The sequence below is a fragment of the Lagenorhynchus albirostris genome, chromosome 12 (genome assembly GCF_949774975.1).
Source record: "Lagenorhynchus albirostris chromosome 12, mLagAlb1.1, whole genome shotgun sequence".
Lineage (NCBI taxonomy): Eukaryota > Metazoa > Chordata > Mammalia > Artiodactyla > Delphinidae > Lagenorhynchus > Lagenorhynchus albirostris.
In genome coordinates this window covers 77,446,419-77,518,507 of record NC_083106.1, presented here as the reverse complement: position 1 = coordinate 77,518,507, position 72,089 = coordinate 77,446,419, and the positions used below count along the sequence as shown (strand labels likewise).

The 72,089-nt window shown below is 36.6% G+C and overlaps 1 pseudogene; it reads right to left on the bottom strand.

The window, feature by feature from the left end:
• Positions 1-47,806: 47,806 nt before the first annotated feature.
• LOC132530507 (nuclear pore complex protein Nup50-like) lies at positions 47,807-50,359 on the bottom strand (annotated as a pseudogene).
• Between the last annotated feature and the right edge of the window lie 21,730 nt (positions 50,360-72,089).

Genomic DNA, 72,089 nt, shown 5'->3' with positions numbered 1-72,089 from the left:
ATGTTTTTTATTGGATAATTTAATCCCTTTATATTTAAAGTAATTATTGATTAGCATGTACTTATTACCATTCTGTTAATTGCTCTTTTTTTTTCTTTTGGTAGTTCTTCTCTGTTCTTTTCTTCTTTTTTGCTCTCTTTCCTTATGGTTTTATGACTCTCTTTAGTGTCATGTTTGGATTGCTTTCTCTTTATTGATTTATTTGTGTGTGTGTGTGTCTATTACATGCTTTTGGTTTGTGGTTACCATGAGGTTCATATAAAACAACCTATATATATAATAGTCTGCCTCTGCTCTACATTTTTACTCCCTCACTCTCCCCCAGATTTTGTGTTTTGGGCATCATAATTTACATCTTTTTATGTTGTGTATCCCTTAACTAGTTATTGTAGTTATAGTTGATTTCATTTTATAAGTGGTTGATCTACTACCTTTACTATATATTTGCCTTTACTAGTGAGAATTTTTCTTTTATGTATTTTCTTATTTCTAGTTATGGCCTTTTCTTTTCCACTTAAAGAAATTCCTTTAACATTTTTTATAAGGCCAGTTTAGTGGTGATAAACTTCTTTAGATTTTACTTCTCTGGGAACCTCTTCATCTCTCTTTCAATTCTAAATGATAACCCTGGCGGGTGGAGTATTCTTGGTTGTAAGTTTTTTCCTTGCAGCACATTGAATATAGAATGCCACTACCTTCTGACCTAGAAAGTTTCTACTGAAAAATCTGTTGACAGTCTTATGGGGTTTCCCTTGTAAGTATTAAATTGTTTTTCTCTAGCTACTTTTAAGATTCTCTCTTTATCCTTAACTCTGATGATTTTAATTATAATGTGTCTTGACGTGGTTCTTCTTGGGCTGATCCTGTTTGGAACTCTGTGCTTCCTGGACCTGGATATCTGTTTCCTTTCCCAGGTTAGGAAAAGTTTTTGCCATTTCTTTATATAATTTTTCAGACCCCTTCTCTATCTTTCTCCTTCTACACTGTTAATGAGAGTCTGCTTGATGTTATCCTAGAGGCCCTTAAGGTATCCTTAGTTTTTAAAACTCTTTTTGTTAAAATATTGCCACTATGTGTGGGTGAGATCCATTGTTTTGTCTTCCAGCTCACTGATTTGTGCTTCTACTTCATCTATTCTGCTCTCGAACCCCTCTAGTATAATTTTCATTTTAATTATAACCTCTGTTTGGTACTTTCTTTATTTTCCATCTCTTTGTTGAAGTTCTCATTGTGTTCATCTATTCTTCTCCCCAGCCTGGTGAGCATCTTTATGACCATTATTTTGAACTCCTTATCTGGTAGCTTGCTTATCTCCATTTCATTAAGGTCTTTTTCTGGTGATTTGTCTTGTTCTTTGGTGTCTTATTCTCTGTCTCCTCATATTGCCGGATTCTGTGTTTGTCTGTATGTACTAGGCAACACAGCTACCTCTCCCAATCTTGAAGATGTGGTCTCATGGGGTCTTGTGGGTTCTTGTGATGTGTGGGGCCCAGAAGCACAATCTCTCCTAGTCTCCAGAGCCCAGCACTCAAAGGTCATCCCTTGAGCACACTTGCAAGGTATGGTGGGGCCACAGCTGCTGCACAAGATAGGCTGGGCCCAGGGCACTCAACGAACTTGGCTGTGCAGGGCAGGTGGGGCTTGGGACAAGCCCATTGGTGCTAGTGGGAGAGCACCAAAAATGGGGACCTCAGCTCCATCACCAGCAATTTAGAATGAAATTGCAAAAATGGCACCCACTCAACATTTATGTCCCCAGAGAAAATCACTGGTGCTTCCTGCCTTTCTAACAGCTGTCTTAGGACTAGCAAGTGGGTCCCCCTCACTTCTGGTTTAGGCACTTTTCAAACTGTTGCTTTTGTTCTGGATGTCAGGGTAACTGAGTCTGTGTGGGAGACCTTTTAGAGCAAGTTCTCAGCTGCTGTGTGGGATGGGTGGGACATGGGACCTGCCCACCAGTGCTAGCAGGCTAGAGGGAGGGTACCAAAAGTGGCACCCACCAGCTCCGTCACAGGCAAGTTAGAATGAGGTTGCAAAAATGATGCATGCCAGTGTTGCCATCCCCAGAGAATGTCACTGCAGGTTCCCCCCTTTCCAGCAGCTGCTTTAGGATTTGTAGGTGGGTCTCCCTCACTTTTCAAACTGTTGCTTTTGCATTGGATCTCAGGGCAAGTGAGTTCTCACATGAGCTTTTCAAGAGTGTGTTCTCCATTCCCCACGGTTCTATGGCTCCCCTTGATTTAATCCCTATTGATTTTCAAAACCAGGCATTTGGAGGGTTCATTTTTCTAGTGTTGGACCCAGGGGTCAAGGTGCCTGATGTAGGGCACAGACCCTTCACTCCTTGAAGGAAAGTCCGTATTTTGGGGACCCCTTCCCAGTTGTGGGACATTGAACCTGGCGTGGAGTCCTAGACGAGAGACTGATTCTCTGCCTCTCTTACTGTCTCCATACAATACATCTTTTTTATCTTTTGTTGTGCAGGTGCTTTTCATCTAGTTCTCAAGTCCTTTTCAGGGGAAAATTATTCCATGTGTAGCTGTAAATTTTTTGTGTCCATGAGAAGAAGTGAGGATGGGCCTCCTATGCTACCATCTTGAACTCTCTCTCCTTATTATTATATTTTTTTGTGGTACGCGGGCCTCTCACTGTTGTGGCCTCTCCCATTGCGGAGCACAGGCTCCAGACGTGCAGGCTCAGCGGCCATGGCCCACGGGCCCAGCCGCTCTGTGGCATGTGGGATCCTCCCAGACCAGGGCACGAACCCATGTCCCCTGCATCGGCAGGCGGACTCTCAACCACTGCACTACCAGGGGAGCTCTGTCTTACTTATTTATAAAGGAAGATTTTCCTCATGGAGAACTTCAAAAGATGTAGGTGCCATAAACTTATAATTGTAAAAAGTAATAGGTAATACATTTTGAGCTTGTGTTATGTGCAAAGCACTGGTCCAAGAGCTTTATGTGTATTAATGTATTTAATTATCACAATTTTGCAAGACAAGGAAGATTATTTTCTCCACTTTACAGAAATAAAAAATTGAGGCACAAAGTAAACTGCAGGAAATTTGCCTTAGAGTTTTAAAGGTGATCCAAGACAGAATCTTTTGAGTAAGTAATACAAGTGGGTATGAAAACTGCATTGGCATATTTATTTTCCAATTATGTCCAAAGTTTGGTGTATCTGGAAGTTTCAGTAGTACATATTTATAGTTTATTTTCAAACATATTTTATACATCATAAATACAACGTAACTTTTAAATATATTTTTCAATACATCAATAAAACATCTATGATATTCATTCTATTTTCTCTCTAAAGTAGTCTTTTGGCCTTTCTGAAAGCATCTTATTTCCAGTTCTAGGGATGACTTTCTTAATAATACTTATTTTGAAAAAAAATGTTTTATTTTCATTTCGTGCAATTTCGACCAAGTGTTCAAAATGAAGTTTGAAGAACCAGAAGCAAATGTCCAAGCACGAGTTTTAGAAAAGATTCATAAGTATGATGGGTATAGGCTGGAAGTTGGTTTGGAGGATTTGATGGGATTAAGATTAGCGTTAGGGTTAGGGTTAGTGTTGCGGTTTGGATTCGGGGTGAGGATGAGAAAGGAAAGGAAGCTGATGGGTAAGTTACATTAAGCAGTTAGACAGAAGTTAATAGTGTCAATTATTATTATTACTGTAATTTGTATATCACAATTGTTTACATTAAAATATTTAGTAAATATTTATATTGGTTATTTTAATAATTATGAAACTGAGCAGGACTCTTTGGGGCCCTCCTGGGTACAAAACCCTTTCTGCATGCCATGTTTCTCATTTGTAGGAAAAAGGCTTCAGTCTCCCTCCCTGAATTCCAAAGGGCAGATTCAAACAGTTACTAATTAGGGAAGGGAGGGAATGCAGAAGCTAAGGAGGAGTGGTCAAGAAACAATAGTGCAGGGATATGGGCTTCCCTGGTGGTGCAGTGGTTGAGAGTCTGCCTGCCGACGCAGGGGACACGGGTTCGTGCCCCAGTCCGGGAAGATCCCACATGCCGTGGAGTGGCTGGGCCCGTGAGCCATGGCCGCTGAGCCTGCGCGTCCAGAGCCTGTGCTCCGCAACAGGAGAGGCCACAGCAGTGAGAGGCCCGCATACCGCAAAAAAAAAAAAAAAAAAAAAATAGTGCAGGGATAAAGCAGTGTCCTGGTTCCTCCTTAAGAGACATACATAACAATATATCTCCAAGTTCTTCTACAGGAACTAAGGCCCCCACCCAGCCAGAGGATGGTAACTTCAGGCTGAGCACAAGCATGTGGGGTCCAGACTGGTTGGAACCATAAGGCTGATGATTGAGATTTCTAGGACACCAACCTGTTACCTCACCACCAACCAGGCAGTTGAAGGTTACACACCCTGCAGCTCTCCCCCCAAATTTTGCCATTAAAAACTCTCCCCTAAAAACCATTGGGGAGTTCTAGTCATTTGAGTACTAGCAACCCATTCTCCTTGCTCATCCACTGTGATACACTTTCTGTGCTCCAAACTCCAACATTTTGGTTTGTTTGGTCTCACTGTGCATTGGGCACACAAGCTTGGGTTCAACAATAGTTACAGTGTTACAAGTTAGGGTGGATTGTAAATGCCTTCCATGTCTGGGCAAACCTAACTGGTTCGTTCTCAATACCATAAACCTGATTCCAAAGTGCTGTTTGTGTGTTGAATCATCAAATAATTATTTGTTAATTGTTTAACCAGTGTGTATAAAAGCTTAGCCTCAGCACCACCTGGACTACTTATTCAAAATTGAGGTTCCTGGGCCTCACCACAGATGTACCAAATCTGAATCTCTAGTAAGGAGGCCCTGATATCTGCATTTTCAGAAGCTCTCTGAGCAGCTGTGAGAAACACTATTGGAAAACTATTATGTAGGCCAAAGTGATGAACAACTGTCCCAAGAATGTCATGGTCCCTAAATCAATTCCCAGATTTAAGTGGGTTTATAAACCCAGAACCCTTTGAAAGTAGGGGAGGTGGTGAGCTCCCCTTGAGGAAGGACCTTCGTACACGACCAAAAATTCATACTCTTAACTGTTATCCCAGCTTTTCACCCAAGGACATGCGGCCTTTTACCAGAGTAACTGCTATGAGGAAAGGACATAATCAAGCCTTTCAGAGACTACTGGATACTAGCTCTGAACTGACATTAATTCCAGGACTCAAAATGTCATTGTGGTCCACCAGTCAGAGTAAGCACTTATGGATGTCAGGTGACCAATGGAGTTTTAGCTCAAGTCTGTCTCACAGTGGGCCCAGTGGGTCTCTGAACCCATCTTGTGGATGTTTTCCAGTTCCAGAATTCATAACTGGAATATATATATTCAACAGCTAGCAGAATTCCCACATTGATTCTTTACCTGTGGCTATCATGGTGGGAAAGGCCAGGTGGGAGCCACTAGAACTGCCTCTATCTGGGAAAATAGTAAACCAAAAGCAATACTGCATTGCTGGAGGGATTACAGCGATTAGAGCCACTATCGAGAACCTGAAAGACTCAGGGATGGTGATTCCCACCACATCCCTATTCAACTAGTCTATTTGGCTTGTACACAAGACAGATGGAGGTTAGAGAATGACAGTGGATTATTGTAAGCTTAACCACGTGATGATTCCAATTACATCTACTGTATCAGATGTGATTTCATTGCTTGAGCAAATTAACACATTCACTGGTACCTAGTGTGCAGCTATTGATCTAGCAAATGCCTTTTTCTCCATATTTGTCCAAAAGGCACCAAAATCAGTTTCCTTGCAGCTGGCAAGATCAGCAGCACACTTTCCCTGTCCTACCTCAGGAAAGTATCAACTCTCCAGCCCTACGTAATAATTTAGTTTCCAGGGATCTTGATCACCTTTCCCTTCCACAAGATAACACACTGATCCATTACATATTCTGATTGGAACTAGTGAGCAAGAAGACATGACTACCTTAGACTTACTGGTAAGACTTATTGGTATGTCATTGGCTGAGAAATAAATCTGACCAAATTTCAAGGGTCTTCCAGGGGTCCAGTGGTGTGGGCATGTAGACAGTAAGTTGTTGCTTTAGCCTCTTCTACAATCAAAAAAACGCACAATGCCTAGTGAGCCTCTTTGGATTTTGGAGACAACATATTCCTCATTTGGGTGTGTTACTCTGGCCCATTTACCGAGTGAAGCTGCTAGTTTCAGGTGAGGCCTAGAACAAGTGAAAGCTCTGCAACAGGTCCAGGCAGTTGTTGCAAGCTGTTCTGTCGCTTGGGCCATATGATCCAGCAGACCCAATTCTGCCTGCAGTATTGGCGGCAAATAGGGATGCTGTTTGTAGCCTTCGGCAGGTCCTGTAGATAAATTTCAGTGCAGGTCCTCAGGATTTTAGAGCAAAAAACCATCCTCTATAAATAACTGTTCCTCTTATGAGAATGAGTCCTTGGCCTGCTAGTGGGCCTTAGTAGAGGCTGAATGCTTAACCACGGGTCTCCAAGTTAACCAAACAACCTGACCTGCCCATCCTGAACTGGGTGTTTCCTGACACAGCAAACCATAAAGCTGGACATGCACAGCAGTACTCCACCACCAAATGAAAGTGGTATATGTGTGACCGGGTCCAAGCAAGCCTCAAAGACACATGAAGATGTAACCCAAATACTCATGGTTCAAGCTGCTGCTATACTGCTTTCTCTCTCCCAGACTGCACCTATGGCCTGCTGGGGAGTTTCCTATGATTAGCTGACAGGGGAGGAGAGTCTTGAGCCTGGTTTAGATATGGTTCTGAACAACATGCAGGCACCACCCAGAAGTGGATAGCTGCAGCACTACAGCCTCTCAGTCAGATATCCCTGAAGGACAGTGGTGAAAAGAGATTCTCCCAGTGGGCAGAACTTTGAGTAACGCACCTGGTTTTTCACTTTACATGAAAGGAGAAATGACCAGACGTGTGGTTATATAGCAATTCATGGGCTGTGGTCAATACTTTAGTTGAATGGTCATGGACTTGGAAAGAAAATGAAAAATTGGTTGGAAAGAAATTTGGGGAAGAGGTATTATATGAATAGACATCTCTGAATAGGGCAAAAAAAAATGTGAATATATTTGTGTCCCCTGTGAATACTCACCAAAGGGTGACCTCAACAGAAGGGGATTTTAATAATCAAGTGGATAGGATGGTGACCCATTTTGTGGATACCAGTCAGTCTCTTTGCTCAGCCACACTTGTCATCAACAAATGGGCTAATGAGCAAAATGGCTATGGTGGCAGGGATAGAATATATGCATGGGCACAGCAACAAGGACTTCCAATCACCAAGGTCATCCTTGCTATGGCCATCACTGAGTGCCCAATCTTCCCGCAGCAGAGACAAACACTGAGTCCCTGATATGGTACCATTCCACATATCAGCCAGTTACCTGGTGGCAGATTGATTACATTGGACTGCTTTCATCATGGAAGAGACTGTGTTTTGTTCTTATTGGAATAGTTACTGTAGATAGAGATTTGCTTTCCCTGCACACTATGATTTTGCCAAAACTATCATCCACAGACATACATGGAATACCATGTATAAGGCTATCCACATCATGGTATTCCATACAATATTATTTCTGATTGAGGAACACTTCACCGGAAAAGAAGTGTGTCAACGGGTCCACGTTCATAGAATTCACTGGTCTTACCATGTTCCCTACCATTCTGAAACAGCTGGCTCAATAGGATTGTGGAATGGCTTTTTGAAGACAGTTACAGTACCAGCTAGGTGGCAATAACTTGCAAGGTTGAGACAAGGCTCTCCAGAAGGCTGTCTATGCTCTCAACCAGTGTTCAGTATATGGTGCTGTTCCTTCCTTAGCTAGAATTCATGAGTCTAGAAATTAAGTAGTGGAAATGGGAGTGGCACTACTTGCTAGTGATCCACTAGCAAAGTTTTTGCTTCCTGTTTCCAAGACTCTGCTGGCCCAGAGGTCTTATTTCCAAAGGGAGGAATGCTTCCCCTAGAAGATACAGTAGTGATGCCACTGAACAGGAAGTTAAAACTGCCACTGAATTTTTGGGCTCTTTATGTCTCTGAATCAAAGAAGGGAGTTACTGTGCTGTCTGGGGGGATTGAGTGTGACTACTCTGAAGAAACTGGATGACTACAATAGAGGTGAGGAATAGTATGTCTGGATACAGGAGATCCCCTAGGGTGTCTCTTAGCGTCACCATGCTCTGAGATTAAGGTCAATGGAAAACTACAACAACCCAATTCAGGCAGGACTACTAATGGCCTGGACCCTTCAAGAATGAAAGTTTGGGTCCCCCCACCAAGCAAAGAATAAAAACCAGTTGAAGAGCTTTCTGAGGCAAAGAGAATACAAAATGGATAGCAGAAGGAGATAGTTATAAATACCAGCTATGGCTATGTGACCAGTAGCAGAAATTAAGATTATAATTTTTATGAATATTTCCTCCTTATTTTATGAATACATTTGTTTGTGTATTTTATATAAAATATGTTATAATAAAATTATATATATATGTAATATCATAGTATTTAAGTTCTATTAATTTTACATCACAGTATTTAAGTTCCAGGACACCAAAGAGAAGAGTAAACATCACTCAAGGACTTTAGCTCCTCTTCTGGGGAAAGAGTTAGTGCATTTGCAGTTGTACGCAAGAGAGTTGTATCACATTAGTGGAATTAAGACCTTGTTATTGCCTTTATTTGGAGATTAAGCATGGCTTAAGGAGATGCATATAGGTGCCAAGTTGACAAGGGGAGGACGTGTGATGTCTAAATCAACTTGACTGAGCCATGGGTTACCCAGATATTTGTCAAACATTATTCTGGGTATGTCTGTGAGGGTGTTTGGGGATGAGATTAACATTTGAATTGATAGACTGAGTAAAGTAGATTGCCCTCCCTAATGTGGGTGGACCTCCTTCAAGCAGTTGAATGCCTGAATAGAACAAAAAGGCTGACCCTCCTGTGAATAAGAGGGAGCCATCATCCCCTTGTCTGTTTGAGCTGGAACATTGTTTTCTAGCTTTCCAGGATTCAGACTGAACCACGGGCCCTTCTTGGATACTGAGCCTTCTGCTGGCTTTCAGACTGAAACTTATCATTAATTCCCCTGGTTCTTAGATCTTCAAACTAGAATTCAGATTAGAAATATATATCTACTCTCCTGGATGTTCAACTTACTGACTGCAGATCTTGGAATGTCTTGGTCTCAATAATTATGTGAGCCAATTCCTTATTTTTATCATATATCACTCTTTACATAAATGAAAAGTTCAACACAAATAAAATAATTTGCTTAAAGTGTTCAGAACATTTCGAATTAATTAAAATTAATTAATTAGAATTAAATTCATTGATTTTTGTATTTTTCCACAAGATATTCTTTTCAATGTCTTCATGATCATGGGTCATACAACATTTCTTAGAAGATTTCATCATTGTACCCAGAGGGTTAGCTCAAGTTGACAATACTCATTATAGATATTTTGACTATTTCTTAATATTTCCAAAAATGTCAGGTAAAATAGCTATGCCGTATTAATCATCTGACTGATAACAATTATAAGACAACATTGATTGAAAAACACATTCTGACACCAGAGATGTTAAAATATGAAAAAAAATCGTTCATCTTAGAAATGATGAAATGTTGATGGTTCTCAATAAATAAATAAATATTCTTTTCGATGATGATGGTGATAATAATGATGAATATTAGCTGGGAGAAGTGTCCTTGTGCCTGATGAAGTGTGTTTATATATCTGGGAATGTGTGCCTGATATTTGGTGCATTTATGGAGAGGCTAAAAGACTTGTGCCAAATGAACATGAAAACCAATGGTCAGAGGTGTCACCTGGTAACAATTTTAGTTCCACATGTGACAGTGACCAACTTTTCAGGATATCATTGGTGCTGCTAAAGCTGGCTGTTCCGACACCATACAAGTTAAGCATTTCACTCTCAACACTATCACTGAGCTTATTATCACTGTTCTTCCATTGCTTGTGACAGAATTCTTATGAGTAAAATTCTTCATGGAAAAAAAATCAAATATTCCAATTCCAGAATTCCTTTATTTCAGGGCTCCCTTCCTCTGGATATGTTCTTTTACATTCTACACTTACCTCTTCTTTCTCTTTATACTCCCTAGATTGAAAAATAAGTAAATTCTACTCCAAAAATAAAAACAGACTGAAATGGATGGTCCAGAACATCAAGATGAAAGCCATTTAGAACTGTTCACTTTTCAGCAACTGGTTAGCATTCCTTTTCAAATAGTCCATATTTATTTTGAAGCTTGTTCAGTTAATATCATTGTTCTTCTATTTCCTACATATGATGTACTTATGCCAGTGAAGCTGAATTATGCATTTTCCAGATGGAAAAACCTTTTGAAGAAAGTATTGTGGTGGCAGACCTGGCCAGCAGACTGCACCAACTCTTCCTTGTTCAGCTCTACTGGGAATAAATTAGATTAGGCATGGCCTCCAGGAATGCAATCAAGGTCACATTTCTCCTTTAATTCTGCAAAACAACAGTTCTGAAGAGAAGGAGTGCACTGCATAAATTTTGAGTTGCTTTTCACTGGAAGTTTCAAATCATCTAGAGAATCTGATGTGGCTAATAGCAATCCAGAAGAAAACTTTCATTTTTACTTTGTTTAAAATCTCTAGCAGGTTTGTAAGTTGTTTTACTGGAAATACATCATCTTTATTTATCTCTAACCATCACTCCTGGCTTGGGATCCCTCCCCTTTCTTTGTTTCCCAGCTACATATGTAGTTATGTAGCCAGAGTGAACAGGGTCTTATTTTATTTTTTGCTAGTTCATGTTTATTATGGAAGGGAGAATTTCTTGAATCATCACAGGATTACAAAAATAAAAAGATTTAATTTTCCCCTTAGATTGCCTACAATCTTCACATCTGAGTATTTAAAATTATCTTGATATCTGAGAAAAGGAAACCAGCACAGGAACCAAAGCCATAGTTCTGAGTAATTCCTGCCAGGTAAGCAGCTCCAACTGATGAATGGGTTACATCCCAAAGGCGAATTGCCGGGCTGCTGCTTCATTCACTGAAGGATCCATGCATGCATTCGCTCATTCACCCATTTTGGGGGAAGAATTTACTTCGATAGGCCCTGAGATTGCAAAGACAAACATACGATCATTTGTTCTAAGGGATTTACCCTCTAATAGGGGAAGAAAGATATGAAAACAGGGAAGAGCAAAGAAATATTTCAGATATGACAAGAGAAGAAACAAGATATATAGGGGTGTGATGGAGGGAATAGCCAAATCATCCTGGGAGAGTCATAAAAGGCTGAAAAATGAGCTGTTGTCTGTTGTCTTAAAAAATGAGACATTATTTCCCTATCACCTAGTCTAGGAAATCCAACCCAAGTTGGGTTGAGGGTATGGGGGGGAGTGAGGGCACGGGCTGGAGGTTTTGAGCAGATCCTAGAGACATGAGACCTCCCTATGTGTTCCCAGAACTACAAACATTCTATCTGATTAACAATAATGAGAGACTGCGGATGTATCTCAAAATAAGGGTAGATCATGAAATACAAATTATTTGCCATTCTGAGGCATTTTCTGATGGGAACTCTAAAGAGTTTGTTTTTTGGAATTTAAAATGCACATACAATAATAATTAGGTTCCCATTCTCCTCAGCAAGGGGCTTTTTCTTTTTACCATTAAAAAAACTGAAACATAGTGAGACTGTAATATGTGTAATTCCTGAGAGCCGGGAATGAGTAATTTAGGAGTAAGAGGAAAAAGTTCAATTTCACTACCCTTTTCAGTTGCTTTGCAATTTATTTTCTTTCTTTACAAACTCCCTGGATAACCTTATGCCCTAATTGCCTCTAATCCCTATTCTTCCCTAAACCTTGACAACTGGACTTCTGCTTCTGTCATTCCTTTCCCAGGCTCAGGATAAAGCTTTTTTAAACTTCCTGTAGGTACCCATGCACTTTTTTTTTCTGCAGAGCCTTAGAACATTCTATCCTGCTGTGCCAGGGCTTTTTGCTGAAGGGAATCCTGCATAGTCACTCCACCTGCTTTCTGTACAAACTCCTAGTCCCAGAGTGGGATCTCACTTTAGTTTCTAGCAAAAAAACCAATCTGATTGAGCTCATTTCTCTAACACTCCATACATTTCCCAGAAGTATTTGTATTTATAACTCAAATGTATTGGTGGAATTGTTTTCCTTTTTATTTTATTTTTTTAATTAATTTAATTTTTTTTATACCGGAGGTTCTTATTAGTTATCTATTTTATACATATTAGTGTATACATGTCAATCCCAATCTCCCAATTCATCCCACCACCACCACCACACACTTTCCCCTCTTGGTGTCCATATATTTGTTCTCTACATTTGTGTCTCTATTTCTGCCCTGCAAACTGGTTCATCTGTACCATTTTTCTAGATTCCACATATATGCATTATTATACAATATTTGTTTTTCTCTTTCTGACTTACTTCACTCTGTATGACAGTCTCTAGGTCCATTCACGTCTCTGTAAATAACCTAATTTCATTCCTTTCTATGGCTGAGTAATATTCCATTATATATATGTACCACAATCTTCTTTATCCATTCGTCTGTCGATGGGCATTTAGGTTGCTTCCATGACCTGGCTATTGTAAATAGTGCTGCAATGAACATTGGGGTGCATGTGTCTTTTTGAATTATGGTTTTCTCTGGGTATATGCCCAAATTGGTGGAATTTGAAGCAATAATGTAAACTGAAGAGAATACATTCTGGCTTTAGGAAGAAACACTCTTAAGAAATGGCGGGCACAATTCAGGCCCACTGGTTGTGCCTCAGACACTACCCAGTATGAACTCCCCAATACTGTTGCAGCTTTTCCAAGCTCAACTTCACCTAACATGTGGAACCCCCAAATTCTCTAAAAGTTTGATGTATTTTTTGCAGAATCACCTATAGGAGCAACAGCAGGAGCTGAACAGCAATTTAAAAAGCAGTGGCCTCATGCAGGGAAAGTAAGCAGGAGGTTATATGGAGGACCTTATTTTCAATAAAGGTATAATCTTGCCCCCCAGAAATAATAGTACTTGTAACCACATTCACATTAACATTTCTGGAACTTGACACTGAAGGTTATTGAGGTCTGCGGAGAACATAAGAAATAGTGCATTAATTCATGCATTTGTTTACATGTTTAACATTTTTCCTGCATATTTTTTATGTTGCTTTTTTATTGCATTATATAGTGGTAGAGCCTCTGAGATTCAAATAAAGATTTTTCATAAAGGTTTAAAAAGCCAAATTTCAGTGAAATCTCTTCTTTTAAAAAGTGATTTCTACTGCTTGCAAATATTGTTTATTTGTGTTGTATGTGATAACAATTTACATAAATTTTAAAAAACCTAATTCATGTTTCTAAACAATCAATTCCTAGAATGTAATAGCAAAAATATTTGCATTCACTAAATTATTCCAAAAGCTTTTTTAAAATTACCACACGGTTAATTTTAAAGTTATAATCTGTATTCTAAAAATCAGATGATAGTATATGAGAGGTCTAAAAATGTCATTTGCTGCAAGAGCTTAAATATATTTGCCAATGTAAAACTATTTACCAAATATTAATTAAATATCTGCTATGAATAGTATTTTCCTACACCAATAAGTGTTCATTTCATTTGATTTCATTTCTGAGTGAGAAAGGAATATCTTTTAAAGTTTTTCACTGTGCACCTCCTAATTTTGCTGTTTCCTTTCTTTTTTTTTTTTCTTTTTCTTTTTAACCAGAAAGACTATGTTGGCTAAAGTTAAAAATATGGGGTTCCAACCTAACTCTTTCTTCCCATCTTCTTGACCTCAGACCATAAATGAAATTATTCTTTATAATGTGGAGCTTCACAGATTCATACATAATAGTGAACACAATGAACTTCAAATGCTTCAATTTTGATATAATTAAAGCAAGCAGGCATAAAGTGGATAATTTCTTTTCATGAATTAATGCCCTTTGGAACTTTAGTAGACCCTTACCTTTGTTAAACCTGAGATAATTCTCCATGGATTACAATGAGTCTTAGTGAACTTCATTGAACTTTTCCATCTCTTGACATCTACTTAGAGAGCAGTATGTACCTAACGCCTAGTCCCCAAACTGAGCTTCTCATTCTAAATAACCCACAGGTAAACTAGAGTGTAAGAAAGGACAAAATGTCCTATACCAAGAAAGTCACTTCTTCTTGCCTTCCAACTAGCCAAGTCAATCCCAGCATGTACACTTAAGCTTTTCCAGATTCCAAATTAAGGGATCTTGGTTTCTTGGTGATTTCCTAGGTAAATATAGTCATTCTGTTCTTGGTAGAATAGAAACTATCCAAGATTTGGAGCTAAGGAGGCCTGTTTTTAAATCCACACACTGACATTTAATAGCAGATTACATGACCTCATTTTAGTTTTGATAACATCATCTATAAAATATGAATGAATAAAATGTCTGTTTTACAAGGTTGTCCTGAGTAAAGAGCTTAGCACCACAACTGGCTCACAATAGAGGTTTCATGAATCAGTAGCATCAGTAGCAGAGGCAGTAGTAGTAGTAGGTGGCTATAGTGGTGGCAGTAAAAGTAATAGTAGTAGAAGTAGTCATAGTAGGTGGTGGAAAGACAGCAGTAGTAGTAGCTGGTACCAGTGTTAGTACCGGTAGCAGTGGAAGAGAAAAAACACAGGTGGCCATTTTCTTGTGCTAGAACACTGTAAGAGTCTCATAGACAAGACTATCTTAAAAGGGGGGACTCAGAAATTTCTACAGAGTTATGATGGTCCGTGTCTTGGGAAGACATCATAATTGGGAAAATGAGATTGAATATGGATTGAAGTTGTCAGGGATTTGAGAAAGAAATGTGGAAGAATTATTGGTTATAGAAAAATAAAAGAGTCATTGGTTAGAAAAATGTCATCTGGGCAGGTTGTACTGTAAGTGAGATGTTTGCTTAGAGTTATCTTAGATTGTGGACATCAGCAATAAGTCCTAGGTGTTGGTAGATCTGATCTGCTGGGACTCATGCCTGTCTTGGTGACATTTGATATCTCTAAGGTAGATGAGTAGAAGGACACAGTAGACCTGTATCAAGCAGTAATAAATATTCAAAGAACACTTCAGGTGAGACAAAATGAGGAACTCTGACCAGCCTTGATTGACACTGAGAACCGCATATTTATAACTGAAGTACAACATCTAGAAGTATACCTACCTCCATCCTTAAAAGATTCCATCAGATAAAAATGCCTGATCCAGCCACTCTTCCTTGGCTCATTAAGAAAGATAGGACGGGGCTTCCCTGGTGGCGCAGTGGTTGAGAGTCCACCTGCCGATGCAGGGGACACGGGTTCGTGCCCCGGTCCAGGAGGATCCCACATGCTGTGGAGCGACTGGGCCCGTGAGCCATGGCCACTGAGCCTGCGCGTCCGGAGCCTGTGCTCCGCGACGGGAGAGGCTGCAACAGTGAGAGGCCCGCGTACCACAAAAAAAAAAAAAGAAAGATAGGACGTTAGAAAACTTAATTGAATATGATTGAGTTTAATGACACGCTTAAAGACATGCTTGTATAAAATGTATTCCTATAAACTGATTGCAATTGTTGTCCATGATTTCAAGGAGTTTGGTTGGAAAATTCAGAAGGACTTGATTATTGTTTGGTTTAACTTATTACAAATAAGTATCTCTCTTTAGATATAACATCTCACTCCCTTTTCTTATTACAAAATTATCTGTTTGAACATCAAGTAATCAATTAAATTGGAAGCTTTGCATCTTAATCATATCTGCATATAGTATTGGATAATTCATTTTCAAGCTGTTTTACTATGTTTTTTAATTACTATTCTCTTTGTTCTAATTTGAGAAGGAAACAGGAAGGATATAGTTTTGTAAATTTGTGGTCCTTACTTTTTCAGTTACCCCATCCCACTTACGCGTTTTCAATCTTTCCTCTACTTTCATTGTTTCCATTAACACATGTAAACACACATACACGAAGACCCCTCTACATTTACCTCTCCTCATCTCTGCCTCTACCTGTTCCTGGTATCCTCACTCTCCATTCCTTCTTATGCTCTCGTATGTTGAAATTACACCCATGTCTTCACTTCCATTTTGTTTATAAATCCACCTCAATCTTATCTTGACTTTAGTGTTTCTCTGTATCTACTTTTATTGCAGCTACCATAGATCATTTAATCATTCATTCCATACATTGATGATAATTTGTGGTAGGTACAATGGATGTAAAAATGAACTGATATTGTCTTTGATCTCAGTGAATTTGTAGTGCAGTAAGTAAAATTATTCAATACTTTCTCTTAGGGTTGATCTTGTCCACCACCCATGCCTAAGTTCTGTCCTTGACTTTTTAAATTATAATTCCTTGAACAGACATATATTGAGGATCTACTATGATTCTAAGCATGTTAAGTAATGAATGGGTGGTATCTGTGTCTCTGTATCATTAATCTTTTAATCCTCATACTCCTTCTCTTAGTCTAGTCTGGCTTCCTACTTGCTGTTCTCTGGCTTCTGTGTTTTTCTGAGCAGATTGCTCAGAGCATGACTGGGCTGCCTGATACTTCTTTTATAATTTCTGTGAAACATATTTCTTAGACTTGTCAAGGGTGCTAGGGCTTCTGTTGAGAAGTAAACAAACATTGTGCAACAAATTAAAAAGCAGGTAGAAGGGGTTGTCATGCTATGTATGAGCTTGAGAGCTAATAAACAATCCCAAGCTCAAGCAGACATTTTTTTTATAAATAATGTGTCTAATCCCAACATGCTACCAATTTGGATGCACTAGAAGAGAAGAAACAGAAGAATTAAAAAATATGGCTGGGTTTATAAAATAATTTAAAGCAAATTAGACAGATTAGAGAATGTTTAATAATTGGATTTCCTATTCCTAGAGCATCAGATTTTAAACCTAAGACAGTAAAACTGTTCTTGACTTATAATCATGTTATAAATCCCTTAAAGATTGGTTCCAGTTACTACTCTGTATTTCTTGAAGACTTGCTATGTCCACATTAATCAATTGACTTCAATGGAAATGTAAGGAGATAGTTAATAACAGTAAATTTTTTTCCTCATAGTTTGATATTATTCTGGAACAAATTAACTGCATATTTTTGATAGGTTAGTGTAATTTTTGTGCAAAAATTTTAGACCAAAATTACCTAGCTCAAATCTTTCTATCCCCACCCTAGAATATCAATCCTAGGACCCAGGGCTTCCAGCAGCCATTAGGTTACACCTTTCCACTACAATTGAATTAGTAAATAAAGAATTCCAGTGTGATGAAACTTTTGACAAGCTACCAAGATGCAATGCTTAGATATTGAGGTTACTTGTTAAGATTTTGAGTTTATAGCTTAACATTGTTATTAAGTACTGATGATAGTATGGTAAAATGTGTTTTATGATTATTGAATAGTAATTCTAGGATTATCTCTCAGCCCTATAAACTTTACTTTTCTTGTCTAAAAACTAAAAGGAGAGACTATCTGTCAATATATTTATTTCTATTTATTTTAAAATATCCTATATGTCATAAATTAAAAATATGGAAAAAACAATAAAAGTAAATGACTAAAGAAGTGAAAAAAAAGAAAAACAAATTATAAGCCATGTTTCAAAATTATTAAAGGATCAGGAATATAATTAATCAATCTAATTTCTACAAAATTGCTATAAAAAACACTTAATTTTTATATATAATTGACAAGAAACAACACTATCATCCAGGAACTGGCACTGATCTTCACCACACTTTGAAAAGCTCACATTATTATGGTCATTTTTAACGTTCTCTCAGAGTTAACATTTCATGATATAATATTAGTGAGCAAACAAATGGAATTAAAAGACCAACAAGTGATTTTTTAAATTTTAAAGCAATGTTTTTTGTTTTAAAATATTTCTCCTGGAGAGTTGATTTTAGATATTAAATGGAGGAAAAGACATGCTTTGTGGAAAGAGGAGGGAAAGAAACTGTGGCAGGGACTACTATCAGTTTACCCAATATCCACGCTTCTTACCTTCTTTTGTAGCACAAACATGTTTTTATTCAAGGTGGTGGTGAGCTCCCTTGAAGTTAGAATAGCAAAGTAAAAGTCACTAGGTAAGGCTTCTGAAATCTTTAAAGAGATTTCAAAGAAGCTTACTCAACTAGAAGTGCCTTTTTTCCGACTCCTCTTCCCCTAATTTATTCCTGAAAAGTGAACAAGATGGCCTGAGTTGCAGCAGCCATCTTGTAATCACAAGGCACCCTCAAAGGTGAAATACATAAAGAATGGCAAGGCAAAAAGAGGAAATCTGGGACATTAATGGTTTCAGAAGAGCCTACTTTTAGATTGTTTTCCCACAAGAGAATGAACCCCTAAATTGTTGAAGCACTGTTGTTGGCTGTTACAAGTAATTAAATGCAATTCTAAATGGCTAAAGGAACTAACATTTATTTCTCAACTTTTACCCTTACTCCAAGAATTGTTCAAACCCATAGAATTTCTATAATCTCTGAACTAATCTCTGAACTGTACATGAAAATAAAATTGAGGCTGGTCATCTTGGAGGGAATTGTTCTGACTGGGGGTGCATTTTAGACATAAAATGACAGTATTTGCTGAAGAATGGAATAATCAAGAATGCTGAAACATTTATATATTTGACCAATTGGGTGGATGAGGGTACCACTGACTGAGATGGGGAAGTCCGTGAGATCACTTATTTGGGATTGGCTAATAAGAGTTTGATTTAGGCCATGTTATGTTTGAGATACATATTACAACATCCAAGAGGAGATGCCAAGTGAGCAGTTGATACATGAAACTGGAGTTCTGGGGAAGGCCAGGACAATGAGATTTGGGAGATATTGTTACATAGATGATATCAAAGTCATGTGACTGTAAGACATCACACAGAAACAGTGTATAAATACACAAAGAAGAAAACTAAGGAGTGCTCAGTAAGATCAAAGGAAAACTATGAAATGCCATGTCATACATGCCAACAGAAAAAGGAGGAAGAGGTTGGCTAATCAAATGAAATCACTGAAAGATCAAGAAAGGTAAGAGCAGAGAAGTGACCACTAGATGAAGCAATCTAATTGCCATTTCTAACTTTGTTTTGTTTTGTTTTCATAAGATGGTGGCCAGGTTTCTTTCCTCTTTTTTTTAAATTAATATATAATTGACATATAACACAATAAAAGTTTAAGGTGTTGATTCGATACACATATATTGCAATATGACCACCACGTAGCATTAGCTAACATTTCCATCACATCACATAATTATCTTTTCCTTTTGTGGTGAGGACATTTAAGTCTGGTCTCTTAGCAACTTTCAGTATATAATGCAGTATACTGTTAACTATAGTCACAATGCTGTGTATTAGATCCCCAAAACTTATTCATCTTCTAACTACAAGTTTGTACCCTTTGACTAACATCTCCCCATATCTCCCAGCCCCCAGACCCTGATAACCACCATTTCCAAATATAAGTGATAATTTTGTCAGCAAGGTCTGAGAGCAGTGATGACAGAAACCTGAAAGGAGCAGATGAAGGAAATAACATTATGTAAGAAATTTACCCTTTCAAAAAGTTTGCCAGAAGAGGCATAGACAAAGGAGGCAGTGTCTGGAGTAGAATGTGGACTTCCCATTGCAATTAGAAAAATCTCAAATTTCTCATGTTGTCCTATGAGCCCTGACATGGTCCACTCTCCCTACCTTTTTGAATCATCTCCTAACAACGGCCTCTGCCCCATTCACTACTTTTCAGCCAAAAGAGGCCTTCTCTCTGCCCTTCAAAATCTTCAGAAAGCATTTTTTTTTTCTATCATAAGGTCCATGCACTTACTTTTCTTCTGTTTCTTTTGCCTGGAATGCTTTCCAACTGATTCCACATGACTGGCTCATTTTGTCATTACTATCTCAACTCAAATATCATCTCCAGGGAGGCACTACATAACCATAACACTTAAAAAGGCACAGACATTATCCCATCACCCCGCCTTTCTTCTCCACAACATACACCACAATATAAAATTCATGTATTTGCCTGTATTGCTACCCTCAATGGATCGTGAGCTTCATAAGGTCTGGAGCACTGGCTGTGTTGTTTGCGCAATGTTGTTCACTGTGTGTCTTCAATACCTGGTACATAGCAGGAGCTTAATTAATAATGTTGAGTAAATGGATGAATGGTAGCAAATACTAACCAACTGGTAAATTTAGCTAAGCTTTCTCAACTGTGAAGAAAACAGAAAAACATTCAGAAACTTTCAAGAACTCAGGGAAAGCAGCACGTATGAGTAGTTTTTCGGAACATGGAAGCAAACAAAGGAAACGGACAATGAAAGAAAACCAAATAAAAGGTGACTCTAATAAGGAACTCTGAAATGGAGAAGCCATAGTAAAATGGATTCATGGTGTACTTTAGATGAGTGCAAAACTAAACAATTATGGAAATTATGGTTACACAAGAGAATGTAAAATTTAAAACACATCAATGTCAGAAAGAATAGGAGGTGTGGGGAAGGAAAATTGGGAGAAGCTTAAATGGGGTATTTTCTCATCTTTTTAGCAGGGTAGTCAACTGATTCTGTCTTTTGTTGAAATGAGTAGCTTAAAAAGAGCCACCAGGGCTTCCCTGGTGGCACAGTGGTTGAGAGTCCGCCTGCCGATGCAGGGGACACGGGTTCGTGCCCCGGACCGGGAAGATCCCACATGCCGCGGAGCGACTGGGCCCGTGAGCCATGGCCGCTGAGCCTGCGCGTCTGGAGCCTGTGCTCTGCAACGGGAGAGGCCGCCAACAGTGAGAGGCCCGTGTACCGCAAAACAAAAAATAGCCAACAGCTTTTAAATTTTTCATAATCTTTTAATTAACTTTAGAAGCATCTTCTAAGATTTGTTAACTTTTGTTGGAAGAAAAAAATCATTTGAAGTTTAACAATTCCTTTACTAACTTTTCTTTGGTTAAATTCAAGAATAATTTAATATATTTTGATTAAAACAGAATGTATCTTGTGATTCTATTTTTGATTCTATTTTCCTTAAAATATACATTATATTTTATGCAGCCTATTCTTTCTTTTTTTTTTACAACTCACACACACACTGTATTTTATTTTTACAAGAGATTAATCAACTGACACCAAGCATTGTAAATGGATGACCACAACAAAAGCAACAATGATTGCAATTACCAAACATGAAACACACTCACACTATGTCATAATATTGACATTCAGTCCAGGAATCTGTAACAGCTCCTTTACTTTGCAGTGAAAATTAATTTGTATACTTTTTGCCTCTGAGTCCTTGTGAGATTTTATTTTTATTCAAACAGAAATTCACAAAAATTATAACCATCCTCATCAGTTCACTCAGTCCCATGTAATTAATCGTTTTTCATCTTGATATTTTGTTAACACTTTTATGAATTCATCATTTTCCATTAGAGTTCTGAAAATGCTTATTCATTCAGTTCAGCAGTATAGTCAGTTACCAGAAACGTGTACTTGTCAGAATATTTTCCATGAACTCCTTGAAAATGAAACCTTTTTATAGGAACATTTTTGTGAAAGCATCAGAGTACACCCAGAACTGTCTGTAAATGACAAAAGACTTAAAAATTACCACAAAGATTTGATGAAAGTTCATAATAATGCAATTGACAAGGAAATTTAGTTATTTCTGAGATATACATTTTAAAATAATAACTAGAATTATCACTTATAACATTATATCAGAACATATAAGATTTTTAGAAATTTCATGTAATGTCTGATACATATATATTAACATATTTCCATACAAATACCCAAAGTTTAGTATGTTGGGTTTTTTTGTTTGTTTTTTGATACTGCAGGTTCTTATCAGTCATCAATTTTATACACATCAGTGTATACATGTCAATCCCAATTGCCCAATTCAGCACACCACCATCCCCACCCCACCACGGTATTCCCCCCTTGGTGTCCGTACGTTTGTTCTCTACATCTGTGTCTCAACTTCTGCCCTGCAAAATGGTTCATCTGTACAATTTTTCTAGGTTCCACATACATGCGTTAAAATACAATATTGTTTTTCTCTTTCTGACTTACTTCACTCTGTATGACAGTCTCTAGATCCATACAAATCTACAGTCTCAACAAATGATTCAATTTCGTCCCTTCTTATGGCTGAGTAATATTCCATTGTATATATGCACCACATTTTCTTTATCCATTCGTCTGTCGATGGGCATTTAGGTTGCTTCCATGACCTGGCTATTGTAAATAGTGCTGCAAAGAACATTGGGGTGCATGTGTCTTTTTGAATTATTGTTTTCTCTGGGTGTATGCCCAGTAGTGGGATTGCTGGATCATATGGTAATTCTATTTTTAGTTCTTTAAGGAACCTCCATACTGTTCTCCAAAGTGGTTATATCAATTTACATTCCCACCAACAGTGCAAGAGGGTTCCCTTTTCTCCACACCCTCTCCAGCATTGGTTGTTTGTAGATTTTCTGATGATGCCCATTCTAACTGGTGTGAAGTTATACCTCATTGTAGTTGTGATTTGCCTTCCTCTAATAATTAGTGATGTTAAGCAACTTTTCATGTGTTTCTTGGCCATCTGTATGTCTTCTTTGGAGAAATGTCTATTTAGCTCTTCTGCCCATTATTAGATTGGGTTGCTTGTTTCTTTAATATTGAGCTGCATGAGCAGTTTATATATTTTGGAGATTAATCCTTTGTTGATTCGGTTGCAAATATTTTCTCCCATTCTGAGGGTTGTCTTTTCGTCTTGTTTAAGGTTTCCTTTGTTGTGTAAAAGCTTTGAAGTTTCATTAGGTCCCATTTGTTTATTTTTGTTTTTATTTCCACTACTCTAGCAGGTGGGTCAAAAAAGATCTTGCTGTGATTTATGTCAGAGTGTTCTTCCCATGTTTTCCTAAAGAGTTTTATAGTGTCTGGTCTTACATTTAGGTCTCGAATCCATTTTGAATTTATTTTTGTGTATGGTGTTAGGGAGTGTTCTAATTTCATTCTTTTACATGTAGCTGTCCAGTTTGCCCAGCACCACTTATTGAAGAGACTGTCTTTTCTCCATTGTATATCTTTGCCTCCTTTGTCATAGATTAGTTGACCATAGGTGCATGGGTTTACCTCTGGGTTTTCTATCTTGTTCCATTGATCTATGTTTCTGTTTTTGTGCCAGTACCATGTTGCCCTGATTACTGTAGCTTTGTAGTATAGTCTGAAGTCAGGGAGTCTGATTCCTCCACCTCCGTTTTTTTTCCCTCAAGACTGCTTTTGCTATTCGGGGTCTTTTGTGTCTCCATACAAATTTTGAGATGATTTGATCTAGTTCTGTAAAAAATGCTATTGGTAATTTGATAGGGATTGCATTGACTCTGTAGGTTGCTTTGTGTAGTATAGTCATTTTCACAATATTGTTTCTTCCAATCCAAGAACATGGTATATCCCTCCATCTGTTGGTATCATCTTTAATTTCTTTCATCAGTGTCTTATAGTTTTCTGCATACAGTGTCTTATAGTTTCCTTTGGTAGGTTTATTCCTAGGTATTTTATACTTTTTGTTGCAATGGTAAATGGGAGTGTTTCCATAATTTCACTTTCAGATTTTTCATCATTAGTATATAGGAATGCAATTGATCTCTGTGCATTAATTTTGTGTCCTGCAATGTTACCAAATTCATTGATTAGCTCTAGTAGTTTTCTGGTGGCATTTTTAGGATTCTCTATGTATAGTATCATGTCATCTGAAAACAGTGACAGTTTTACTTCTTCTTTTCCAATTTGTATTCCTTTTATGCCTTTTTCTTCTCTGATTGCCATGGCTAGGACTTCCAAAACTATGTTGAATAATAGTGGTGAGAGTGGACATCCTTGTCTTGTCCCTGATGTTAGAGGAAATGCTTTAAGTTTTTCACCATTGAGAATGATGTTTGCTGTGGGCTTGTCATATATGGCCTTTATTATGTTGGGGTAGGTTCCCTCTATGCCCACTTTCTGGAGAGTTTTTATCATAAATCAGTGTTGAATTCTGTCAAAAGCCTTTTCTGCATCTATTGAGATGATCATATGGTTTTTATTCTTCAATTTGTTAATATGGTTTATCACATTGATTGATTTGTGTATATTGAAGAATCCTTGCATCCCTGGGATAAATTCCACTTGATCATGGTGTATGATACTTTTAATGTGTTGTTGGATTCTGTTTGCTAGTATTTTGTTGAGGATTTTTGCATCTATATTCATCAGTGATATTGGTCTGTAATTTTTTTCTTTGTAATATCTTTTCTGGTTTTGGTATCAGTGTGATAGTTGCCTTGTAGAATGAGTTTGGGAGTGTTCCTCCCTCTGTGATTTTTTGGAAGACTTTGAAAAGTATGGGTGTTAGCTCTTCTCTAAATGTTTGAAAGAATTCACCTGTGAAGACATCTGGTCCTCGACTTTTGTTTGTTGGAAGATTTTTAATCACATTCAATTTCATTACTTGTGATTGCTCTGTTCATATTTTCTATTTCTTCCAGGTTCAGTCGTGGAAGGTTATACCTTTCTAAGAAGTTGTCCATTTCTTCCAGGTTGTCCATTTTATTGGCATAGAGTTGCTTGTAGTAGTCTCTTAGGATGCTTTGTATTTCTGCGGTGTCTGTTGTAACTTCTCCTTTTTCACTTCTAACTTTATTGATTTGAGTCCTCTCTCTCTTTTTCTTAATGAGTCTGGCTAATGATTTATCAATTTTGTTTATCTTCTCAAAGAACCAGCTTTTAGTTTTATTGATCTTTGCTATTGTTTTCTTTGTTTCTATTTCATTTATTGCTGCTCTGATCTTTATCATTTCTTTCCTTCTGCTAACTTTGGGATTTGTTTGTTTTTCTTTCTCTAGTTCCTTTAGGTGTAAGGTTAGATTGTTTACTTGAGATTTTTCTTGTTTCTTGAGATAGGCTTGTATAACTATAAACTTCCCTCTTAGAACTTCTTTTTCTGAATCCCATAGGTTTTGGATTATCGTGTTTACATTGTCATTTGTCTCTAGGTATTTTTTGATTTCCTCTTTGATTTCTTCAGTGATCTCTTGGTTATATAGTAATGTATTGTTTAGCCTTCATGTGTTTGTGCCTTTTACGTTTTTTTTCCCTGCAATTGATTTCTAATCTCATAACGTTGTGGTCAGAAAAGATGCTTGATACGATTTCAATTTTCTTAAATTTCCTGAGGCTTGATTTGTGACCCAAGATGTGATCTATCCTGGAGAATATTCCGTGTGCACTTGAGAAGAAAGTGTAATCTGCTTTTTTTGGATGGAATGTCCTATAAATATCAATTAAATCTTTCTGGTCTATTGTGTCATTTAAAGCTTCTGTTCCTTATTTATTTTCATTTTGGATGATCTGTCCATTGGTGTAAGTGTGGTGTTAAAGTCCCCCACTATTATTGTGTTACTGTCGATTTCCTCTTTTATAGCTGTTAGCAGTTGCCGTATGTATTGAGGTGCTCCTATGTTGGGAGCATATATATTTATAATTGTTATATCTTCTTCTTGGATTGATCCCTTGATCATTATGTAGTGTTCTTCCTTGTCTCTTGTAACGTTCTTTATTTTAAAGCCTATTTTAGTTGATATAAGTATAAGTACTCTAGCTTTCTTTTGATTTCCATTTACATGGAATATCTTTTTCCACTCCTTCACTTTCAGTCTGTATGTGTCTGGAGGTCTGAAGGGGGTCTCTTGTAGACAGCATGTATATGGATCTTGTTTTTGTATGCATTCAGCAAGCCTGTAGCTTTTGGTTTGAGCATTTAATCCATTCACATTTAAGGTGATTATCGATATGTATGTTCCTATAACCATTTTCTTAATTGTTTTCAGTTTTTTTTTAGATCCTTTTATTCTCTTGTGTTTCCCACTTAGAGAAGTTCTTTTAGCATTTGTTGTAGAGCTGGTTTGGTGGGGCTGAAATCTCTTAGCCTTTGCTTGTCTGTAAAGCTTTTGATTTCCTCATCGAATCTGAATGAGATCCTTGCCGGGTAGAGTAATCTTGGTTGTAGTTTCTTCCCTTTCATCTCTTTAAGTATATCATGCCACTCCCTTCTGGCTTGTAGAGTTTCTGCTGAGAAATCAGCTGTTAACCTTATGGGAGTACCCTTATATGTTATTTGTCGTTTTTCCCTCGCTGCTTTCAATAATTTTTCTTAGTCTTTAATTTTTGTAAATTTGATTAGTATGTGTCTTGACGTGTTTCTCCTTGTGTTTATCCTATATGGGACTCCCTGCCCTTCCTGGACTTGGGTGACTATTTCTTTTCCCATGTTAGGGAAGTTTTTAACTATAATCTCTTCAAATATTTTCTCTGGTCCTTTCTCTCTCTCTTTTCCTTCTGGGACCCCTATAATGTGAATGTTGTTGCATTTAATGTTTTCCCAGATGTCTCTTAGGCTGTCCTCATTTCTTTTCATTCTTTTTTCTTTATTCTGTTCTGCAGCAGTGAATTCCACCATTCTATCTTCCAGGTCACTTATCCGTTCTTCTGCCTCAGTTATTCTGCTATTGATACCTTCTAGTGTAGTTTTCATGTCAGTTATTGTATTGTTCATCTCTGTTTGTTTGTTCTTTAATTCTTCTAGGTCTTTGTTAAACATTTCTTGCATCTTCTTGATCTTTGTCTCTATTGTTTTTCCAAGGTCCTGTATCATCTTCACTACCATTATTCTGAATTCTTTTTCTGGAAGGTTGCCTATCTCCACTTCCTTTAGTTGTTTTTCTGAGGTTTTATCTTGTTCCTTCATCTGGTACATAGCCCTCTGCCTTTTCATCTTGTCTGTCTTTCTGTGTGAATGTGGTGTTTGTTCCACAGGCTGCAGGATTGTAGTTCTTCTTGCTTCTGTGTCTGCCCTCTGGTGGATGAGGCTATCTAAGAGGCTTGATGGGAGGGACCAGTGGGAGGTATAGCTGACTGTTGCTCTGGTGGGAAGAGTTTAGTAAAACTTTAATCTACTTGACTGTTGATGGGTGGGACTGTGTTCCTTACCTATTGGTTGTTTGGCCTGAGGCAACCCAACACTGGAGCCTACCTGGGCTCTTTGGTGGGGCTAATGACAGACTCTGGGAGGGCTCATGCCAAAGAGTATTTCCCAGAACTTCTGCTGCCAGTGTCCTTGTCCCCATGGTGAGCCACAGCCCCCCCCCCGCCTCTGCAGGAGACCCACCAACACTAGCAGGTAGGTCTGGTTCAGTCTCCCCTGGGGTCACTGCTCCTTCCCCTGGGTCCCAATGCACACTCCACTTTGTGTGTGCCCTCCAAGAGTGGAGTCTCTGTTTCCCCCAGTCCTATTGAAGTCCTGCAATCAATTCCCACTAGGCTTCAAAGTCTGATTCTCTAGGAATTCCTCCTCCCTTTGCGAGACCCCGAGATTGGGAAGCCTGACATGGGGCTCAGAACCTTCACTCCAGTGGGTGGACTTCTGTGGTATAAGTGTTCTTCAGTCTGTTAGTCACCCACCCAGCAGTCATGGGATTTGATTTTACTGTGATTGCGACCCTCCTACCATCTCATTGTGGCTTCTCCTTTGTCTTTGGATGTGAAGTGTCTTTTTTGATGAGTTCCAGTGTTTTCCTGTCACTGATTGTCCAGCAGCTAGTTGTGATTCTGGTGTTCTCTCAAGAGGAAGTGAGAGCACATCCTTCTACTCCACTATCTTGATTCCTCCCCACCCCGACCTATTATTTTTTATACTGTGTGTGTGTGTGTGTGTGTGTGTGTGTGTGTAGATATAGATATAGATATGCAGGTGCAGATAGATGATAGATAGATAGATGTTAGATAGATGGATGGATAGATAGATAGATAGATATAGTGAGTGAAAGAGTGTGGGGGAGAGAGTTTCTGGATGAAATCACGTATCTTCCATTTTTATTTCTAGTTGGTTATATATGGAATGGTTTTTTAAAAACCTTCTTCTCATTTTATGTATTTCTTAAATATTTATCCCAAGCATACATAATTTTTATAAAATAATAAAGCCATTAATCTAAAAAAGTCATATTTATGAGCACAATTTTTATGAAAATATTCAAGAGATAGCTGGAGATATTAATTGTTCAGATTTGGTAGACAATGAGATCAAATATGTCTTTTAAAAGCCAAATGCTTTATAGTTAGGTAAAGAATTCCTCAAGCATTTTCATTGTTACTAATGGTATTTTACTGACTTGATGACATTCTAAAAATATTACATAATTATTTGGAAATATGCAAAAGTGTTTACATAATAATTTTTACCATTGATATTTTGGGCTCTATGGAATAGTAACATGACAGTAATAAATAACACTCTAATATGTTTTATTTCTTCCAAAATGAAGTGAAATGATTGTCTGTCCTATCAATTTTTTCCTTTTGAACCTCTAGCAAAAGAAGAGAATTTGTCATCTATTGAAAGATCATTGAAAAAGAAAATTGAAAGAGATAGAAATATAATTTTAGTTTTTTCTCATTTGTTTGACTTTTATTATAAAATACGTGACTAACACTTGAGACGTGGCATGTCTTTTTCAACAACGGTACAAATTCTATTGATTAAAAAATATACTAACTAAAAAAAAAAAAGAAGAAGAAGAATGTTGTTGTAATGAGACAGAGAGAGTAAAAGAGAGATTGCACTTTTTCTACTCTTTATCCTGTGGATAAGGGAACATTTTGTTCCTGATACACATTTTTAAATCCCCTTGGCAATCATTCTCTCATGGGTAATCTACCAACATTCCAACATTTTATGGTCTTCAATACTCTCCAAAAGAAACAGATTCCTTTAAACCATTATGTTCTTCAAAAGAGGTTGCCTTTCCACAGTCCCCTGCTTGGCTTTGGATGCAGTTAAAACAAGATAAATGGGGAGAGAATTTAGGACGGCTGATCAGATGCACCTGTTAAAGCCAAACCAGAAGGTCCCCTGCCGGCTCTCTAGTCCACGTGGTTCATCATCAGATTATTTTACTCTCCTGCCTAAAATCTTCCTATTGCTTCTCCTGACTTTTAGAATAGAGTCAAATTTTACCAGAGCCCACAGAGCCCTACACCATATTGCCCCTGACTACTTTTCCTACATCGTCTTTACAGCCTGTTTCACTAGAACCCAGCTACTTAATTTTCTTCCACTTCCACAGGTGATCAATCTTGTTCCTACCCCTAGCTTTTCACACTTGGGGTCCCTCTGCTTGGAGCAGGTTCCCTCAAATTTCCACATGCCTAACTGCTTTGCATATATCAGGTTTTGGAATAGATATGCCTCCTCAAGGATTCCTCTTCTATCTCTATACCTAAAATACTGCATTCTCCATTATTCCCATATTCCACTACCCACCTTTATTTTCTTTATAACTCTGAAAAACATTTGAAATGTTATCATTTTAAACATTTGTCTACATGTTTCCATGCTGCCTTCCTCCAGTAGAAAAGAAGCTCCATGAGAATGGGACTTTGCTTGTGTTGTTTACTTATCACCTGGTATGTGCCCAGCAAATAAATAAATGAATGAAAAGAAACAGAAAAAGCAAACAACCTCTCTGTCAATCTTAACCTGAACATACTCTCTGAAAGTCTAAGGAGTTGTTATCACCCTGAGGTGTTATGTGTGTGAATTTATATAAAACAGGCTTTCAGTTAATTTTATGAAACATATCTGTGTTAAGATAAGGTTTTTCTATCTACTGTTACTTATATCTAATGCCCTTTGATTACCATAAAAAGTTCTTTATTTACTATATACATGTCACTTGTTTACTGATCATATTTAACTATATACTCGATGTACCATTTTTACAATTACTTAATATGTCAATGATATTAAAGAAAATATAAATATTGTCCCAAGGTACACTGGCTATTAAGAAAGAATATAATTAAAAGCAAAGGTTGAAATGGAGTGTATAAGAGGAAAGGGACACACATAGTAATATTTCTATTTTGTCTCACTATGCTTATACTTTCAGATAAATAAACATATATGTATATACATACATATATGCTGACCTATGAACATTATATAAAAGCATTAAATGGAGTCAAGTGATTTAAGAAAAACATTAATATTTTTGATATCTAGTCAGGGTTTTAAAATGTTTTATCTTTATATATCTAGATAATTTTAAATGACACCAAAAGCAGTTTTGTAGGAGAAAAAATAAATCAGCTCCTTTTCTGACTTGGAGATGTTCTGTATATTAATTACAGAAATCCTCATTAAATATCTTTTAATGTTGAGTTAGTACAATGTGATTGGTGACACTCTATGTTGTCAGTAATTCAGATATGAAATGGAAGAGATAAACATTTAATTTGACCCTATTTGCAGCCATCAACAGAGCACAAGATTGCTCCTTATTTTTTCCCTCCAACCTCTAATACCTTGAGGAACTCAGAAGATTAGACCAAAGAAAGACACTAGGGAGCCAACCTGAGGTCAAAGGTAGTCTCTGTAGGAGTGAGCTAAGAATAGCACATGGTGGCCTTTCAAAGTTGGTCTTTTTGGCTTTCTTATCCTTTTTAATAAGAATGAAAGAGTTTAATTTATCATTTATAGTTCTCTCTCTCTCTCTCTCTGTGGCTATGCTTCTAATGGCACCCTCACCAGCACCCAATCCAGCCAGCCTTTGCAAAAATGGGACATACGGTCCAGATGGAGGCATAGCTCCTTCCTTTCACTCAGAATTTGCTCTCCTCTGGGACTCCTGATTCCTATCTGGACTTTGCATCTGCTTCTCCAGGTTGCCACCTGAGAGGGACTGCTCACCTGACTCTTGAGCTCTGCATTACCCCCAGACACATCTTTGCATCAGGACTGTCTCCATGCCCTGCAGTCTAAGGCCAGGTTCAGCTGACAAGTCCAGCAAGAGTTCACTGCTCTTTAGAGAGGAAATATCAGTCCTAGTCAAACCCTTCACTAAGGTAATGAAATCAGAAAATTTTAAACTAAGCAATTATTGCTACTATTTAGGAAAACAATAGCAGTTAGCCCAATTCATCCTTCAGATCATTGTAGGCTAACTTAGGTAAGTGTCAGTAAAAATGAAGAAGGTGAAATCTGAGCTGAGCTTAAGGAGGGGTAGGCTGAAGTCAAGCATAAAGGAAGAATAATGCATGTCAGATGGAGGTGAATAAATCAGCCAAGGTACAGCATGAGCAAAACACATTCATCGGACAATCTCGGGAGAGCTGCTGCTTTCAAGGTTACACAGGTAGCCTTAGCCAACTTATGAGGCATTTGATGCCAGTTTTTTGATCCTCTTGTGAGTTGGTTTCTGCTTTTTCAAATGATTGTCTGAAGACCACCTGCATCATAATTACCAACTTGATTCACTGAAAATAGTTGGGACCCATGTAAGCCTGCTATATAAGAATCCTTCCGCTAAAGCTAGAGAATTTGGCTTTGTATCAAGTTCACCAGGTCATTCTTGTTTGAGAACAAGTACCATAGAGTTATCATTTTTAAACTTTTTTTGTTAACAGTCAACTATCATATGTTGACAAAATCTCTGTTTGCATGGGGTGTGTGTGTGTGTGTGTGTGTGTGTGTGTGTGTGTGTGTGTGTGTGTCTATATGTGTGTAGCGGGCTCTTGGAATACCTGTGCTCTCAGTGCTCAATAGAAAATCATTGCTGTAATTAACAGGGCAACTCTCCTCAGAGAGGAGAGTTATAATGACAGTGGAGGTTTTAGAAGATTAACCAATCATTAGGGTGTGAAATTAATTTGCTTCATACGAGACACACTTTAGATTCAAAGACATAAATTGGTTGAAAGAAAAGGATGAAAAAGATATGCCATGCATATGGTAACAAAATTAAAGATTTTAAAACAAAATTTATTACTAGAGACAATGATGAGTCAATCAAACAATAACTGCTATATCTAAATACATCAAATATAGCAATTATCAATATAAAGACATATATGCTCGTAACATCAGAGTCCCAAAACAAATAAAGCAAAATCTGACAGAATTGAAGGAAGAAATAGAAAAATTCAACAATAATAACTGGAGACTTCCATGTAATTTCAATAATGTACAGAACAACTAGGTAGAAAATTAGCAAAGGAACAGAAGGCTTGAACAACACTGTATACTGACTATATTAAACAGACATCTATAGTACACTTCACCCAACAGAAACAGGCTATACATTCTTCTCAAGTGCACATTGAATATTCTGAGTATAGACCATATATCCAGCCATTAAGCAAAGCTAAATAAATTCAAAGGAATTTAAATCATATAAAATATGTTTTGTGATTACATGGAGTAAAATTAGATGTTAATAAATAGAAAGGAATTTTGGAAGATCACAAGTATATGGAAATTAAACAATGCCCTTCTAAATAAAGATTGGGTAAAATAAGAAATCACAAGAGAAACTTAAAAATAAATCAGGATTTCCCAGGCTGTCCAGTGGTTAAGACTCCATGTTCCCAATGCAGGGGGCACGGGTTCAATCCCTGGTCAGGGAACTAAGATCCTGCATGCTGTAGCCAAAAAAAAAAAGACTATGAAATCAATAAAAATTAAGATACAGCATACCCTACAGTTATAGGATAAGGTTCAAGTAATGCTTAGAGAGAAATTTATAGCTCTAAACACCTATATTTTTAAAAGAATAAAATTAATAACTAAAATTTCATCCTTAAGGAATTCAAAATAATGCAAACTAAACCCAAGTTGAGGGAAGAAAAAAATAAAGATTAAAGAAGAAATAAAAGATATAGAAAAAAATGAGAAAAATCAATAAAACTAAAATAGGTTCTTTTAAAAGTCGATAAAATTGGCAAGACTTTAGTTTGACTCATAAAGTAAAAAAAAAAAAAAGAGAGAGAGAGAGAGAGAGAAGCTTCAAATTACTACTATGAAGAATGAAAATGGGGACATAAATATCAACGTCACAGAAGAAAAAAAACTAGCAGGCAGGATGGAAGCAAAAGATTCCATGGTAACCAGGGAATAAAAAGGTAAGTATAGACTATTCATTTGAGATATTTATTGGTGAAAGAAATTAGTTAATTAGGCAAGAGCTTAGGGAGTGAAGAGTAAAGAAGTGTTTCTGGGAAGAGGGTATATTTTCAAATGTTGTGATTGTTAATTTTATGTGTCAATTTGGCTAAGGAATGCCCAGATTACTGGCAAAACATTATTTCTAGGTATGTCTGCGAGAGTGTGTCAGGAAGAGATTAGCATTTGAATCAGTAGACTGACTAGAGAAGCGTGCTCCCACCAGTGCTGGTGGACATCATCCAATCTGTTGAGGGCCCGAATGGAACAAAGAGGTGGAAAGGAAGTGAAAACTCGCTTTCTCTGCTTGAGCTGAGACATACATCTTCTCCTATTCTCAGACACCACTGTTCCTGGTTCTCAGGCCTTTGGACTCACAACAGGACTTATGCCACTGGGCCCTCTTTCTCAGAACTTTGGACTTAGACTTAGACCATTGGCTTCCCTGGATCGTCAGGCCCTTGGACTAGGACTGAATTACACCACTGGCTTTTCTGGTTCTTCAGCTTGCGGTGGCAGACTGTGGGACTTCTCAACCCCCATAATCACATGAGCCTATTCCTATAACAAATCTCTTATCTGTATCTATGTCTATAGCTATATCCTATTGGTTCTGTTTCTTTGGAGAATCCTGTTCAATACAAATCTTATATTTGGAAGAGATAAATTAGAACAGTTAAGCAAAATATAAGTGGCAATTTACTGGTTCATTAAATTAGAAAGGATAATGGGGTTGAAATCAAGCATCACTGGTTTTAAGAATTTAAACAAGTTCCTCTGTCTCTCTCTGTTTTACTCTCACTCTCTCACCCTCTTCCTTCTTTCTATTTTTCCATAATGTACTTTGTGGAAGGAAATCACTACGCTATATCACTTAAGAGGTGAGGAGTTATGCTCCACCTCCTTGAGGGCAGAATATCTACATAAATTATTTGTATATCTACTAACCCATGTATATACACATAGCAATAAACATTTCTATATGTAACCATATTCTTCTATATTAAGCTAAACGTGAGTTCATAAAAATGTTTATTCTGCTTATGTTTTATAATACTACAGAATACCTTGAGATTCAGTTGGACACAGAGGATGGAGAAAGGAAAATGCAGATTCTCATGCTCCAGAGCAGTACTAACCAATGGAAAGTTAATGTGAGCCACAAATGCAAGCCACATATATAGTTCTGAATTTTGTTTGGAATTGACATGTACACACTGCTATATTTAAGGTAGATAACCAACAAGGACCTACTGTATAACACAGGGAACTCTGCTCAGTACTCTGTAATAACCTAAATGGGAAAAGAATTTGAAAAAAATAGATACATGTGTATGTATAACTGAATCACTTTGCTGTACACCTGAAACAAACACAACATTGTTAATCAAATATACTTCAATATAAAATTTTAAAAAATTTAAGTAAATAAAAAAGTAAAAGGAAATAATTGAAATGAATTTTATATTTTAATTTAATCCAGTATATCAAAAATACTATCACTTCTATATGTGATGCTAGACATAGTTCAAGTGCTCAATAGCTGCCCGCAGGTAGTAGCTACTGTATAGGACAACATGGCTCCAGGGAAAAATAACAATCGAGATCACTTTCCAACAATGCAGAAAGTGAATTGTATCACTGAGAGCATAAAAAGGTTTCAGGGCTTTCTTTCACTTTAATTTAAATTTCTTCTCTAGAATCCTACTCTCAGGTCATATGAAATTGTGATCTTAGGATTTGAGATCTTTTATACTGAACTGAAGAGGGGTCCTTTGTTTGTACTTTGTACTCTTAAGGTTAAAGTAATAGGCATTTCATTTGCTTTTTTGTAGGTTTTTCTTTACTAGTTTATTCTGTTTTACAAGTACTGAAGATGATTGTGAAAAAGATGGTGATGGTGGTATAGTTTTGTAATTGCCTCAAATCTCCCCTCACAAAATGTAAAACAATTAGGATAATAAAACAGAAAATACACAGACAATATCTACAGAAAAACTAAGAATTCCCAGTAACTTCAATATGCAAGTGGGTGAGGACAAAAGAAAGATAACAAGACCATTTCCTATATTAACTATGTAGAAGGAAGTGAAGGAGGACTAGACATTCTGGGGGCTCTAAGAGGTGGAGAACTCCAAAATCAGTGGACCAGTTTGAGGCTGGTGGCTGAAACAAATGTGGACTTTTGCAGGCTCAAATTCACAGGTAAGAACAAGGCACCCATGGAAGTTCAGATGGTGTTAAATTGGTTGGTTGGCCCCTTATGAACTCTGAAACTTAACCAATTGAAACTCCATTCTAGAAAAACAATCCTGCATTGAGGAGAAACTGCTGGAGATGTAATCCAAACTGAGCAAGAAAAAAACACCAGGAAGCAAGGAAAGAGAAAGCCCAGATAAAGGTAAGAGATCTCAGTATGAGGTCGTATTTGTGAACTTACATATAACAATGGAAGAGGAAGCTCTAAGTCTTGAAACTGTGCTGTCCTCATCCACCATCCCTTCCTAAGAGTTCAGTTTAAAAATCCAATTAAATATAAGTAGTAGGAATGAACTTAGTTGAATCACTTAAAAAGTTATTGTAGAAAAAGAAACGAATGAATCGATAAAATAAGTGTACATTAAAAAGGTATGCCCATGCAACAAATACATAATTTAACCAAAAATGTCAAATCAAGCTAAAAGAAGTTAAGAAATGCTAGAAGCAATAAAAGATTGACACAAACCAGAATTATAAAAACTCATAAGTGAGAATGTAAGATGAACTGAAAAGGAAGAAAATAAAAGAATTAAAGAAAAAAAATAACTATAGATTTGAAGACCAAATTAGAAAGAACACTAAAGCATATTAAAATAACAACTAATGTAAAAGATAAAAAGAATATAGAAATAAAATTTAAAAACAAGTAATGAAAGAGATGGAAAGGATTTGAGAGAAAGTGCTAGATAGAGGACAGGTAAAGAAGATCTAATATAAGTACACCAGGAGTCACTGAAAGTGAAAATCAAACCAATAGTACAGAATAAATACTAAGCATTACAATTTCAGAAAAAAATTCCTAAACTTTATAAAAGAGCTTGAAACTATATTTAAAAGGTTATGCCACCTACTGGGGGGAATTGACCCAGAACAACCAATTTTGCAATATATTTTAATAAAACTATTGACCTGAAAACTAAAGGAAAGAATATTTGGAGAATCCAGGCACAAAGACCAAGTCACTTATAATGAAAAAATAAATAGATTGCAGGCCTTTCCAGATCAGTGTTTTATACTAGAATGCAATGGAGTAACATGTGTAAGATTTTAAGAAAAACATTATTAATAAAGAATTTTTTCAGATCAAATTGATCTTGTATAAATAGACAAACCATGAGGAAAATGAAATAACATAGGAAATATTGCTGAATCTACTTGAGAATAAGCTTCAAATAATCTACTTGAGAATAATAATCTACTTGAGAATAAGCTTTAAAACACAAAAATGACCAGAAATGCACTGACATAAAGGACTGGTTATGGCCATAGAATCTACATTTACCTGTAGAACAAAGACTAGATAATGATTTTCAGGGAGATGGAATAGTATATGATAGTTATATTCTCTGACAAGGTAGTAACAGTGCAACTACAACAATGTTGTAATAATTGGAACTGTATATAAAATGTAGAACAAGCTCAGTGATTTCAAGTATGTTGCTTGAGATTAGACCACTGGAGATGGAGAAGAGTAGAAGATAGTACTAGCTCATTTTTCTCCTGCATGGGGGGAACAGATTAATGGTCTCTAAAAAGAGGGTGGGTATGAAGAGTACTGTATAAAAGAATTAATATACAGGGAGTTATTAAGACAAGAAAACAAACCTTTCTAAATATATGATAAAACAAAAAGTAAGAACAAATATATGAAATTGCATTTAAAAGTATATTTATATAGGGCTTCCCTGGTGGCGCAGTGGTTGAGAGTCCACCTGCCAATGCAGGGGACACCGGTTCATGCCCCAGTCCGGGAAAATCCCACATGCCATGGAGCGGCTAGGCCCGTGAGCCATGGCCGCTGGGCCTGCGCGTCCGGAGCCTGTGCTCCGCAACAGGAGAGTCCATAACAGTGAGAGGCCCGCGTACAGCAAAAAAAAAAAGTATATTTATATAAACATGTAAATGTATATATATATATATATGAATATATAATCATATAACTATAGTATATTTATATTCATCATATAAAATAATGAAATACAACATTGCAGAACTAAAGCCAAACACATTAATTTTGTCAGCAAACATAAATTGGCAAAACATAGCTATCAAAAGAAAAGGATGTTCAAATTTGTCAACAAAGCAAAATCCAAAAATATGCTATTTACTAGAGATATACCTACAACCAAGAAATTCATAATGATTAAAATGACAGGATGAACAGATATATACCACCATAAAAATATAAAGAAAGCAAAGTTGGAAATTTTTAAATCTGGTGAGATAGCAATCAGAACATTAAAAAAGGCAAAGAAGGATATTTTCTAGTGCTAGTAGCTACGATTTACAACAGAGATTTAATTACTGATATTTATGCATCCAATAGTAAAGAAATTTCATAAGGAAAAAACCACATGAGTTTGCTGGATAGATAAAAACACAGCTATAATAGGAGATTTTAATATACGCCTTTAGGATTGTCATGCCTTCTTTGAGAATTGATCCCTGTATCATAATGTACCCTACTTATCCTTGATAATCTTTATTGTTCTAAAGTCTACTTTGTATGAAATTAATACAACTACTCAAACTTTCCTTTTGTTAGTGCTCTCACATTAGCCTAAACTCAGTCTTCAGCAGTTCATTAAAAAATTCTGCCTTAATCTTTCTACCAAATTAGATGGCATTCTATCTGAGGCAAGCAAATGCATGGATCTTGTTTCTCGTTACAGGTGCCTCTACAAATTTCAGGTAAGCTGTCTAACCTGCAACTTTATTTCTCTGGTGGGTGCAAGAAAAGTCATTAATTTGTAGTTTGCCTAGGTTTTCATTTTGTTAGGATAGAAGTGATGCTCTTTCCAGCTCTGTATATCTCTGAGGTGAAAGTGGAAGCACTCTACTAGGTTTTTTATTTGACTTTAGTGAGATTAGACATCTGATTCGTATGTCTGACAATACGCACGCAACTCTACTTACTCAACAAAGGAGACTTTGGAAGGAGTTAATAAATAATATCCCTTCATCAGGCAAAACCAGGATGCTGAGAGGCTCACCTGGATGCTTATCAAGCACCCCTGTGCCTTAACCTATGTTTGGACTATTTAAAAGCAGAAAAATCCATTCTTGGTGTTTTCTGGCACAGTATCTTTTCTCCCAACGGGAAATGTGGTTGTCTCTATTATCTGCTCCTTCGTGACCTGGATGGTACATGAGTTGTTAGAAAGGAAGTTACTTGGTCTTTTTTGTATTTTCCCATCTCCCTTTCTCTGTCATTTGCACATTGAAATTCTGGAAACTTTCTTTCTGTTCACAGATTTTCATGGAAACTGAACATTTGAAGGGACTCAGAGATAATGTATTTCAACTCTTCATTTAGGGATAGGAAAAGGAAGCCTAGGGAATCAAAATGACTCTAGTTTTACAGAAAGAAGGATTGTTGTCATATTACCAGTGATCCAGTTCTGTTTAAAGAGTTCAAATAATCAGATAGCAGACAGCCCACAAACTGCTATTTAGTATTTATATTTTAAAACATGGTCAGTGAATAAGCATGAAGAAGAAGAAAAAGTATGAAGCATAAGACATGTTAACACCTAGTCTAGCCTGTTGGCTACATGGTTAAAGTACTTCCAAAAATTATCTAAGAGTTTATAAATTTCATCCAATTTTAACATAACTTTTCTTCTATTCGAAAAATATTCTCTTATATTTAAGCATCCTTTCTATTCACAAGCATTTAAAATAGATTTTTATGTGTTGTTTTCACAGTATAACATGCTGCGACATCCATAGCTTATTTTTTAAAAATCTAAAAATACTCCTTTTTGAATTTGTCAATATGCTCTCGAGGTGGTTACAACCATGATTTTATAAGATAATGGCTATGTGAGCATTTCTATAATTTTGCCTGGCTTCTCCGATATCTTTATTGTCTCTTCAATATATTATCTCCTGGGCTTTACATACAGTGTGGCAATTAACATTTTTTAATAAAATAAATTAAAATGATTCAGCCTCCCAGCATTCCTACTTCTATTTTTGGTTGTATCAGAGTACATATTTCATAAAGTTTTTTGTGTGTGTGTTCGTTTTTTTGTTTTTGCGGCACATGGGCCTCTCACCACTGTGGCCTCTCTCTTTGCGGAGCACAGGCTCCGGACGCGCAGGCTCAGCGGCCATGACTCACGGACCCAGCCACTCCATGGCATGTGGGATCTTCCCGGACCGGGGCACGAACCCGCGTCCCCTGCATCGGCAGGCGGACCCTCAACCACTGCGCCACCAGGGAAGCCCCTTCATAAAGTTTTTACAGAGCTAACCCCAAAATAAAGAAAATATGAAGTTTACTATGTAAGTAATCATTTTCAGTCACTTTCATAGCTACATTATGATTAGTTAATATGGATTTCCTTTGTTTTATTGCTAGATTTCATAACACCTCGGCTGGAAACTATCAAAGTAATAAAAAAAGGAAAATAAGCATTAGATAATTAGGTTTACATGGGATTAAATTTTGGTGGCACAATTTAATGAGGGACCTCAAATTCATGATGAACGTTTGGTTGGCCCCTCTTCTTTCAGCCAAGCATCTTATGTGATTGGTTTAATAACACTCAGTGTTTAAATGTTACAGGATGTGAATAAATATGATGATCTGAGAGTGTAAGACATAAAATAGATTTTGATTTACTTGCAGCCCATTATTTTGATTAAATTTTCCATGAAACTACACAGTTTTAAGTTCTGGGGAGCTTTGGTAAATTTTTGCATGAGTAACATACAAAAATATTTAGATAAATATTGCAAAATTCAGCTAGCTCTGTGGTTCCTTGACTACACTGTGTCAAAAATTTAGATCTTTTGAAATTGTTAGCTGATTCAGTGAAATTTCCATTCCAATATTTGGCATCTTGTGAATTCAAGTTTGACTGGCTTTGTCTTATTTTATATTTTGTCACTGGTTAGTTGCCATAGATCAAAAGGAGACTGAATTAGGAATAACTTAAAGTGTAAGGACAGTCAGCAGAAAACACGTGAAAAATCATGATTCTATTAATTCAGATAACTGGGGCAAAGTATGAAAAAACAAAATTCCTGAATTTTGCTTTAGCCGTTCATTTTACTTTCTTGTTTTGCACTTGGCTTTGCCAAACTATCTTAACCCAAATTACTATCAGAGTGAACAATTAACTTCAGATGACTTGCATGTTGTTTTTAAATTATTTTTTTGTCAGGTCAAAAACACAGAGACATATAAAGAAAAAGTAACAACCATGTGACCACCAGTCAACTTTATCAGATCTGAGTCTTTTGTCATGTTTGCTTTAGATTTTGCAAGCAATTAAACATTAGAGATAATACAAAGTTATCATTCCAGAAACCAGTGGACCCCAGACAGTACACATCTAAGGACTAGCTCAAAGACAAGAGACCACTACCATCTCCCTCTCTACCACTAAGTTTCCCTTGTTCACTTATACCCAAAACTATCTAAAGGAAGGTGTAGAGGAATGACGATGATGTTAAGAGACAAAATATTACCAAAGTGACTATTGAAAATAACAGCTCAGATTAGGTTTAAAAACCAGAATGTATGAGTTCCTTCTTTCTCCAGCTAAAAAATTTGTATTTGTGAGGCAGAGATCAGCTTTATCCAAATAATGTAACACATTTTCCTCTACATGTCTGAATTGCAGTAAAAAAACATGCACATACATATAAAATCTATATATATATACACATATATTTATATATACACATATATATGCATAGATATAAATTAAGTCAACTACTTTGCATTAAGTAACAGAATATTTAACTTGTCAGAGTCACACAATTTTCCATTTATGGAATAGGTATATTTTTAATTATTAATGTGAATATACCACAATAAAGCAATTTTTTAATACTATGAAATTGCAATGCGCTAAACACCTAACCAAATAATAATGGAAGAGGGTAATGTCCATTTGAAATGGAATACTACTCAAGTAGTAAAATGATTATGAAATAAAAGTCTTATTATGTCTTTGAAGAATTCCCATTTTAAAATATAGCCTAAGGGTGTTTCTTTTCTTTGTTTGATTTTCACTGACTGAAATAATTTAACAGGAAGACAGGCATGCATGACTGTTATTCTGCTTCTTTGGAAATTGACTAATATGCTCCGGAAGAGATAATGCTTTGCAATGGAAAATGGCATTAAGGAAACAAACTAATTACATTCTTGAATGGATGTGGATTTTTGCACCAAAAAATTTAGATAAATGTTGATTACATTCACTTACTTATATAAACCATTATCAGTAGTATAGTATTAATGCACAAACTGATTTTCCAGGAAATTGTCATGAATATGTGTTTGAATTCAGTTTTGTGTCATATTTACTTCCTAAAATAATTTCTATATCTCATCACCTTGATCTGCTGCTTAGTGCTACAAAAACCTAAGCTGTGGCCTCCAACAATATGTGTACAAGGATACTTAATATAACATTACTTGCAAGGGCAAAAAACTGGAAACAATGTGAATACCCTTCAGTATGGAAATAGTTGAATAAATTATTATATATCTCTACTAAGTATGAAACTAGACATTAGAAGAATAATTTAGAACTCATACACTCTAACCCATGGAATATCCAAAAATATTGTTAAATCAAAAGCATAAGTTGCAACAAAATGTGCATAATATATATGAGTTATCTCAGGATTTTTTTAAAACATGATTTGAATGTTTTCCTTCCTTTACTTGATTTGAAATCATTCAAACAGTATTGAAAGTATCTGATCATTAACAAGCTGACAGAATTTCCCTACAGAACCATCTCGACCTAGTATGTGTTGAACGTTCATTGGGTGGGTGAGCTTTTCTTTCTCTATATTTTCTGTGGTAATTAATCTGTTTAGATTTTCTGTCTTTCCCAAGGCCAATTTTGATAAGTTGTACTTTTCTGGGAATTTCTCCATTTCATCTAGAGTTTCAAATTTACTTGCAAAGTTGTGCAAATTAGTCTCATCATTTTAAAAATTTTCTCTTTTTTGATAGTTATTTTCCACTTGTCATTTCTAATTTTGTGTATTTGTGTCTTATTTTTATGTTGGTAGGATAGCTAGTGGTTTGTTTGTTTCATTGGTAGCCTCCAAAATGAATTTTCTTTCAGCAAAGTATTTCCATAAACAAAATGGATATTTTTCAAATAATTTCCATTTAGATTTATTTATTAGATCTACTATTTTTCTATTTCCAAATTCATTAATTTCTATGTTTATACTTACTAATTTCCTCTGGTTTTTAATTGTTCTCTTCCTACTTTAATTTGTTAAGTCATTAATTTTATTATAGTATATAATAGTTACTTGAATATATTGCTGATTCTAGAACTGAGGCAGTGAAACTATGAGATGAGCCTGGAGTATCTCATAGTGCCACAAAGGAATGAAGTATTCAAAAGAAAAAATGATGGGGTGGTGTCAAATAGATACAAGAGCCAATCTGAATGAGATTCTAGTGGCCAAAGAATTTGAGCAATAAAATAAATAACAATAACATTGTTTTATAACCCAAAGTATAAAATAAATATATATGAGTACATACTGGTATAAATAAATAATTTTAATAAATAAATGAGGAGAAAGGGATAGTTTTTTTTTACAAGAGAATTCCAAATACTGTATATAGATATTACTCTTTCTAGGAGTAGAGCTTAATAACGACCCCCTGGAATGTGAAATGGACCTAGTCATGCACTTCCAAAGGATACAGGCAGGAAAAAATAGTAGCCATGCAGTGGAGAAATCTGACAAACACAACCTTAACCGAGTGATCAAGGTTAATATTATCAATATCATGTTGATACCATATACTCCTAAATATATATATGTGATGAGATGGGTGCTTCTTTTCTGTGGTATTCTTCCAAAATCCACAAACCCAGTCCTCATGAGAAGAACATTAGACAAACCCTAATGAGAAACATTATATAAAATACCTAACTAGTACTGTTCAAAAATGTCAGATCATAAAAAATAAAGGAAGACTGAGAAGTTGTCACAGACCGAAGGAGACTAAGGAGACATCACAGCTAAAGGAAATGTATTATCCTGGATTGGATTCTGGAAATTAGTGGAAAAATGATTAAATAATTGGTTAATAGTAATGTACCAATGTTGATTCCTTAATTTGGACCAAAAGTACTATGATACATAAGATGAATACGATAGACTCAGTGGCTTATAAACAATAGAAATTTAGTTCTCTCAGTTCTGGAGACTAGGAAGTTCAAGATCGAGGTGTCAGCAGATTCTGTGCCTGGTGAGAGCTCCCTTCCTGGCTCACAGACTGTAGTCTTCTCACTGTGTGCTCGCATGGCAAAAGGGTGAAGGAGTTCTCTGGGTTTTTTTAATAAGGGCACTAGCCCCATTCATGAGGGTTCCACCCTCATGACCTAATAACCTCCCAAAGACCTGCTTCCTAATTCCATCATATTAGGAGTTAGGATTTCAACATAATGAATTATGAGGGGATACATTCAGTCTATCACCGATGTTAACACTAGGGGAAACAAAGTAAAAAGTGTATGAAAACTGTCTATGTTATCTCTGTAACTTTTCTTTATATCTAAAATTATTTCTAAGTAAAAATTTTAAATCTAGAATGGGTTGCAATGGCTTAAGTAAAATATAGCTTTGTGAATTCAGCCAATGGAAATTCAGATATTAATCCATAGTTTCTTCATTATTTATTCATAAATATGTATTGATAATTTAGTGTATGAATAGCATTGTGCTAGGTTATGGATTGTAAAATGACCAAGTTAAAATCCTCAAGGCAACTCATCATCCTTAATAGATATGCTCAGATTCTGTCAAATAAACTTTTGAGGTTTAATTAGGGACAGGGGATTATTTTTTTAAATGTAAGGGAAAAACTGACTCTAAGAGACAGATGCAATACCTGAGTCTTCAGAGAAATCCAACTATTTTTATGTCTTTTAATATGATCTTTTTATTGATGAATTCAAACTACTCTAGCCTTTTAAAATTATTTGATGAGGCAAATATTACTGTCAGAAACTAGCTCAAATCAAAATTATCATGTAACCAGTTAAACTCATTGCATTTGAATATTAATTTCTGCCAATCCATAATCTAATCATTTCAAAATAATCTGTTTTTTACCAAGCCTAATGATTTCTCAAGGAATTAAACACTTGGGAAAACATTACAACGTGTTTTGCTGGGTGCAAACTAGCCCTTTAAATCTGTATTTTTCAAAACATTTATAGTGGCCTATGGGTGAGCCATGATATTTTTAAGTATTTCATAATGAAATAGATAGAATATAATAGAGTACAATACAATATAATACAAAATGGGAATAACCAAATGGCATTTAATACAATAAAGGTAAATATTGTTTTGTAAAATTTGTTTCAACTTAGATGTAAGTGTGTGTGGGGTGTGTGTGTGTGTGTGTGTTATGTCCGGATGTAAAATATATTTCTTATATATGGATCAAGAAAAAACAGTTCAAATCTTCTGCTCTTATGCTTTTTTCAGTGTTGTTCCAGGACCAGAGACATAGCATATAGGTCTTATAAGAGGAGTCTTAACAATAAGCAACACGAAGGTAAAGAAAATAAAAAACATCTTCCTTGGGGAATCGGAAAAGGCTTTTTGAAGGAGGTGAGATTTGAACAGAATTCTGAAGAACTCATAATTACATACAAGAATCCCAATAGGTCGACATACTAGGAAAATGATACTTACTATAGGGTGGCTGGAAAGATGAAGACAAATGCTTCATGTGAATCAGAATCATCTAGACGCTTGTCAAAATGCAGATTTGGGGGCCTTGCACCCAGATATTCTGATTCAATAGATCTGGAGTGCGACCAAGAAATCTGCATTTTTAATAAGCACCTGCTCCATAAAAACACTCCCTGGGATTCTGATTCATGGGCTCCAAACACCCTGCTAGCTTAGAGAAACGAAATTTACAAGAGGTCGTTTAGGACAGTTTGACTGAAATAAAGTGAGGGTCCATAAAGGAAAATTTTAGAAGAATAAGCTAGAAAGCCAGATTGAGCCGTGTTGTAAAGGGCTGGGTATTTCGATTTAAAGAGTGTGCACTTTACCTCAAAGCCACAGAGAATAATTTTTATGGAACTGAGAGACACCACCTACAATGATTAATTTGATGTTGGTATTAAAAGAAAGATAAATTGAAAGTGGAAAATTGGTCATAAGCATGTTGAATGTCTGAGTTAAAAGACCTGGCTTATTGCAGAGGAAGAGGAAATTTTGCACACTGAGAGTGTCTTGATTTTTACATAAAATATCAAGTTAAGTAAAGTAATAAATTTTCAGGTGATAGACTTAATCAGAATGTTTAACCACATATATCAGGTACATCCATGACCACTAAAAGAACGGCTAATATTTTGTTCCAGTCAGAATTCAGCATATTATGCTGTCCCTGAGATTTAATAACAATGTTGTCCCCTGAGAAACCTCATTCTGTGCCTTGAAAATAATAATCCATTTTATTCCTAACAAAGTAGGAAAACATTCGAAAATTTTTGATGCATTAAGTTTCAGCAGAATTGACATTAATTTTCAAAATAAACCACCTTTGTATTAGAGAATAATAATTCGTTCCTCATTATATCCATAATGTTTTCATTTAGCCTTAAGTATGCATAAATACAATCTCCAATTTCTGCTTATTTTATCTAAATTATGTGTTTCTGGTAACAAATCTTGCTTGTTCAAAAATGAAAATAAATTAGCATTAATTTTCATATCCTTGAATCCTGATATCTATCTATAAAGTCACTATAATAATCTATTTACTATGGTCTCTGCTCATTTGGAAGAATATAAACGTGTTTCTTCTGCAATGTGAACAACTCAAAAAAAAAAAAAAAACAATGGAAATGAAGCCCAGGTGAACTTCAGAATGTGCTAGATTTTTTTTTTTAATTTTACTTTTTCACAAAGAAAACTGCATGGGGATGCCTGGAGGCCAGGGTTGTCTTTATAAGGAAATTGAACTTTAAGGAAAAACAGATTTGACCTCAAGCTACACATGCATAGATGGAACTTGGCAAACTTTCCCGTGGTCTAATGATTCTGGGAGTAAACAGGGTGCATGCATCCCCACCAAATGGCATCGTGCAGTCAGAATACAATAGGACTCCTTCCTCTACAAGCCTCAAGCTGAGTAAAACAACACATTTTCAGATTATAGACTTAATCAAAACACTTAACCACAGATGGCAGGCACATCTATGACCACTAACACAATTGCTAATATTTTGTTCTAAGAGCCTACACTGGGTTCTGTTTCTCTAAAGCACACTTATTTTAGTCATTAGAACTAAATTTGATTGTTAGAATTTCAAAGCCACAATTCAGATTAGAGTTTACAAAAGCAGCTCTCTAATTATTCAGGCACAATAACCACTGATGTCTTGTGTTGGAAGTGACTTTACAGCTAAATTGAGAGTCTTAATATTAGGAGTGTTTTCTAAAATCAACTTATATACCATACAGTCTTTGCTTTTGAATTTTTAAATGCTTATAGGATATACACTATACTAAGGGCCAAATTTACTTCTATTAATAAACTGTGTCTATGGGGTTGCTTAAGCTAAATGTCTATGGCAGCATTTATTAAATTTATGTTTATTAAATGCCTGGCATTGTACTAAGTGCTATCTATATGATCACACAAACATACCTAGAAGAGGAGTGCTATTGTTACATATGAATGAAAGCAAACTTAACCTGCCCATGGTAACACAGCTAGTAAACTGCAGATTTGAGATTGAAAACCAAGCAGTCTGGCTCCAAAGCCCATGATCTTAACTGAAATAAATATTATAAATATTTATTGATGAATATCTAAAGAAATCATAGCTTTAAAGGATCCATCCCTATGTGTTCTGATTACCTTTCGCTACTGAGCCAAAATAGAAGGTAGAAATGAGAAGCTATTTTCCTCTGCAAGTTCCCATTTGAAAGTAATAAAGGAAATGTTTTTCGGATGACTTCTGCTCTATTATTGCACATTATCAACTGGATCACATTTCCTATTACTTTGCAATTTATTTGCTATATTTAGCTGCAATTGGTCATTAGTCTACTTTGCTGGGTAAGTTGAATTCTCTAAGTAGGGTTTCAAAAAGTACTAAAGAGGGCTTCCCTGGTGGCGCAGTGGTTGAGAGTCCGCCTGCCGAGGCAGGGCAGGGGATGCGGGTTCGTGCCCCAGTCCGGGAAGATCCCACATGCCACGGAGCGGCTGCGCCCGTGAGCCATGGCCGCTGAGCCTGCACGTCCGGAGCCTGTGGTCCGCAACGGGAGAGGCCACGACGGTGAGAGACCCACGTACCGAGAAAAAAGAAAAAAAAAAACATTCAGCAGTATATTTCCTAAATTGGTGTCTGCAGCTGTGCTTCTGATTTGCTATAGGTTTTAATGCAGGGTACCTATACCCTTCTCTTTTAAATTCATTTTCTTATAAAATAGTTTATAGTTTTTGGAGTAAAAAGCATCTCCTTTTACTTGAGTAATTACTATTTTGGGCGGTTCATCATCCCTTCCTTTATCTCTGCCTTTGCATTCATTTCTGCCATTTTCTGCTTGGCTCACCAATGTTTTCGTGAAAAAATGGTGAAGAAACTGGTTTACTTTGTGGAATATTTTTGCCAAAAAAGCTGGTTTGCCAAGGGAAAATAAAAATCCAGTCAGGGGGCCAAAGCTTAACAAGCCTAAAACAGAGGCATCAATCTTCTTGCAAAAGCATCTATTGCTCCTAGCAATGGGTCCATTTTCTTTTCAGACACAGACTTCACTTTCTTTTCAGATGTAGCTTTAGTTTTGCTGTCATGAAACAAAAATGATGGTTCTTGCTATAATTTGTTTGAACCAAATAGGGAAAGAGACTGTGTTTCAACCAACATTTTGTTAGTTCCATTTTGATCATTATTACTGCCCCTGTTCCCATGTTTAATGTCTGCTAAATATTTCTTACAGTCTTTAAAGATAGGTGCTAGATCAGAGTGGGTTTGTGTCACATGCTTCACTATCCAATCTTGAAGAAAAAGTTTAACACAGCCGACTTCTTATTACTAGCATTCCATTGGTATGCGTTATCCCAATAAAGACAGGAAAAAGGCCATTAGTTTTGGGATTTGAACCCTTTTTCTCACCTTTTGAAGTAATAGAATCAAAGGCTACCTTGGTCCATGTCCCAGTCTTTGGACTTTTGAGGGAAGGGGCACTAATTACTGCTCTTTCCATTTGACAGTCCTTGTGAAGGTTGAACTCCAGTGCCTTTACCAAATCCAGAAAACTGTCCTCCTCCAGAAAGTACAACCAAACCGTTGAAACATTTAAAAGCCCCTTCACTATCAGATTGAAATTTAACCTTCCTACACTTTGCTTTTTTTCATGACTCTATTCCTCAAGACTTCCTCACTGACCACAGAGGATGCTGCCACATCTTCTGCTTTGTCATCTTGATCCCAATTTCTGTTTATTCCTTCTCTGTGATTCTTTTGGCACGTCCAAGGTCACAATAGAGGAGCTTGAGTCTGAGGTAGATGCTGGTCTCCTGGAAGAGCGCTTCATTGTTCCCAGTGAATTTCTAGGGCTCATGCTAATCCGAAAACTTCATGGTTATTAAGCCCAGAGTCTCAAACACTGCTTTTCCCAGGGGCCTCATCGCTATGTTCCAGAGTGAAGAGGAGACCATCTCCCACTTCACTAAAGACCACTGTAGTAACAGTGCCAAGCTCTGGGCTGCCATCTTGTAACTACAAGGGCATTTTATATTTTTTAGTTACTAAATCTGGCAACCCTATACTGAGCTGTGAGATATTCCAGGGACAGGATGAAAGACATAGTCAAGACTTAGCAGATCGGCATTACTAGAAGGAGCTAAGAGGAGGGTCTTGTTTGTAGGGAGATATAACCAAGACCCCTGCATGCTGGTGGTACCCAGGGTTCGGTTCCCCTTGAAACCCCTAGATAAGGGAAAATCACCTGGAAAAAAAGGTATTTTTGTATACTGAACTATGTATCCTGAAAGCAACTATTTTGAAACAGTGTTCCTGGAAGTGGCAATATTAAGTGTTTTCCCCTGAACAGAAATAAACACTCTTGGGAAAGTTTAAGTTACATTTCAAAAAATATGAGTTTGTGACTGTAAATTTTAACCTGTGACAGTTGCCTCTTTGAGACGTGTTGCCAGTGCCAAGATATATTATCAGGGTTGCATATAGCAAGAGAATGGGAGCAGGGGCACCCCTCACACAGCAAAGGATAATGCCTTTGTTTCTGTGACAGTGACCACTGCAGTTCCCTGGATACTAACCCACCTCTTCCCCAGAAGAGCCAGGGATAGCAAGACTTGTGTTCATAATTTCTTTATGTAAAAAAAAGAATTATCTTATCAAAATAATATCCCTATTTTTAACGAGAAAAAGTAAATAGTCCTAAAATCTTATTTAAAAGAAAAAATAGCAATACCTTGCTTTACAGTTCCTCATCCAGACCCCCACTACCTAAAATTTAACTGAAACCTTTTCTTTGCCATTTGCTTCTATTCTGACTACAAGTTTCTACCTTTTCTGTTCTTCTACACTCATTCAAGTGGGGTTTGTGGAAGATCTTCAGATAAATATGTGTGTCTTCAATACGAAGTCTGGAAGTCTGATTTTCTTTATAATTCTTCACGGTGGCTAACACAGTGATCTATCCAAAAGGACAAATCAGTAAACAAAACTGAATGTTACTGAGCACATAGAAGGAAACAGCTGCTCTGAAAAACAGAAACTGGCAAATTCCCATTGGTAAATCTGTTTTTAGTGATGACCAAATACCTGTGGTCTGGATCTGCTGCACATCAGTGTTCTTGTAGTTCTTCAACCATGTGTAAATAGTCTCCAAAATTATTCGGAGATCCACAAGAGCATCAGAGCACATGCATGAAATCGGTGGCCACTGCCAATTTTTCAATGCCATGTCTCTCTCTTTTACTAAGCAATAGAGTCACAAGGTCTTTCCTCTGTGTGCTCATGGAGAGAGCGATTTCTGATGTCTTTTCCTCTTCTTATGAAAACTTCTTATGAGGACACAATTCCTGTGGAATTAGGGCCACATTTAACCTCATTTAAATGACCTCATTTAATCGTAAATACCTCCATATAAAGCCCTATCTCAAAATACGGTTAAATTGGGGGTTAAGGACTTCAACATATGAATGGGGATGGGCACAATTCAGTTCATAACAAACAAAAATCATCTAAATAAATATTCAGTGGTTACATGTTATGTATATTAAAAAGTATATTTAATGCCCAGGGGGAAGTCTGGGAAAGTTGAAAGCAGGAGTTAAACAAAGACAAATTTTCAGTTTTCCCTCAATTTCACTTGAAAATAAAAGCATGACTTTAAATATGTCATTGCAAGGCAGGAGAACCAGCTCTATAACTCTGGGTATTACATTTCAGTTAGTAAATACCTCTTCTAAAAGGAGGTATCCTTATCAGTTGCTATCTAGTTTATAGAAATTTACTAAAAATAGGTCAGACAATTATTTGAACCTGGAGATTATATAATCTCAGCACCCTCTCCCCACAGATTAATTGCAACTCTGAATGTACAAAACTTGAATAAAATGTTAACAGTAAGCCTACTTCCCTTAGGAATTTATTATATTACTGGAAATTATGCAAATAGCTTTCCCCAAATTTTTTTCAGAAAATATTTATTGACAAACCTCGTGGAATTATCTCAACTATTTCCATGGCTGTTAATTTCTCTTAAAGTCTGCGTCAGTTTATTACTGTACTTCCTATTTGTGCAGGTTGTCATACTGATGAAAAGAATAAAAATAGCTTTTGCACTTATTTGTTTGGTTTTTGTTGTTGTTGTTGTTTTTGTCTGCAGCATGTGGGATCTTAGTTCCCTGACCAGGGATCAAACCTGCATCCTCTACAGTGTGAGCGCAGAGTCTTAACCACTAGACCACCAGGGAAGTGCTTTTCTGCACTTATCTGTAATGGTGGAAGTTTTGTTGCATGGAAAGGACCAGATTTATCATTAAGTTTCAGGATACTTTTAAACAGAATTCAGTCTAGAAATAATATGGGGGAAAAGTGTTTCTTTTGAAATTATGACAAAAAGCTCATAAAATAATTATATCATTATATTACATAAGTATGAAACATGTGACCATATGGAATCATCATAAGCAGAGAAAGTGGGTCCAGAGGGTGGCTGAGGGATTTGAATGGTGTACGGCAGGAACAGCGTCCAGTGGGGCCTGCTGCTGATTTGCTAAGCAGAGAAGAGATCAGTCTCCAGTAACAGACTCATGTTATTCAAATTGCCCAGGAGAGATCCAAGGAGAGGACTGGGGTTGGCTGCGAGAACACAGCCTGAAGGGGGCTAATGCACCACAGCTAGCCAGGAGGGAGTCCGGGAAAATGTCTGGAACTGCCTAAGAGGCAAGAGACCATTGTTTCAGGGTGCACGAGGAGAGGGGATTCAGAGCACTGCCTAAATGAGCTCCAGAGAAGGGCACGAGCCGCGACCATCAGCGCGGACCCCAGAGACGGGCATGAAACGCTAAGGCTGCTGCTGCAGCCACCAAGAAGCCTGTGTGCGAGCACAGGTCACTATCCACACCCCCCTCCTGGGACCCTGTGCAGCCCGCCACTGACAGTGTCCCGTGATCCAGGGACAACGTCCCCGGGAGAATGCATGGCACGCCTCAGGCTGATGCAATGTCACACTGGTCTCTGCTGCTGCAGGCTGGCCCGACATTCCGTACCCCTCCCTCCCCCCGGCTGGAGTGAACCAGAGCCCCCTAATCAGCTGCTACCTTAACCGCCTCTTGTCTGAGCAAAGAACAGATGCCCTCAGGAGACCTACATGCAGAGGCGGGGCCAAATCCAAAGCTGAACCCCAGCAGCTGTGCGAACAAAGAAGAGAAAGGGAAATCTCTCCATGTAGCTCCAGGAGCAGCAGATTAAATCCCCACAATCAACTTCATGTACGCTGCATCTCTGGAATACCTGAACAGACGATGAATCATCCCAAAATTGACGCGGTGGACTTTGGAAGCAACTGTAGACTTGGGGTTTGCTTTCTGCATCTAATTTGTTTCTGGTTTTATGTTTATCTTAGTTTAGTATTTAGAGCTTATTATCATTGGTAGATTTGTTTATTGATTTGGTTGCTGTCTTCCCTTTTTGTTTTTTTAGTGTATATATATATTTTTTTTCCTTTTTCTCCTTTTGTGTGTATGTGTATGCTCCTTTGTGTGATTTTGTCTGTATAGCTTTGCTTTTACCATTTGTCCTAGGGTTCTGTCTGTCCATTTTTTGTTTGTTTGTTTTAGTATAATTTTTAGCGCTTGTTATCATTGGTGGATTTGTTTTTTGGTTTTGTTGCTCTCTCTTTCTTTTTATTTTTTTATTTTTAATAATTCTTTTATTTTTTATTTTAATAACTTTATTTTATTTCATTTTTTTTCTTTCTTTTTTCCCCCTTTTCTTCTGAGACAGGTGGCTGACAAAGTCTTGGTACTCCAGCAGGTGTCTGGCCTGAGCCTCTTAGGTGGGAGAACCGAGTTCAGGAAATTGGACCATCAGAGACCTCCTGGCCCCACGTAATATCAAACGGCAAAAGCTCACCCAGAGATCTCCATCGCACGCTAAGACCCAGCTCCACTCAACAACCAGCAAACTACAGTGCTGGGCACCCTAGGCCAAAAAACTAGCAAGACAGGAACACAACCCCACCCATTAGCAGAGAGGCTGCCTAAAATCATAATAAGTTCACAGACACCAGAAAACACACCACTGGATGCAGTCCTGCCCACCAGAAAGACAAGATCCAGCCTCATCCACCAGACACTGGCACCAGTCCCCTCCATCAGGAAGCCTACACAACCCACTGAACCAAACTTAGACACTGGGGGAAGACACCAAAAACAATGGGAACTACCAACCTGCAGCCTGCAGAAAGAAGACCCCAAACACAGTAAGTTAAGCAAAATGAGAAGATAGAGAAATACACAACAGATAAAGGAGCACAGTAAAAACCCACCAGACCAAACAAATGAAGAGGAAATAGGCAGTCTACCTGAAAAAGAATTCAGAATAATCATAGTAAAGATGATCCAAAATCTTGGAAAGAGAATGGAGAAAATACAAGAACCGTTGAACAAGGACCTAGAAGAAATAAAGAGCAAACAAACAATGATGAACAACACAATAAATGAAGTTAAAAATTCTCTAGAAGTAATCAGTAGCAGAATAAATGATGCAGAAGAACGGATAAGTGACCTGGAAGATAAAAGAGTGGAAATAACTACTGCAGAGTGGAATAAAGAAAAAAGGATGAAAAGAATTGAAAAGTCTCAGAGACCTCTGGGACAACATTAAATGCACCAACATTCAAATTATAGGGGTCCCAGAAGAAGAAGAGAAAAAGAAAGGGACTGAGAAAATATTTGAAGAGCTTATAGTTGAAAACTTCCCTAATATGGGAAAGGAAATAGTCAATCAAGTCCAGGAAGCACAGAGTCCCATATAGGATAAATCCAATGAGAAACATGCCAAGACACATATTAATCAAACTATCAAAAGTTAAATACAAAGAAAAAATATTAAAAGCAGCAAGGGAAAAACAACAAATAACATACAAGGGAATTCCCATAAGTTTAACAGCTGATCTTTCAACAGAAACTCTGCAAGCCAGAAGGGAGTGACAGGACATAATTAAAGTGATGAAAGAGAAACACCTACAACAGAGATTACTCTACCCAGCAAGGAGCTCATTCAGATTTGATGGAGAAATTAAAACCTTTACAGAGAAGCAAAAGCTAAGAGAATTCAGCACCACCAAACCAGCTTTACAACAAATCCTAAAGAAACTTCTCTAGGCAGGAAACACAATAGAAGGAAAACACTTACAATAACAAACCCAAAATAATTTTTAATATGGTAATAGGAACACACATATTGATAACTACCTTAACTGTGAATGGATTAAATGCTCCCACCAAAAGACATAGACTGGCTGAATGGATACAAAAACAAGACACATATATATGCTGTCTACAAGAGACCCACTTCAGACCTAGGGACACATACAGACTGAAAGTGAGGGGATGGAAAAGATATTCTATGCAAATGGAAATCAAAAGAAAGCTGGAGTAGCAATTCTCATATCAGACAAAATGGACTTTAAAATAAAGACTATTGCAAGAGACAAAGAAGGACACTACATAATGATCAAGGGATCAATCCAAGAATAAGATATAACAATTGTAAATATTTATGCACCAACATAAGAGAACCTCAATACATAAAGCAAATGCTAACAGCCATAAAAGGGGAAATCAACAGTAACACAATCATAGTAGGGGACTTTAACACCCCGCTTTCACCAGTGGACAGATCATCCAAAATGAAAATAAATAAGGAAACACAAGCTTTAAATGATACATTAAACACGATGGACTTAACTGATATTTATAGGACATTCCATCCAAAAACAACAGAATACACTTTCTTCTCAAGTGCTCATGGAACGTTTTCCAGGATAGAGAATACTGGGCATATACCCTGAGAAAACCATAATTCAAAAATAGACATGTACCACAATGTTCATTGCAGCACTATTTACAATAGCCAGGACATGGAAGCAACCTAAGTGTCCATCGACAGATGAATGGATAAAGAAGATGTGGCACATATATACAATGGAATATTACTCAGCCATAAGAAGAAACGAAATTGAGTTATTTGTAGTGAGGTGGATGGAATGTCATACAGAGTGAAGTAAGTCAGAAAGAGAAAAACAAATATCGTATGCTAATACATATATATGGAATCTAAAAAAAAAATAAAGAAAATGGTTCTGAAGAACCTAGGGGCAGGACAGGAATAAAGATGCAGACATAGAGAATGGACTTGAGGACACGGGGAGGGGGAAGGGTAAGCTGGGATGAAGTGAGAGAGTGCCATGGACTTATATACACTACCAAACGTAAAATAGTTAGCTAGTGGGAAGCAGCCACATAGCACAGTGAGATCAACTCGGTGCTTTGTGACCACCTAGAGGGGTGGGATAGGGAGGGTGGGAGGGAGACGCAAGAGGGAGAGGATATGGGAATATATATATATGTATAGCTGATTCATTTTGTTATACAGCAGAAGCTAACACACCATTGTAAAGCAATTATACTCCAATACAGATGTTAAAAAAAAAAATGCCCAGGAGAGAGATCCAGTTTATTCACAGTTTTGCAAGAGTCTGAACCTCAGCGTGTGATTTTTAACATAAGATAACGTTTTGATGAATATAGTAATTTGTGAAAGTTTGAACTATTTACTTTGAAAAATAAGAGACTGAACATAAGCATGGTCTATGAATCATTTTTCACAGATTTCACAGAGCAGGAAGAAGCTGACATTTATTATCTTTGCCCCCAGGTATCCCAGTCTATGGATACTTCAGAGTTAGAGTTGATTGTCCACTGAGACACATGCAAACGGGCTGTTTATGATCGACTTCCATTCTGATTGGCCAGTGTTCTATTTTGATGCGCTACTGTCTGTGCCATAAAAGGTGCCTAAATATTCTGAATATCTCCCTGATGATAATGTTATAGCAAGTATTCAGCTTAAATTTTCAAATGATATTATTTCATTGATACATGTGTGTGTGCATACACTTGATTTCACTTTATAGTAAAATATAAAAATTCTGAATATCATTTGACAGATTTTACAACTCCAAAGTAGACAAAATAAGCCAATAGGAAGCCAACTGACCCTGTTCTTGGATGTCGTATGCCCTACAAAGAGCGCCATCTCTTCACGCTACTAAACAGCCCTGCCTAATCCGAGCAGCATCATTATATACGAAGCAGGGACTGCAATAATGAAGGAGAGACTTAACCCAAGTCTCAGTTCTGAGAACTTGCACACATCACCTCTGTAAGTGAAAGCCTCCTTACCTCTAAAATAGAATCAAACAGTATGACCTCATCTTTTCCAAAAGGCTGCTGTGAGAGGCAGGTGAGAAGGTAACACAAATGTGAGGTCTTATTTTTCATTTTGTTTCCACTGGCTTTTAAAATCCAATGCATGAAATTTTCTTACTTTTAGGGACAACGGTGCTTAAACCAATTATCTTTGGTTCACTTGGATTCACTGTTTACACTAAAGAGAAAGTACCTACAGCAGAATTCTTAAGAAGTTGGCCCTGATAACTGGCTGTTTCCTCATTTTTCTCCTGTTAAGCTGAACTTCTTGGACCATCTTCTATACTGAAGAAACCTAGCGTCATTATCCCACCTCCACGTGTTCAATTCTCTTTCAAATACACTTTCCCCAGTATATGACATGAAGTGACTGGAGGCATATCGCATTTTTATTTCATACAACAAAGCAAACATTGGATTTTTTAAACTGTCACATTGGCTACACATGGGAGGTAAACATAAAGTGAATTTTGTTATAGCCCCTCTGTCAGAGAATTATTTTTACACTTAATAGAAAGGGGAATTTTATGAGAGGTTTAAAATTTGTTGTACAGTGTGAGCTAGAAACACAAAGGCCACATAGCTAACTGCAAATGTGAGACATGGCTGAGCATGGAAGAGTGAGTAGTGGGGACAAAGGGTAAGCGTTCTGTGTGGGAAGCAACCTCTTCTCCTGTATTTAACCTAAGTTGTAACTCTGATTTTTTAAATTTACAAACAGTTTGCCAATCTTATAAAGAACCCAAAGGCATACTCAGTCATGATAAAAATAGAAAATCATATCTGGCCACCTCCGTTGTAAAGTGGGCATGGTCGCCAAGAAAGGGGAATCCATGCCAGCACCTGTGGGTCAGGTGACTTCAGAGAGCCTGACCATATGGATGAGTAGCTCTTGTGTCTGCTAGACGACTGAGGAAGACAAAGTATTCAGGACTAGCATTATTTTTGCTTAAAGATTCCAAGAGGGAGAGATAGACTATACTGAAAATAATGGCATTCTAAAAGTCACAGGTGGTTTCAGAAATTCATGGCAGTCCCTCTACCCAGAGCCTTTACCAAAATGTCAAGGCCGTGAGGACTTGGGGAATTTGGTTGCTGGTTGAGCAGCTGTTTCCCAGAGACAATTCTATACCAAGAAAGGAAAAGTACATGTTTGAGGAGCGCTAGTCATCTCTGCCACAGCTAAACCTTTGGCTTTAAAACGTTTGGGTAAATAATTTGCATACAATTTTCAAACTGAGCTGTGTATGAAATCTTGAAAATTATTATTTCCTTGAGTGATTTTTATGATAAATCTAAAGTTGAGATTTCATTTTAAATGGATGAAGGGTAGATCCCAGCTTCCAATATAATCTTTGATTACATTGTTAATCAAAGTGAAATTATTAATTTAGGGAGTATTGCATTACGAACGGTTTTTGAGGAAGAGCTGTCTTTGTAAACCAGCTGAGATTGCTTGGTCTTTGGTCTCGGCCGTGTCCCAAGTTGCTGACTCTCCTTTTGTAGTCAATGAGTTCTTATGACAATCACCAATCTCACTTGTCCAATAATTTTCCTCTATTGAAAGACTTTCCTTTTGCTACCTAGTGAGCAAGATTACTACTGCCTAAGAAAACAAGACTCCCCGTAGATTAAAAATCATAAAATGTATACAAATTGGGGGGATTTGAGGTGGGGCAGAATCCAGATGTTTTAGAATGGTATGACAGATTTTGCATGGTTGGTTTTAGTTACTATTACCACTAATAACCCTATCATCAAACCACTTAAGCCTAAAAACATCATACAGTAAAATCACTCAGCTTTCACTTAAATGACAAATGGAAGAGTTTATATATATGCTGAAAACCCATAAGTGATAAGGAAAGAATAAGTCAAAGAAGGACATATACTCATTTTCCTATGTGTCCCTTTTTTGGCTAAATAGAATTCTAAACATGAAGATAATTTATATATGGATTAGGAAAATAAAGCTTGTAACTTACTCTCATGTTCGGTGAAGTTTTGAATTTTAAAAAGGGGATGAGATGTTAGTAATCCAGGTAACAGAGGCCAGAGGATGAACATCTGAATGAGAGCAGGGGCTGGCACGTCTATGTAAAGAAACACATATAGAATATCTCTTATGTTCATGAGTCTATGATTATTACTGTTACGAAAGAAAAAGACACAACATTTTGCTTACAATGTGAATTCAGCTTGTGTGTCCTACTCTGAATACAGAGGCATAAGCTATCAAACAGCAATAGATTTGCTGAGCCAAAAAATGAGCTAAAAAGTTATTTTAAAATATTTAACCTCGGTTCAGGATTTCAGATTATACTTCGGTAAAAATGATTATTTTAATAAGAACCTTTTGCTTCTACTATCAATAAGTATTTTGTAATACATCGATATATATAAAGGTTAACTTTAAATTTATTGTATATTTTTTAATTCAGTCTAGGAATATATTTTGGCATCTATAAAAAAGTTTTGAATTCAAATTTAAATATTTTTATTGTCAGAAAGGTCAGTAAATTCACTGAATAAAAAAGCCTACTATAACTTTATTAAATCTTCAGTGTTTGGTAAATTCCACATAAATCAGACTAAAAGCAGTGATCGCATTTCAGCATTCTACCTAATGACAGTACAAAATACACCACAGATCAAGATCTTTAGGTAAAGGTTGTTTTCTGATGAGAAAAAAAGTGGAAATTCAAAAGGATAAGCAAATTAGCTTGAAAAATATTTTTACACACAATCGTAATAAAACTTTAGAATAAAAATCAAGGTTTTTTTTAGAAAATACCATTATGAAAATAAAATTTTCTTACATATTCCCTATGGATATTTTTAAATTATTTTAAATGTAAGAATTTGTGTCTGGTTAACAGCTTAGAAGTATATGTTTGTTTACAACTGTATAGTCATATTCAGCAGAAAATGGCAACTAAATATGAAGAGTCATAAAAAGAAAGCTATATTTTTCCATCAGCTTCTTTTAGTTTTTGGATTTATTTTGGTGCATGGTCAAATGTCCTAAATCATTGCTGGGGTATTAGGTTCCCAGAGCTGCTATAACAAAATACCACAAACTGGGTGGATTAAACAGACATTTACAGCCACACAGCCTGGAGGCTAGAAGTCCAAGATGAAGGTGTAGGCAGGGTTGGTTTCTTCTGAGGGCTGTGAGGGAAGGACCTATTCCATGCCTCTCTCCTTGGCTTGTAGATGGCCATTTTCATGTTCATATGGCTTTTCCCCTGTATGTGAGTCCATCTCCAAATTTCTCTTTATAAGGAAAACAGTTATATTGGATTAGGACCCATAATCACCTCATTTTAACTTGGTAAAAACCCTATCTCTAAATAAGGTCACATTCTGAGGTACTAGGGTTAGGACTTCAGCATATGAATGGGGGAGCACAATTCAGCCCATCACAACTGTAAATCTCAGTAATCATGAGTGCAGGTATCGGAGGATATATGATTGAGGCAGGTATATATATATATATATATATATATATATATATATATATATATATATATATATCATCTTTCCAACTCTTGTGGTAGCAGAGGGTCTTTCCATCCAGGGGAGAGCACTGGCAGCCTTCTCAGTTTTCACTAGCACAAAGTAGTCACAACTCCTGCTTTGCTGGCTTCCCAAAGTGAACGTGTTGTTTGACAATAAGTGATATATGATGTCTGCAATCCAGAATGAGTGCTTTGTGAACATTCATTTAAGGATTCTAATGCTACTCTTGAATCAAATGAGTCATTAAAGGTCTACCTGAGAGCTCTCCATACCAAATAAATACCTTAACATTTGTTACACTAACTCCTTGCAGGGAGTTGATCACAGACTTACAATGTAGTTTTAGCCCTTGGAGTTTATCAAGGTGAATGTTGGAAATAAACTTTTGAATTCTGATTCTACATTTACTGTAAAACTACTGTTGTCCATTTTTTTTGTTTGTTAATTAGGAACAGAATTGTCTTTCTCAATAGCCAGCCTGTTCTCCCTTCTCTGATTATGAAAATATGTAATTTAAAATGCTATCATTTTGGCCTTTGTGACTGTTATCAGAATTGATGCTGTCAGAGGAATTATGGAACATAATTGTTTTTCTCCTCTTAGATGCATTATTATCTTTCAAAAAATATTCCACATTTAATCTGTCTCTGTGTGTGTGTGTGTGTGTGTGTGTGTGTGCACATTTACCCATGCATGTGTGTGTGTGTCTCTTCTTTGGCAAGTTTTTCCTTAAAAATTTTGTAAATACATGAGGGGAAAGTGAGTCAATAACTTAAAATTTAATATCACAAGAAAAAACCAAACTACCTTCTTGTTTCTTATACTGTCTATTAATCTACACGACCACCTGTGATGACACAGTTACTCTCAGTAACTAAGGAGAATTAAGCCAATTTTATCTGTCCGAAAGCAGAATGGTTCTTAGAGTCTATAAATGTCAGTTATTCTAACTGCATCACGTGATTAATATGCAAACACTGAATGGTTTAAGCAGATGTCACAACTGAAATATTTCAGGAATCTTAGCTCCTGCTACTGAACCATTAAATATCACCTGTTGCCTTAGTACCATATGATTCATCAAGGACTTAAATAAAATTAAGTCTCTAATAGTACTTTCAGTAGATTTAAAGTTGAGGTTACACTTCTCCAATGCCTGGACATTTGTGTTAATTTATAAATTACTCATAGCTATAAGAGCATTCTATATCAATTCTACAAACAAATTCAGGGGCAGCAAATTTAAATCATATTTCTTCTTTAATATGTTTTATAAAGTTAATTTTGTTTGCTTTGACCTGTGATATCACCAAAATCTGGTGAACAATTGAGACTAAACAACATCCTAGGTGTGTACATTTATAAGTTGGGTAACACTTGAACAAATTCTTTAATTTCTCTATCAAGATCTCTCATATCAGATCATTACACGTTCGCATCAGGGTTGTTTCATTATTGAGTTGTATATCCCATCTCAATAATTGTTACATGACTCTTAGAGATATTAAATTGCCAATTGGATAATGACCATGGGATTCTTATTTCTCCACTTCTAAGAAACTGTTTGGTATCTAGGGTATTTTTTTATTATATAGCTGGTAGGATCAATCAAAGTATTATTTTAATTCACAGATTTTCTAGATCAAGTGCCGCTTTCTATCTTGTCTGTAAGAGTTTTGTGTAACAGACTATTAATTCAGAGTCCTTGCTTACCTGAAAAGTTCCTTCATTTCACGAGAAAACCCCATTATCCAACAACTCCTCCCACTAATTGGTCTTAATACCATTCTATCTTCTGGGCCTGTGTTTCAATAATTCAGCAGCATTTTTTGCTCATGATGAGGAGTATGTATTTTATTTTTCATTACAAGACCACTGCCTGTCTTGTCCTCTGAATCGCCTGTTCACTTTCCAGGGGGCAGCCTATGAGTATTTAATCCAAGTAGAGTGATCAGATGGGATTGTGATGCCTAGAAATGAGGCAGACAAGTGTATGCAGGGAGGAGACACCCATACTTTCAACAAAATATATTAATGAATTCTTTGTGGATTCCACAATGTTCTTTTCTAAAAATAGATGTAATATTCTAAGTTTCAATACAAAGTCTGAAAGTCTAAATTAGAGTGTGAAACTTTCCACTCTTCAAGTTATAGAATAACGTATTTTCCCAAGCCATTCATAACAGTTTGTACCAAAATGAAATGTGTTGCTTACATCAGAGCCTTCTAGAACAAAATATCTATTCCAAATTGTAGAGGAAAAAGTAACCAAGGTCCATGAACTAAATATCTGAATTTTTAGAAGTTAATATATCATCTTATCTCCAGTTCAGAAGTTTCAATTTGTCAAAATTGGAGGAAGCTTATTGGGTTGCTGAATGGCAATGCCACACCTTATTCCATACACACAATAGTTTCTTTATATGCATATATTATCATATTTTCATATACTTACTATAAATAATGTCATAAATTATGTATACCATTTTATATGTATACATTTCCATAGAACAAATACCTTTACACTTGTAATCAAAGGAATAAAATTATCCATGTTTATTTTTAAAGTATGTTTCAGTATTTGTGGGACTTAATACTAGAGATTTTGTCTAAATAGATAGCTGGATGATAATTCAATGTTACTTTTCAACTACGGTTTTTAACTAAATTGCAAAGTTCATCTTCTCTATATCTATAGTAGCTATGAAAAACCTCTCATTTCTCTTCTCTTATTCCAGGAGAAACCTGGTACTAATGTGTTAAGAAAAAGAAGTAAACAACCTTAAGATATTATAAGTGGTAGTAACCAGAGAACATTGTCAGAGCTTTAGAAATTCAACTTCATAATCCCATAACATACATTGTAGATATATTTGGTGATGAGACCATCTGCAGCTCTTGGTGCTAACAGGAAACGTCTTTACATGACAGATTTAGGGTATTTTTTAAAGTACTTTAATCTTATTTTATCCACCCAGAATGTCAGTTCTGCTCTCCAAAGAAATTTAACAGTTACTCTATGTAATGTTTGCATTAAAAGGTGCTAAAAAACAATCATAAGTAGATGTTGAATAGTTTCCAGGCAGCTAAACACAGAGTGTGAAGATGTACAGAAAATATTAAGTTGTTAATTTACCTCATGAATATTATTATTAAAATACAGATTTTTTATTCTTCAAGTAACATAAATTTATAGGATTGATAACATGCTACAGTAATTTGCAGTCAAGTTTCCATTTGTCAAATAGCCTACATTTATAAAATTTTTAAACTTATTACCTGTTAGAAATTATACTAAGATGCCATCATGGGTCCTATAACTCAATAAGTTAGAATGGCTATCATGAGATGATATCTCAGTGTGGTTTTGATTTGCAGTTCCCTAATGATTAGTGATTTTGAGTATTTTTTGTACCTGTTGGCTATCTGGATGTCTTCTTTGGAAAAATGTCTATTTAGATCTTCTATCCTTTTTAAAATTAGATTGTTTTCTTGTTATTGTGTTTTGTGAATTCATTATATGTTTTGGATATTAATCCCTTATTAGATATATGATTTGTAACTATTATCTCCCATTTGGTAGGTTGCTTTTTCATTTTGTTAATGTTTTCCTTTGCTGTTCAGAAGCTTTTTAGTTTGACGCAGTCCTACTTATTTTTGCTTTTGTTGTTTTGCAAAAAATCGTAGCTAAGATTTATATCAAAAAGCCTACCACCTGTTTTCTTCCAGGAGTTTTATGTTTCAGGTCTTACATTCAAGTCTTTAATCCATTTTGAGTTGATTTTTGTGTATAGTGTAAGATAGTGATCCAGTTTCATTCTTTTACACGTGACTGTCTAGTTTGCCCAACACCATTCGTTGTACAGTTTTGACTTCTTTATCATAAATTAATCGACCATATATGTGTGGGTTTACTGCTGTCCTCTTTTTTTGGTTCCAATGATATATGTGTCTGTTTTATGCCAATACCATACTCCTTGGACTGCGATAGCTTTGTTGTATAGTTTGAAATCAGGAAGCATGATGCCTCCAACTTTGTCCTTCTTCCTCAAGATTGTTTTGGCTATTCAGGGTCTTCTGTGGTTCCATACAAACTTTAGGATTATTTGTTCTATTTCTGTGAAAAATGCCATTGGAATTTTGATAACAATTGTATTGAATCTTAAGATTATTTTGGGCAGTATGGACATTTTCACAATGTTAATTCTTCCAATCCATGAGCATGGGACATCTTTCCATTCATTTGTATCATCTTTAATTTCTTTCATCAATGTCATATAGTTTTCAGTGTACAGGTCATTATTAGTGTATAGAAATGCAAAGAAAACTTAATATGTTGATTTTGTGTCCTGCAACCTTACCAAATTCATGTATTAGTTCTAACAGTTTTTGGTGGATTCTTTAGGGTTTTCTATAATATAGTATCATGTTATCTGCAAATAGTGATGGTTTTACTACTTTTCTTATTTGGATGCTCTTCATTTCTTTTTCTTTCCTAATTTCTCTGAGTAGTACTTCCAGTACTACGTCAAATAAAAGTGGCAAGACTGGGTATCCTTGTCTTGTTTCTGATCTTAGAGGAAAATTATCAGCTTTTCACAATTGACTATGATGTTAGCTGTGGACTATCAATTTCTTTTGCATAGAAATTAAACACTACTGATTTTACTAGATACCTACCATGTTTTTTTGAAGGGTGACTTGTTATGCTGTATAGTTTATGCCCAGCCAAAAAGCTTGAGTGACAACCAAAATCTTTATTGCTCCACTTACCAAACATTGCTCTTTGGCTTCAGTTCTTATCAACTCAGAGGGTGAGTCTTTTTTCTAGCTTGTCAATTCAGACTGTACCTTTTCTAAATAACTGTATGTGATGATGGGGTAGCCCCATCTTTGGGGTCATTTTATTTTCAGTTAAAACTATCCAAAGTTTCCTTTAAGGCTAGGAAGTTCATATAATATCAATCTGAGAGGTTTGTCATTTAAAAGCCTTCTAGTGGGGACTTCCCTGGTGGCACAGTGGTTAAGGATCCTGCCCACTAGCTAACTGTTTTGCATTTCATAGTGTATATATTTTGATGCAGCAGCATAGCACAGGGAGATCAGCTCGGTGCTTTGCGACAACCTAGAGGGGTGGGATAGGGAGGATGGGAGGGAGGCCCGGGAGGGAGGCCCAATAGGGAGGGGGTATGGGGATATACATATGCATATGGCTGATTCACTTTGTTGTACAACAGAAGCTAACACATTATTGTGAAGCAATTATACCCCAGTAAAGACCTATTTAAAAAAAAAATAGAATCTACCTATCAATGCAAGGGACACAGGTTCAAGCCCTGGTCCGGGAAGATCCCATATGCCACAGAGCAGCTAAGTCCTTGCACCACAACTACTGAGCCCACATGCCACAACTACTGAAGCCCATGTGCACAAGCACTGGAGATTATACAGACAAGAAAAGATGGGGAATCTCTAAGTTGGAGCACATTTCCCCACTTCCACAGATCATCAGTGGGGGTGGGGCTGGAGGAGAGACCAGGAGCCAATGCATTACCAGTACTTTTCCTCTAACCTCACTTCTTAACTGTCAGGTGTTAGGTGTGGAGGTAAGAGTGGGTTGTGTGACATGGAAAAGAATATCCCCAAAGCCAACTCTGCAGTTTCAGAACAAAGGTAACTTTGGGGGAAAAAATATACTTAAGAAGTCAGTACATTTTCTAAACTGTATTCTCACCAAAGTGTTGGCACACCCAGAAGCAAAAGTTGTGTCACAATTTGCCAACACAATAGTCTCAAGCAATTAAAGAAAAATCACGCAAACAAAGAAACAAAACAGAGAAAAACAAAAACTCAGATTGTAGCTGCAAATAACAAAGTCAAGGAAGTTACAACTACACTATTCTGGAACAAATAATAGGTGGAGAAATAACCATTTATTCCAAGATGTGTAGATAGAAAAATATTGCAACCTGAAACTTTGTCAAAAAGACTTCAGGTATATATTACAAAAGGTATAGAGGATGTCAGAAATGAGAAACAATTTTAGGAAATTGAAATATATCACAAAGAATTAAATAACATGTGTCTGTACTTTCAAGGAATGTTGAGAACACTAACTCTATGAAACATGCTGAAACATGAGTTAATAAGGCATTAGGGGGATATTTTATTTTTAAAATCAAATAGGCACAAAAAAAAACTACAGAGAAAAATAATACGAATGAAGGATTTATAATGTAATTAAAACCATTAATACACAGAAGACTCTAATGATGGTATGGAAAAGTAATTTCAGAAAAATTACACAAAATGAAGAAATGGACAAAGAGATAAAAATAATTTTAGATAGATATGAAGACAGATATTGGGGACCCAAAATATGGTGTTTTTTGAAAAATGACTAGGATAAATGGAACAGGGAAAAAACCCTCACAGATATAATAGAGGGCTTCCACATAAATATGACAAGCTAGCCACATGTTTCTATCCTCCCTTACATAAATCTGCACTCAAAACACCTTACAGTAATGAAAAGTGGTAATGAAAGTCCATACGGACAAAAGAATTTGAAAGGGGACACCAGTGAGATAAGACTCCAACCAGGTTTGGGAAGAAGGAAAGCTGATGAATTACAATGTTTTGGCCATGGAAAGCAATATCGAAGAGAGGTTCAGAACTGGGGCAAACCGTGAAGTTGGAAAGTGAGGTCCTTGTTTCAGGCATCCCAAGACCACCCACAATTTTGATGATTCACTAGAAGGAATCACAGGATTCAGCATATAGTTGTACTCACAGCGAATATTTATTACAGTGATACAAGAAGGATCAGTAGGAAAGACATAGGTGGAGCCTAGAGGAATCAATGCGAGGACTTCCTACACTCCATCCTCTGTCATACAGAGCACACATTCCTGCCATTGAGGAAAATGCAGCAACATGTGTGGTGTTGCTGCCCAGGGAAGCCTGTTTGAGACTAAAAGTTTAGGGTTTTTACTGGTGGCTGATCATGTAAGCACCTTTTGCCTAGCACCTACCAAAATCTACACTCCCAGCAGGAAAGCAGGTATTCACCATAAATCACAGTGTTGTATAAACAGACAAGGCACAGCAACTAACCTTACCACTTAGGGACAAAGGGAACGTTTTGAAAAGCCAAGGTACCAGAAGCCAGCCAACGGCCAACCTTGCAAGCAGGCCCTTCTAAAGACAGGAGCTTCAGCCTGCTGTGCAATGTCTCCCCAGGCCCATCTCAACTTTTACAAAATGACTTCCTCTTCCTCCACTCCTTTGCCAGAGAAGAGAGACTTATTCCCTGGAGAAATTGAACCAGGCTGTTTTAAACTGGGGATGCAGACCTCATGTAGCACAAAAAATGAGGCACAGGATGAAATGCAAGGAGAGTAGGTAAAAGTCTGTGCATTGAGCTATGGAGTTCTTGGGCCACCACTGCTAGAAGGTTGGAAGATTCTAGTCTGGAGAATGATTCCCCAAGAAAATTATCCTGTACTTCAGGTAAAGATTTCCCAATGAAAGAATTTTAGAGATATTTAAATGCATTTCTCTCAACTAACTGACTAAGTTACTTTAGTAGACACCTGAGCTGGTTTGCTAAGGATCTCCTGTCTACAAACTGCCTCTTCCCCCATCATTATGTTTAGATGGAAATGCTTCTTTCAGTACAGTGTGACCTTGTCCCTTGGACCAATTTGATTTATGTTTTGTGCTCAACTCAAGTTGAATCCTTTTCTAGGATATTTTAATTCAGCCCTAGGGTGATATCTTGAGGTCATTCTCTTCCTGGTGTCTTAAAGGATGAAGTATAAAGATGGAAAGCCATTGGCAACCACATGTTCTGCCATGTGGAGAAGTGTGTTCTTCAATGGAAGAGAATAAAGTTCAACAACAGACAGGAATGGTGGCATCTGAGTACCTGGCATGGAATGTGCCTCACGCCCAACTGCATCCTTGCCCTTCCCAGGGTTTGGTAGTCAACATTTTCCTGAATTCTATAAGCCAACCCATTTGCCTTTTTTCATACGCCATTTGGGGTTGGCTTTCAGTCGTTTGCCAATAAGTGTTATTACTAAATACATTACGGTAATAAATCATTCCTGTTAGGTGAATTTTTAAGTTTATTTTTAGTTTTACGCATTCTTCTGGAACCCAAATGACATTTTATCAATATTTCCTCTGATTCAATTATTTCATCTGTAAGATAAAATGTTGGACACTGGTTTTTCAACCCTGGCTGGGCATTGAGAGTCACCTGGAGGGTTTGTGTGTGTATGTGTTTAATGTCCAGACCCCACTCTGCATACTTTCCTTTTCTTCTTCAAATACTAAAATTTATTAGTCTATGATTCAACTTGAACATTTATACAATACATTAGGCTAACCTGAGAGATATTTTTGGTGTTGAAAGGTTTAAGAAAAAATTGACATTATATAATAGAATATAAATTTAATTTTTCAGTATTCCAAAAGAAGCTAGTCAGTTAAATGTCAGATTCACTGTGGTTGCTATATTTTACTATAATAGCAGGAAAGGAACAAAAATATCTGAGGCAAGAGAAAAATTACATAGTATGTAAATAATACCAGTGCAGAATATTTTTTTAAAGAAGTAGTATTTAAGGAAAATCTCACTGTACAAAGGGAAGAATCTCTTAAAGAAAATAATATTAAGTCTGGTCATCTGCAAAGAATTCAAGAATTGCTTTCAAATGTCTATTTCATCATAGAAAACAGCTATAAAACAAAGATGAACAGCTCTTGTAGTGGAGCCTTGCAGACCTCCAGCCTCGTATAAATACCCTGCAAAGTCCCACACACCCGAGGTCGCAGCCTCTTTCCTCCTTCCCACAGAAAGAAACAGAAGAAACACGTCTCTTTCTCATTTTCATTCAAGTCTCAGTCATAATCCAAAGCTTTTATCTGCCATTAGTTTTTTCATTATTTTTCACTAATTGAGTCAACTAAATATTAAAGCATCTATTCTAGACAAAATACAAGGCCAACTCAAAGGAAAACATAAATTAAAATACAAATTCTACTATACTCTGAATTTGTGGGGATAAAGCAGGTCTACATATAAAATATATGGGCACCACGAATATATAAATACCAGATGAGCTCTAAAGAGAATAAGATCAAACACGAGAGCCATTGTACCGTGAAGGGTGAAAGTCTAGATTTTGAATCCAGCATTTTCATTTTCCTGCTTTGTAACTTTAATAGGTATTTAGTCTCAGCTTCCTTATCTTCAAAATGGGGATGATGATATCCCCATTTTGAATTTTTGAAATTCAAAAAGTAGTTGTAAGAATTAAATTGATTAACATATGCACCATGACTATCACAGTACCTAGAATAGGGTAGTCATAAACCAAAAGAATTGTCGTAGTCAAGGCTCTTTTGAGGGCAAGTTTCAGAGGGAAAAAGAAAGGGTACTACCTTAAATGGGATTATCTCAAGGAAATCAAAAGAAGAAATTTCTTAGGAAGGAAGAAAGGACAAAAATCAAGACCTAGCCTCTGGAAGTCTCAGTAGCCATTCTCCCAGCTGTCTCTCTCCTCCTCTTTTCTTTTCTCCTCACATAGCCATAACACATACAAACCCACACTTTACAACCTGGAAAAATCTCCTAACCAACTGTCAGGCACCAGTTTAAATTTGATTTGTTCTACAAATTGTTCACAAATGCCCCAGAGCAGAATTAACTACTCTCCTTTCTATATTCCCGTACACACTGTATTCTCATACATACATACATATGTAAATACCCTGTGCAGGTCTGATCTCTTTAAAGGTGATCAGAGTGAAAACCTCAGAACACATGACTACAGAAACCACTCAGAACCAGTTTGATCTTTCCTAAAAATGGTTTCACCTAGCTGCCTCTTCCATTTCTTAAGTTCATAGCTCTTCCTTTTTGGCTTCTTGGATCAGGAATTCTGGAAGAGCATGGATGGGGTGTTCTGAGTCAGTCTCTCTCTGAGTTGGTCAAATGTTGGCTGCAGCTGGAGCAGGTGACTGGCTGGGATCTATTTTTCTAAATGCAGTCTAAGAGCTTCTCCGTAAGGTCTCTCCGTGTGGGGTAGCTTGGGCTTCCCTGATGAATGGCTTCCCTGGGGAAACTGAGCGGCTTACAAGGCAGTTTAAGCCTCCAGTACTCTTGTTGCATAACAAACTACCCCAAAACTTAGTGACAACAAAAAATCTTTAATTTATTCATGAATGGCTTCAAATTTCATGAATCTGAAATGTGAGCAGGACTAAGCACAGTATCACCTAAAGTCATTCAACTGGGGACTAGATAGTTAACTCTCAAGATGGCTTATTCACATGACTGACACACTGGTCTAGACTATTGGTGGATAACTCACCTACGAGGACAGAACGAAGCCCCATGTTGGCTTTTTCATAGGTTTCTTGGGCTTCCTCAGAGTGTGGTGTCTGGACTCCAAGAGCAAGTGTCCCACAAGAACAAGGGCATTTGTGGCATTTTTAAATCCAGCCTTAGAAACACATAATGTTAATAATGCCACATTCTACTAATTATAAGCAAGCCCCAAACATGCCAAAATTCAAAAGAAAGGAATTAGGTTCTACCTCTTGATGAGATCATGTTAAGGTTCGAAAAGAACATGTGGCATAAGGCATTTTGTTGAGGACATTTTTGGGAAACAATTTTCCACAGCATACCCCTAAGAATATGGAAAATCTTATCTGAAAGCTTTGGGGCTGTGTGTGTTTAAAAATTCAGAATGTTATACCTTTTAGAAAGGTAACATGGTATCTGAATGCTTCCTATATAAAATCCCCAGCGTTAGGGAAGCAAATGTAATCAAGAAGAGTAATATTTTCCCACTGCAACAGTCATTCTAAGTAAAGTAAATAAACCTTGGAATGACATTATGTCAGCTCAGATCCTGTTTTGCCACCAAATATTTGCCACATATTTACAAAAAACGAAAAACTTATTTTCAGAGCTTTTTGGGGTTTTGGATTTGTAAATAAATGATATACAACAAAAGTTATAACTTTTAAGAAAAGATTAATGTCTTAGTGATACCTCATGGATACATATCTTTAAACACTGTATTTCTTTTTTTTAATTATTTATTTTTTTAAGTCATACATCCTTCAAGTAGTACTAGTTTGTAATTTTTATATCTTGCTGTGATACATGGAAAGCAGAATATTAATTTAACATCTCAAGATTTCAAGATTTGGGGGAAAAAAGTTTCCAAAATCATGTTGACAACATCCAGCTATGAAAACTGTCTTCTATCCAGAAGTAATAAAGAATATGAAGAAAAAACAATGGTGTTAGAGAAAGGTGGGGCTTTTCAACCACCAGTTGAATGTTTATTTGGCAACACAAATGTGGTTTGGAGGAAGCTCAGAGCCATTTGTTGTCCACAGTGCTGAGAGACTATTGCTCCTGAGTTATTTAACACATTTAAATGTTTACTATGAACAGTTATCAAGGACAATTTAATAATAAATAATTATTGGATAACATTTCAGTTTTCCTCCATTGCCCCAGAGGCTCGTTCTACGATGGTGATCTTCAGCCTTGACTTAAACTAGGCATTGATTTTAATGCCCAAACTTCCAGCATCTGGCCAAAATGTGTATTGTGTTACCTCTTTGAACAGTTTAATCTGTAAAACCATTACTCCTTCATTAAAAAAAATTATCTTGACTACAAAAGCAAAATAAGAATGAATGAAATATTACTTGATCTTTAATAATTTTTATTTTTCAAAAGCAAGATGTATAGTACTCACTTTATAGTGTTGTATGTTTTTTAAATCAACTGTCCTTTAGATAATTAAGAAGGTAGCAGAATCATTGAATTTTAAAGCCTGGAAGATTTTTATATAGTTAATCCAAACTGACTTTATACATGAGGCAACCAAAGCATAAAGCAGCTAGCAGATTTGCCCAAGGAAGTTTCTTTCATTGTTATAGAAATTTTCTCCACTTTCTTTTTCTCAATAAACCCATTTAAAGTAAACCAAATGAATCTTTTCACAATAAAAGATAGCCGAAGCTTTGTTCCTGACTTCCACATATTTCCAGAAACCAAAAAAAAAAGGGGATTCCTTCCAAAACTTTTCTTCAGTAAAACCTTTCTTAACATCTCTTTTTAATAAAATA